Here is a 72,089-nt window from a genome sequence, read left to right as displayed (position 1 = left end):
CATTCTAATTTTTTTGTTTTTATGGTTTTGATTTTAATAATTATGCTTTATTGTTCATTTGCTAGATTAAGTCTTCTTTCTTTTTATATTTTTTTTAGGCTAGATTAGTTCCTACTTTACTTTTAATTTTGGGTTGGGGTTATCAACCTGAGCGTTTGCAGGCTGGTGTTTATTTAATTTTTTATACTTTGGTTGCTAGATTACCTTTATTATTAGTTTTATTTAAGGTTTCTGATTTTTCTAATACTTTATATTTTCCTTTATTGGTTGATTTTGGTTCTTATTATTTTATGTTTTATGTATTTATAATTTTGGCTTTTTTAGTTAAGATACCTATGTTTTTGGTTCATTTATGACTTCCTAAGGCTCATGTAGAGGCCCCTATTTCAGGTAGAATAATTCTTGCTGGTGTTTTATTAAAGTTAGGTGGTTATGGTATTTTTCGTGTTATAAAGGTTATTTCTTATTTGGGTTTAAAGTTTAATTATTTTTGATTGTCTTTAGGTTTATCTGGGGGTGTTATTGTAAGATTTATTTGTTTTCGTCAGGTTGATTTAAAGTCTTTAATTGCATATTCTTCTGTTGCTCATATAAGAATGGTTATTGGTGGATTGATGACTATGAATTGATGAGGTTGTGTAGGTTCTCTTTCTCTAATGGTTGGTCATGGTTTATGTTCTTCTGGTTTATTTTGTTTATCTAATATTATTTATGAACGTTTAGGTAGACGAAGATTATTAATTAACAAGGGTATAATTAATTTGATGCCAAGAATGGCTTTATGATGATTTCTTTTAAGATCATCAAATATGGCTGCTCCTCCTTCTTTAAATTTGGTAGGTGAAATTAGATTATTAAATAGAATTATATCTTGATCTTCTTTTAGATTCATTGCTTTGATTTTTTTATCTTTTTTTAGAGCTGTTTATACTTTGTATATATATTCTTATTCTCAGCATGGGAATTATTATTCTGGAGTTTATACTTGTTCTCTTGGTTATTTTCGTGAATATCATCTTTTACTTTTACATTGATTGCCTTTAAATATTCTCTGTTTAAAGGGTGAATATTTCTTTGTTTAGTTTGCTTAGGTATTTTAATTAAAAATATTGTTTTGTGGAATCAATGATATGAAGTTTTTCATCTTAGGCCGTGAATTTATTTTCTATTTGTTCTTTGAGTTTTTTTTCTTTGTTTATTTCGAGAACTATAATTTTTATTTTAGGTATTTATTATTTAATAATTGATTATAGAGTTTTTGTTGAGTGAGAGCTTTTCAATTTAAATGGTTCTATAGTTGTTATAACTTTAATTTTGGATTGAATATCTCTTATTTTTATATCTTTTGTTATATATATTTCTTCTTTGGTTATTTATTATAGAGAGGATTATATATCTGGTGAAAAGAATATAAATCGTTTTATTATTATTGTTTTAATATTTATTCTTTCTATAGGTTTTTTAATTATTAGTCCTAATTTAATTAGAATTTTATTAGGTTGAGATGGTTTAGGTTTAGTTTCTTATTGATTAGTTATTTATTATCAAAATGTAAAATCTTATAGTGCTGGTATATTAACTGCACTTTCTAATCGTATTGGTGATGTTGCTATTTTAATTTCTATTGCATGAATGTTAAATTTTGGTGGTTGAAATTATATTTATTATTATGATTTTATTTCTAATTCTTTTGAAATAAAGCTCATTACTATATTAATTGTTTTAGCAGCTATAACTAAGAGAGCTCAGATTCCTTTCTCTTCATGACTTCCTGCTGCTATAGCAGCTCCTACTCCTGTTTCTGCTTTAGTTCATTCTTCTGCTCTTGTTACTGCTGGTGTTTATTTATTAATTCGTTTTAGACCAATATTGGATACTTATAATTGTGGTTGATTTTTACTTTTAATTGGTTGTATAACTATATTTATGGCTGGATTGGGCGCTAATTTTGAGTTTGATTTAAAGAAGATTATTGCTCTTTCTACTTTAAGACAACTTGGTTTAATAATAAGAATTTTGGCTATAGGTTATCCAAAGCTTGCATTTTTTCATTTATTGGCTCATGCTTTATTTAAGGCATTATTATTTATATGTGCAGGTTCAATAATTCATAATTTGAAGGATTCTCAGGATATTCGTTTTATAGGATCAATTGTTAATTTCATACCTTTAACTTCAGTTTGTTTTAATGTTTCTAGTTTATCTTTGTGTGGAATACCTTTTTTAGCGGGATTTTATTCAAAGGATTTAATTCTTGAGATGGTTTGTTTAAGATAAATTAATTGTTTAATTTTTTTTCTTTATTTTTTTTCTACTGGTTTAACTGCTTCTTATTCTTTTCGTTTGTTTTATTATTCAATATCTGGTGATAATAATTTTTATTCTAGATTTTCTTTTGATGATAAGGGTTATTATATTTCATTTGGAATAATTGGTCTATTGTTTGTTGCTGTTTTTGGTGGTAGTCTTTTATCTTGATTAATTTTTCCTATTCCTCATGTGATTGCTTTACCTTATTATTTAAAGTTTTTAACTATTACAGTTGTTATTTTAGGTGCTTATTTAGGTTATCTTATTTCTAATTTTGATTTTTCTCATAATTTATTTTCTTTAAGTATACTTTCTTTTGTTAGATTTGCTGGTTCTATATGATTTATACCTTTTCTTTCAACTAAGTTTATTAGATATATTCCTTTAAATATAGGTTATTATTCATCTAAGTCATTTGATTATGGTTGAGGTGAATTACTTGGTGGTCAAGGTTTATATAGATTATTTATTTATTTAATTGGTTATATTCAAGGTTGATATGATTCTAATTTCAAGATTTATCTTTTAACTTTTATTTTTTGAATATTTATTTTGGTAATATTGTTTTTCGTTTACTTAAATAGCTTATAATTAGAGCGTGACACTGAAGATGTTAAGGAAGTATTTTTACTTTTAAGTATTTATAAATATAGATATATTATTTTTACAGTGAAAATGTAATGTTTTATTTAAACTATATAAATTTTAGAAATATTAACGGAGTTTAACCGCTAATATAAAAAGTTAGCAGCTTTCATATTGGCTTTACATTTCCTTAATTGGAACTATTATAGTTCAATTATATTATTAACAGTAATACGCCTCTTTTTGGCTTCAATTAATAAGAATAAGGGTAGTACATACCAATCTTCCAGGTCGAAACTGACTGCAATATTTCGCTTCTTATTCTATTTAAGGTTGATTGATAATATCAATACTTTTTGAATGCAACCCAAATGTTATATTTAACTACAACCCTTTATTCTGCTCATTGTAATGCTCCTTGGTTTCATTCATGGTATAGTCCTCCTAATAGAACTAGAATAAAAAATATTGTTGATACTGTTCAGATTATAATGTCTGAAGTTTTAAAAATAATTACAATTGGTAGAATTAGTGCAATTTCTACATCAAAAATTAAAAAGATTACTGCGATTAGGAAGAATCGTATTGAGAATGGTATTCGTGCTGATCTTTTTGGATCAAACCCACATTCAAATGGTGATCTTTTTTCTCGATCATTAATTAATTTTTTTGATAGTGTTGTTGCCAGGATTATAACAATTATTGGAATAATATATCTAATGAAAACTCTTGTTGATAGAATTAGAATTGTTTTTCTTGATTTATATCAAGCTTTCTGATTGGAAGTCAAATGTACTATTTATACTAGAAAAACAATTATCTACCTCATCAATAAATAGAGATATATAACAATAATCATACTACATCTACGAAGTGTCAGTATCATGCTGCTGCTTCAAATCCAAAGTGATGTCTTGGTGAAAATTGATTTATTGAGTGTCGAAGTAGACATGTTGATAAAAAGATTGTTCCAATAATTACGTGTAAACCATGGAATCCTGTTGCAACAAAGAATGTTGATCCATAAACTGCATCTGCAATGGTAAAAGGTGCTTCTCAATATTCATATGCTTGAAGTATTGTAAAGTATAGTCCTAATAACACTGTGAAGAATAATCCTTGTAGTGCTTGAGTATGATTAGATTCCATTAAACTATGATGTGCTCATGTTACTGTTACTCCTGATGCTAAAAGAATAGCTGTATTAAGTAATGGAATTTGTATAGGGTTAAAGGGTTGAATTCCTATTGGAGGTCATAGTATTCCTAGTTCAATTGTTGGTGCTAATCTTCTTCTAAAGAATGCTCAAAAAAAAGAAACGAAAAATAATACCTCTGATGCAATAAATAAAATTATTCCTCATCGTAATCCAATTGATACAAATCCTGTATGTAATCCTTGATATGTTCCTTCTCGTACTACATCTCGTCATCATTGAATTATAGTTAGTAGGGTAATTCCAAATCCAATTATGAATAAGTTAATATTAAATAGGTGGAATCATTTTGCTAGTCCTGATACTAGGACTATTGCTCCAATTGCTCCTGTTAATGGTCAAGGTCTATAGTCTACTAAGTGGAATGGGTGGTTTGAGTGAGTTGTTAACATAGGTTTAATATACTTCTCTAGAATATAGAGTTCTTGGAATTGAGAAAACATAGGCTTGAATTATTGCTACTGCTGATTCTAGAATTAATAGAAGTATTTGTCCAATAATTAGTAATGAGATTAAGTTTATTGCTATAGATGGTCCTGTGTTTCCTAATAAGGTTAATAATAAGTGTCCTGCAATTATATTTGCTGCCAACCGTACTGCTAATGTACCTGGTCAAATAACATTACTAATTGTTTCAATTAGTACTATAAATGATATTAATGCAGGCGGTGTACCTTGTGATACAAGGTGTGTAAATATATGATTAGTATGGTTAATTCATCCAAATAATATAAATGTTAGCCATATAGGTAGGGCAATTGCAAATGTTAATGCTAAATGTCTTGTTCTAGTAAAAATATAAGGGAATAATCCTATGAAATTGTTAAATAATATTATAATAAAAATTGAGATGAAAATGAATGTTGTTCCATTAAATGATTTTGGTCCAAGAAGTGCTTTAAATTCATTATGTAAGGTTAAATTTAGTTTATTTCAGATAATGTTAATTCGTGATGGTGTAAGTCAAAATAGTGATGGGATTAATAATAGTCCTAGAAATGTTCTAGTTCAATTTAATGATAAATTAAAGATGTTAGTTGATGGGTCAAATGTTGAGAATAGATTTGTTATCATTTTCAATTGAAGTTTTTTATTTCAATTGTTCCTTTTTCTGCTCTTTTAATAAGGTTAGGTTTAAATGAGAAGAAGTTTATTTGATTAAACAAGATTAATGTAGCTGAAAATATAATGAATAGTGAGAATCATATAAGAGGGGATATTTGAGGGATTTGGATATAATTTCCCCATCAGAAGTAGTCGTTAATTTACTATTATTTGGTTTAAGAGACCATTACTTACTTTCAGTCATCTGATGAATTTCAAGGTGTACTAATTTTTTTTAGTTACTTTAGATTGACACTCTAATGTTATTTATTTTAACTAACTCCTTAAATTATGTTAGATAATCACTTAATAAATAAATTTACTGAAGTTCTTTCAATTACAATTGGTATAAATCTGTGGTTTGCTCCACAGATTTCTGAGCATTGTCCAAAGAATAATCCAGGTCGATTTATTGTGAATGTTCCTTGATTTAACCGACCTGGCGTTGCATCAATTTTAACCCCTAATGCAGGAACTGCTCATGAGTGTAGAACATCTGATGCCCTTGTTAATACTCGTACTTCTGTATTTATTGGTAGGATTGTTCGGTTATCTACATCTAGTAGTCGGAATCCATCATTTTCTAGGTCTTGTTCTGGTGTTATATAAGTGTCAAATTCTACGTCTATGAAGTCTGAATATTCATATCTTCAATATCATTGTCGTCCAATGGTTTTAATTGTAATTATTGCATCTACTGAATCATCAAGTAAATATAATAGTCGTAATGATGGAAGGGCAATAAAAATTAATGTAATTGCTGGTAAAGCTGTTCAGATTGTTTCAATTAAATGTCCATGAAGTATATTACGGTTAGTATAGGCAATAAATAATATATAACTTAGGGCATAACCTACAATTACTGTAATTAATAATAATACGACCATAGTATGATCATGAAAGAATGATAGTTGCTCCATTAATGGTGAAGCTCCATCTTGAAGAGATAAATTTGATCATGTTGCCATTAATAAATATTTTCTAATAAAAGGTCAAACCTTTATTTGTAGAGCTTAAATCTACTGCACTAATCTGCCATATTAGAATCTAGAGATTAATGGTAATTCTGAGTAACTATGTTCTGCAGGAGGGTTATTTTGTAGTCATTCTGTTGATCTTCTTATGTTAGCTCTAAATATAATTGCTCGGTTTGTAATCATTCTTTCTCATATAATTACAATGAATATAATGATTCCTACAATAGAAATTGTAGACCCAATTCTTGATACTACGTTTCATGATGTATATGCGTCTGGGTAGTCAGAGTATCGTCGAGGTATTCCTGCTAATCCTAGGAAGTGTTGAGGAAAGAATGTTAAATTTACTCCAATGAATATAATTGTAAATTGGATTTTTAATCATGTATTATTTATAGTTAATCCTGTAAATAGTGGATATCATTGAATGACACCTCCTATAATTGCAAATACTGCTCCTATAGATAATACATAATGAAAGTGGGCTACTACATAATATGTATCATGTAATACAATATCAAGTGATGAATTTGCTAATACTAATCCTGTTAATCCACCAATTGTAAATAGGAAAATAAATCCTAGAGCTCATAATAATGGTGGATTGAACTTGAATTTAGTTCCATATAATGTAGCTAATCATCTAAATACCTTAATTCCTGTAGGTACAGCAATAATTATTGTTGCTGATGTAAAATATACTCGTGTGTCAACATCCATTCCTACTGTAAATATATGATGTGCTCATACAATAAATCCTATTAGTCCAATTGATAGTATAGCATAAATTATACCTAATGTTCCAAATGATTCAATTTTTCCTCTTTCTTGACATACAATATGTGAAATAATTCCGAACCACGGTAGAATTAAAATATAAACTTCTGGGTGTCCAAAGAATCAAAATAGATGTTGATATAGAATTGGGTCACCCCCTCCTGCAGGGTCAAAGAATGATGTATTTAAATTTCGATCTGTTAATAATATAGTAATAGCTCCTGCTAAAACTGGAAGTGAAAGAAGGAGAAGTAATGCTGTAATAGCTACAGATCATACAAATAAAGGTGTTTGATCTAAAGTTATACTTTCTGATCGTATATTAATTGCTGTTGTAATGAAATTCACTGCACCAAGAATAGATGATACACCTGCTAAGTGCAGTGAAAAAATAGCTAGATCTACAGATGCACCCCCGTGTGCAATAGCTCCTGCTAGAGGAGGGTAAACTGTTCATCCTGTACCAGCACCATTATCTACTATAGAAGATGTAAGAAGAAGGGTTAGTGAAGGTGGTAGTAATCAAAAACTTATATTACTTATTCGTGGAAATGCTATATCTGGTGCACCAATTATTAGTGGAACAAGTCAATTACCAAATCCACCAATTATAATAGGTATATAATAGGTATATAATTATAATTTGTATCAATTGGATTACGATTATTTATTAGTGAAAAGAAAGATTAAATAAGAAATAATTTAATACATTTATTGCTATACATGTTCCATATTAATCTTTAATTATATATAATAGAGAAGTTGTTGTGGTCATACATAGGGTCGTTTCTTTTTTTTTGTTAATGTTTTTTTCTTTTTTTTCTTTAAATATTTGAATCTTTTATTTTTTCCTGAATTAATAGATTTAAAATTTTCTTATTTTTTATTTTTAAAAGTTTTATTCTTGCTTGTTTATTCACTTTTTCTTTGTATTATATGTAAGTTTTGTTAGGCTAAATGTTCTTTTTGCAGTAATTTGATTTAATTATCAAGTGATTTTTGATTTAGCAATTGATTTAGTATCGGCATAATTCGTGCCAGCAGCCACGGTTATACGATTGATACAAGTGAATATTATTGGTTAAAACAGTTGTTTATATTATTAGGGTTGAAATATAAATTTGTAAGGTGAAATGTTAAAATTTATTTGTGGCCCTTTTTATGAATCTGTGAAATTTAAATAATAAACTAGGATTAGATACCCTATTATTTTAAATGTTAATTATATTTACCAGGGTACTATTAGTTAAGGTCTTTAAACCCAAAGAATTTGGCGGTATCTCATTCCATTCAGAGGAACCTACCCCATGATTGATAATACACGATTTACTCTACTTAATTTATTTGTTTGTATATCTCCGTTATCTGAGAATCTTTTTAGAGTTATAATTCTCAAGATTTATAATTATAAAATATTTCAGGTCAAGGTGCAGCTTATAGTTAAGAGGAGGTGGGTTACAATAGATTTTTGTTTATAACGGATTTGATAGTGAAATACTGTTAATGAAGGTGGATTTGATAGTAATTAAATTTATTTAATTTAACTGATATTGGCTCTGAGATGTGTACACATCGCCCGTCGCTCTCATTATTGATTATTCTATTTTATTTTAAAGTAGCTTCAATTTAGATGAGATAAGTCGTAACATAGTAGATGTACTGGAAAGTGTATCTAGGAAGAGTTTCAAGATATAACTTATTAGTAAAGTGTTTCATTTACACTGAAAATTTTTCTGTGCAAATCAGGATATCTTGATTATTTATTTTATTATATTTATTTTTTGTTTATTTAATTATTTAATATAAATAATTTTATTGTATTTTTGTCTTAGTATATTTTATAGAATTGATTTTTTAAATTATAGTTTATTGGTAATGTAAGTGTTTCATGAAATATTATTTTAAATTTTTTTAAGTAGATTTTATTTATTGTACCTTTTGTATCAGGGTTTATCAAAATTTTAGTATTTATTTTACTTGTCTCGATTTGGGTTGATTTATAAATAATTTATAGTTAATGTATCATAATTATTATTAAATTATTTATAGAAATGAGATGTTAATCGTTTCCCAAGATATCTAGTTTCTTAAGAAAAAATGTAATTTTTTAAAGTTATTTGTTTTTATTTAATTTTTTAAGTAAAAATATTAACTTATTTATTCTTTAAGGGATAAGCTTTGAAGTTAATAACCTATAATTTATTTTATAGAAATATAATAGTAAGCTTTAAACCAGCTATCTTTAAGATTACGTTTTAGTTCATTATTTTTTATTTTGATTTTATATATATTTTAGGTTTTTTATTAAGATTATTAATTTAATTTTAAAATTTTTGTAATAATGATAGAATTAGTATATTTATTTGTATGAAATTTTTACCTTGTGAACTTATTATAAGGAACTAGGCAAAATTGATTTCCGCCTGTTTATCAAAAACATGTCCTCTTGTTTATATTTTGAGGTCTGGCCTGCTCACTGAGCGTATTTTTAAAGAGCCGCGGTATTTTGACCGTGCAAAGGTAGCATAATCATTAGTCTCTTAATTAGTGGCTGGAATGAATGGCTTGACGAGAAATCAACTGTCTCTTAATAAATTTTTGAATTTAACTTTTGAGTCAAAAGGCTTAAATTCTTCTTTAGGACGAGAAGACCCTATAGAGCTTGACATTTTACTTTTATATAGTTTTTTGTTTGTCTTTCTATATTTAATGATGATGTTTTGTTGGGGTGACATGAAGAATAGATAAACTCTTCATTATTATATCATTTATTTATGTTTGTTATTTTGATCCATAATTTATGATCATAAGATTAAGTTACCTTAGGGATAACAGCGTAATTGTTTTTGAGAGCTCATATCGACATAGCAGATTGCGACCTCGATGTTGGATTAAGAAAAATTTTGGGTGCAGGAGCCCAATGATTAGGTCTGTTCGACCTTTAAATTCTTACATGATCTGAGTTCAGACCGGCGTGAGCCAGGTCGGTTTCTATCCTAAGATTGTTAATCCATATTAGTACGAAAGGACCATATGGTTAAAATATTTTTTGTTATATTGATTAATATTAATTTATTTACTATTTTGACAGATTAATGTGTTGAATTTAGAATTCATTTATGTAGATTTTTTCTACAAATAGTATTGATACTTTACGATTTATTTATATTTATTTTGAATTTTCTTTTATTGGTTATTTGTGTTTTAATTAGTGTTGCCTTTTGAACTTTATTAGAGCGTAAGGTTTTAGGTTATATTCAGATTCGAAAGGGTCCAAATAAGGTAGGTTTTGTTGGAATTCCTCAGCCATTTAGAGATGCTATTAAGTTAATTTGTAAGGAGCAGCCAATTCCTATTATATCTAATTACCTACTTTATTATTTTTCCCCTGTTTTTAATTTAATGATTTCTTTAGCCGTTTGAGTAATTTTTCCTTATTTAACTTATATGTGTTCTTTTTCTTATGGATTTTTATTTTTTTTATGTTGTACTAGATTAGGTGTTTATACTGTTATAATTGCTGGTTGATCTTCTAATTCAAATTATTCATTATTAGGTTCTCTTCGTTCTGTTGCTCAAACAATTTCTTATGAAGTTAGTTTAGCTTTAATTTTATTGTCTTTAATTATTTTAATTGGTAGTTTTAATATGTTTGATTTTATAAACTATCAGCTCTATTGTTGATTTATTATTATTTCTTTTCCTTTAGCTTTAGCTTGTTTTGCTTCTTGCTTAGCTGAAACTAATCGTACTCCTTTTGATTTTGCTGAAGGGGAATCTGAGTTAGTTTCAGGATTTAATATTGAGTATGGTGCGGGTGGTTTTACTTTAATTTTTTTAGCTGAATATACTAGAATTGTCTTCATAAGAATGTTATTGGCTTTAATTTTTTTGGGCGGTGATTTTTATTCTTTTATATTTTTTATTAAGCTTGCTATTATATCTTTTGGTTTTATTTGGGTTCGTGGAACATTACCACGGTTCCGTTATGATAAATTAATGTACTTAGCTTGAAAAAGTTTTTTACCTTTATCTTTGAATTTTTTTATTTTCTTTGTTGGTTTAAAGATTTTATTTATCTCATTTGTTTAGTGAAATTTTTTGAGAAAAGTTAATAGAAGAGTTAAACTTCTAATTTTATGTTTTCAAAACATATGCTTTTCCGAAGCTAATTAAGTTTATTCCTTAATTAATTTATCTCATGCGTTTGTGACATGGACATTAATTAAGAAATATGTGAAGTAAATAATTGTTAAGATTTGACCTGTTATAATATAAGGTTCTTCAACAGGTCGTTTACCAATTCACGTTAGTAAGCATACAACAACTACTATAATTCAGAATAAAATTTGATTAATAGGGTAAAATTGAATGCCTCGGAATGGTGTTTTATTATAAAATGGTAAAATTATTAAGATTCTAATTGATAAAAATAATGCAATAACACCTCCTAACTTATTAGGGATAGATCGTAGAATTGCATATGCAAATAGGAAATATCATTCTGGTTGAATGTGAACTGGTGTTACTAATGGGTTCGCAGGTACAAAATTATCTGGATCTCCTAATAGGTAAGGATTAATTAAACATAGTATAATTAATAATGATGTTATTATTACAAATGTAATAGAATCGTTAAAGGTAAAGTATGGATGGAATGGAATTTTTTCAATATCTCCATTTAGTCCAAGAGGATTATTAGATCCTGTTTGGTGAAGAAAAAATAAATGAATTGCTGCTATAGCAGCAATAATAAATGGTAATACAAAATGGAATGTGAAGAATCGATTTAATGTTGCATTATCAACAGCGAATCCTCCTCATACTCATTGGACTAAATCTGTTCCTAAGTATGGGATTGCTGATAATAAATTAGTAATTACTGTTGTACCTCAAAAAGATATTTGGCCTCAGGGTAAGACATATCCTATAAATGCAGTTGCTATAACTAAAAATAAAATCACTGTACCAATTATTCAGGTATGTATATATATATAAGATCCATAGTAAATTCCCCGTCCTACATGTAAGTAAATACAAATAAAAAATATAGATGCTCCATTTGCGTGTAAGGTTCGGATAATTCAACCATTATTTACGTCTCGGCAGATGTGTACTACACTACTGAATGCTATTTCAATATTTGATGTGTAATGTATAGCTAAAAATAGTCCAGTTACGATTTGAATTACCAAACAAAATGAAATATTTGTTGGGGCAGGTAAGTCAATTAAAGAGTTATTAATAATTTTAATTAAAGGATGTCTTAATCGTAAGGGTTTATTCATTAGTAATTATCTTATTTTACGAATAGGTCCCTGATTAATATTGGTGATTTTAACAACTGCTAGTAGTGCTAAAAATAAATAAATTATTATTATTATTGTAATAATGAATGTTGGTCTATTATATAATTTTTCTAAAGATATTGTTATTTCTTGATAATTGATTGAATTATCAATATTTATAGTTTCGGTGTTTTTGAAAAAGTCTATAAATATAGATATATCTAGAATAATTAATATTAATATGATAAATACTCACATTATTAATGTAATAATTATAGTGATTGATTTAGGCTGAAATATTTCGTTTGATGCAATTCTTGTAATGTAAATAAATAATACTAGTATACCACCAAGAAATGTTAAAAATAAAATATATGATAATCAATATCTTTCTATTATTGTTCCTGTTCTTAATCCAACTAGGAAGGTTTGAAGGATAACAAAAAGCATTATTGATATTGGGTGTCTTAATTTAATAAAATTAATATTTATTACATTTGATAATGATATAATTATTATTTTGATCATTTCAGGGGTTAGTTTATTTAAAATACCGGTTTTGGGGACCGATGATGGAAGCTTTTCCACCTCTGAAGTTTTAAAAGTGGGGGCTGGACTTATTTCCGGTTTACAAGACCGGCGTTTTTTTTAAACTATTAAAACTAATGTTTATATTCTCTATTTTTACTTCTTTATTGATTTATTTTGCTGGTGTTTATGCTTTTTCTTCTAAACGTAAACATTTATTAATGGTTCTTTTGAGATTAGAATATATTGTTCTTTCTTTATTTATGTTAGTTATTGTTTTTCTTATTGAGTTTGATTATGATTATTTTTTTCCTGTTATTTTTTTAGTTTTTTCTGTTTGTGAGGGTGCTTTAGGTCTTTCTATTTTAGTTTCAATAATTCGTTCTCATGGTAATGATTTTTTTAATTCTTTTGGTTTATCTTTATGTTAAAGTATTTATTTATAACTATTTTTTTGATCCCTCTTTGTTTATTAAATAATTGTTGATGGTTGGTTCATTCTTTAATGTTTCTGTTGGGTTTTGTTTTTATAATTTGTGTTTATTCATATGCTGATTTGAATATAATTAGATATTATTTTGGTATTGATTATTTTTCTTTTAGTTTAATTTTACTTAGTTTTTGGATTTGTTCTTTAATAATCACTGCTAGAGGTTCAGTTTATTTAAGTTCATATCATTCTAATTTTTTTGTTTTTATGGTTTTGATTTTAATAATTATGCTTTATTGTTCATTTGCTAGATTAAGTCTTCTTTCTTTTTATATTTTTTTTAGGCTAGATTAGTTCCTACTTTACTTTTAATTTTGGGTTGGGGTTATCAACCTGAGCGTTTGCAGGCTGGTGTTTATTTAATTTTTTATACTTTGGTTGCTAGATTACCTTTATTATTAGTTTTATTTAAGGTTTCTGATTTTTCTAATACTTTATATTTTCCTTTATTGGTTGATTTTGGTTCTTATTATTTTATGTTTTATGTATTTATAATTTTGGCTTTTTTAGTTAAGATACCTATGTTTTTGGTTCATTTATGACTTCCTAAGGCTCATGTAGAGGCCCCTATTTCAGGTAGAATAATTCTTGCTGGTGTTTTATTAAAGTTAGGTGGTTATGGTATTTTTCGTGTTATAAAGGTTATTTCTTATTTGGGTTTAAAGTTTAATTATTTTTGATTGTCTTTAGGTTTATCTGGGGGTGTTATTGTAAGATTTATTTGTTTTCGTCAGGTTGATTTAAAGTCTTTAATTGCATATTCTTCTGTTGCTCATATAAGAATGGTTATTGGTGGATTGATGACTATGAATTGATGAGGTTGTGTAGGTTCTCTTTCTCTAATGGTTGGTCATGGTTTATGTTCTTCTGGTTTATTTTGTTTATCTAATATTATTTATGAACGTTTAGGTAGACGAAGATTATTAATTAACAAGGGTATAATTAATTTGATGCCAAGAATGGCTTTATGATGATTTCTTTTAAGATCATCAAATATGGCTGCTCCTCCTTCTTTAAATTTGGTAGGTGAAATTAGATTATTAAATAGAATTATATCTTGATCTTCTTTTAGATTCTTTGCTTTGATTTTTTTATCTTTTTTTAGAGCTGTTTATACTTTGTATATATATTCTTATTCTCAGCATGGGAATTATTATTCTGGTGTTTATACTTGTTCTCTTGGTTATTTTCGTGAATATCATCTTTTACTTTTACATTGATTGCCTTTAAATATTCTCTGTTTAAAGGGTGAATATTTCTTTGTTTAGTTTGCTTAGGTATTTTAATTAAAAATATTGTTTTGTGGAATCAATGATATGAAGTTTTTCATCTTAGGCCGTGAATTTATTTTCTATTTGTTCTTTGAGTTTTTTTTCTTTGTTTATTTCGAGAACTATAATTTTTATTTTAGGTATTTATTATTTAATAATTGATTATAGAGTTTTTGTTGAGTGAGAGCTTTTCAATTTAAATGGTTCTATAGTTGTTATAACTTTAATTTTGGATTGAATATCTCTTATTTTTATATCTTTTGTTATATATATTTCTTCTTTGGTTATTTATTATAGAGAGGATTATATATCTGGTGAAAAGAATATAAATCGTTTTATTATTATTGTTTTAATATTTATTCTTTCTATAGGTTTTTTAATTATTAGTCCTAATTTAATTAGAATTTTATTAGGTTGAGATGGTTTAGGTTTAGTTTCTTATTGTTTAGTTATTTATTATCAAAATGTAAAATCTTATAGTGCTGGTATATTAACTGCACTTTCTAATCGTATTGGTGATGTTGCTATTTTAATTTCTATTGCATGAATGTTAAATTTTGGTGGTTGAAATTATATTTATTATTATGATTTTATTTCTAATTCTTTTGAAATAAAGCTCATTACTATATTAATTGTTTTAGCAGCTATAACTAAGAGAGCTCAGATTCCTTTCTCTTCATAACTTCCTGCTGCTATAGCAGCTCCTACTCCTGTTTCTGCTTTAGTTCATTCTTCTACTCTTGTTACTGCTGGTGTTTATTTATTAATTCGTTTTAGACCAATATTGGATACTTATAATTGTGGTTGATTTTTACTTTTAATTGGTTGTATAACTATATTTATGGCTGGATTGGGCGCTAATTTTGAGTTTGATTTAAAGAAGATTATTGCTCTTTCTACTTTAAGACAACTTGGTTTAATAATAAGAATTTTGGCTATAGGTTATCAAAAGCTTGCATTTTTTCATTTATTGGCTCATGCTTTATTTAAGGCATTATTATTTATATGTGCAGGTTCAATAATTCATAATTTGAAGGATTCTCAGGATATTCGTTTTATAGGATCAATTGTTAATTTCATACCTTTAACTTCAGTTTGTTTTAATGTTTCTGGTTTATCTTTGTGTGGAATACCTTTTTTAGCGGGATTTTATTCAAAGGATTTAATTCTTGAGATGGTTTGTTTAAGATGAATTAATTGTTTAATTTTTTTCTTTATTTTTTTTCTACTGGTTTAACTGCTTCTTATTCTTTTCGTTTGTTTTATTATTCAATATCTGGTGATAATAATTTTTATTCTAGATTTTCTTTTGATGATAAGGGTTATTATATTTCATTTGGAATAATTGGTCTATTGTTTGTTGCTGTTTTTGGTGGTAGTCTTTTATCTTGATTAATTTTTCCTATTCCTCATGTGATTGCTTTACCTTATTATTTAAAGTTTTTAACTATTACAGTTGTTATTTTAGGTGCTTATTTAGGTTATCTTATTTCTAATTTTGATTTTTCTCATAATTTATTTTCTTTAAGTATACTTTCTTTTGTTAGATTTGCTGGTTCTATATGATTTATACCTTTTCTTTCAACTAAGTTTATTAGATATATTCCTTTAAAAATAGGTTATTATTCATCTAAGTCATTTGATTATGGTTGAGGTGAATTACTTGGTGGTCAAGGTTTATATAGATTATTTATTTATTTAATTGGTTATATTCAAGGTTGATATGATTCTAATTTCAAGATTTATCTTTTAACTTTTATTTTTTGAATATTTATTTTGGTAATATTGTTTTTCGTTTACTTAAATAGCTTATAATTAGAGCGTGACACTGAAGATGTTAAGGAAGTATTTTTACTTTTAAGTATTTATAAATATAGATATATTATTTTTACAGTGAAAATGTAATGTTTTATTTAAACTATATAAATTTTAGAAATGTTAACGGAGTTTAACCGCTAATATAAAAAGTTAGCAGCTTTCATATTGGCTTTACATTTCCTTAATTGGAACTATTATAGTTCAATTATATTATTAACAGTAATACGCCTCTTTTTGGCTTCAATTAATAAGAATAAGGGTAGTACATACCAATCTTCCAGGTCGAAACTGACTGCAATATTTCGCTTCTTATTCTATTTAAGGTTGATTGATAATATCAATACTTTTTGAATGCAACCCAAATGTTATATTTAACTACAACCCTTTATTCTGCTCATTGTAATGCTCCTTGGTTTCATTCATGGTATAGTCCTCCTAATAGAAGTAGAATAAAAAATATTGTTGATACTGTTCAGATTATAATGTCTGAAGTTTTGAAAATAATTACAATTGGTAGAATTAGTGCAATTTCTACATCAAAAATTAAAAAGATTACTGCGATTAGGAAGAATCGTATTGAGAATGGTATTCGTGCTGATCTTTTTGGATCAAACCCACATTCAAATGGTGATCTTTTTTCTCGATCATTAATTAATTTTTTTGATAGTGTTGTTGCCAGGATTATAACAATTATTGGAATAATAAATCTAATGAAAACTCTTGTTGATAGAATTAGAATTGTTTTTCTTGATTTATATCAAGCTTTCTGATTGGAAGTCAAATGTACTATTTATACTAGAAAAACAATTATCTACCTCATCAATAAATAGAGATATATAAGAATAATCATACTACGTCTATGAAGTGTCAGTATCATGCTGCTGCTTCAAATCCAAAGTGATGTCTTGGTGAAAATTGATTTATTGAGTGTCGAAGTAGACATGTTGATAAAAAGATTGTTCCAATAATTACGTGTAAACCATGGAATCCTGTTGCAACAAAGAATGTTGATCCATAAACTGCATCTGCAATGGTAAAAGGTGCTTCTCAATATTCATATGCTTGAAGTATTGTAAAGTATAGTCCTAATAACACTGTGAAGAATAATCCTTGTAGTGCTTGAGTATGATTAGATTCCATTAAACTATGATGTGCTCATGTTACTGTTACTCCTGATGCTAAAAGAATAGCTGTATTAAGTAATGGAATTTGTATAGGGTTAAAGGGTTGAATTCCTATTGGAGTTCATAGTATTCCTAGTTCAATTGTTGGTGCTAATCTTCTTCTAAAGAATGCTCAAAAAAAAGAAACGAAAAATAATACCTCTGATGCAATAAATAAAATTATTCCTCATCGTAATCCAATTGATACAAATCCTGTATGTAATCCTTGATATGTTCCTTCTCGTACTACATCTCGTCATCATTGAATTATAGTTAGTAGGGTAATTCCAAATCCAATTATGAATAAGTTAATATTAAATAGGTGGAATCATTTTGCTAGTCCTGATACTAGGACTATTGCTCCAATTGCTCCTGTTAATGGTCAAGGTCTATAGTCTACTAAGTGGAATGGGTGGTTTGAGTGAGTTGTTAACATAGGTTTAATATACTTCTCTAGAATATAGAGTTCTTAGAATTGGGAAAACATAGGCTTGAATTATTGCTACTGCTGATTCTAGAATTAATAGAAGTATTTGTCCAATAATTAGTAATGAGATTAAGTTTATTACTATAGATGGTCCTGTGTTTCCTAATAAGGTTAATAATAAGTGTCCTGCAATTATATTTGCTGCCAACCGTACTGCTAATGTACCTGGTCGAATAACATTACTAATTGTTTCAATTAGTACTATAAATGATATTAATGCAGGCGGTGTACCTTGTGGTACAAGGTGTGTAAATATATGATTAGTATGGTTAATTCATCCAAATAATATAAATCTTAGCCATATAGGTAGGGCAATTGCAAATGTTAATGCTAAATGTCTTGTTCTAGTAAAAATATAAGGGAATAATCCTATGAAATTGTTAAATAATATTATAATAAAAATTGAGATGAAAATGAATGTTGTTCCATTAAATGATTTTGGTCCAAGAAGTGTTTTAAATTCATTATGTAAGGTTAAATTTAGTTTATTTCAGATAATGTTAATTCGTGATGGTGTAAGTCAAAATAGTGATGGGATTAATAATAGTCCTAGAAATGTTGTAGTTCAATTTAATGATAAATTAAAGATGTTAGTTGATGGGTCAAATGTTGAGAATAGATTTGTTATCATTTTCAATTTAAGTTTTTTATTTCAATTGTTCCTTTTTCTGCTCTTTTAATAAGGTTAGGTTTAAATGAGAAGAAGTTTATTTGATTAAACAAGATTAATGTAGCTGAAAATATAATGAATAGTGAGAATCATATAAGAGGGGATATTTGAGGGATTTGGATATAATTTCCCCATCAGAAGTAGTCGTTAATTTACTATTATTTGGTTTAAGAGACCATTACTTACTTTCAGTCATCTGATGAATTTCAAGGTGTACTAATTTTTTTTAGTTACTTTAGATTGACACTCTAATGTTATTTATTTTAACTAACTCCTTAAATTATGTTAGATGATCACTTAATAAATAAATTTACTGAAGTTCTTTCAATTACAATTGGTATAAATCTGTGGTTTGCTCCACAGATTTCTGAGCATTGTCCAAAGAATAATCCAGGTCGATTTATTGTGAATGTTCCTTGATTTAACCGACCTGGCGTTGCATCAATTTTAACCCCTAATGCAGGAACTGCTCATGAGTGTAGAACATCTGATGCTCTTGTTAATACTCGTACTTCTGTATTAATTGGTAGGATTGTTCGGTTATCTACATCTAGTAGTCGGAATCCATCATTTTCTAGGGCATGTTCTGGTGTTATATAAGTGTCAAATTCTACGTCTATGAAGTCTGAATATTCATATCTTCAATATCATTGTCGTCCAATGGTTTTAATTGTAATTATTGCATCTACTGAATCATCAAGTAAATATAATAGTCGTAATGATGGAAGGGCAATAAAAATTAATGTAATAGCTGGTAAAGCTGTTCAGATTGTTTCAATTAAATGTCCATGAAGTATATTACGGTTAGTATAGGCAATAAATAATATATAACTTAGGGCATAACCTACAATTACTGTAATTAATAATAATACGACCATAGTATGATCATGAAAGAATGATAATTGCTCCATTAATGGTGAAGCTCCATCTTGAAGAGATAAATTTGATCATGTTGCCATTAATAAATATTTTCTAATAAAAGGTCAAACCTTTATTTGTAGAGCTTAAATCTACTGCACTAATCTGCCATATTAGAATCTAGAGATTAATGGTAATTCTGAGTAACTATGTTCTGCAGGAGGGTTATTTTGTAGTCATTCTGTTGATCTTCTTATGTTAGCTCTAAATATAATTGCTCGGTTTGTAATCATTCTTTCTCATATAATTACAATGAATATAATGATTCCTACAATAGAAATCGTAGACCCAATTCTTGATACTACGTTTCATGATGTATATGCGTCTGGGTAGTCAGAGTATCGTCGAGGTATTCCTGCTAATCCTAGGAAGTGTTGAGGAAAGAATGTTAAATTTACTCCAATGAATATAATTGTAAATTGGATTTTTAATCATGTATTATTTATAGTTAATCCTGTAAATAGTGGATATCATTGAATGACACCTCCTATAATTGCAAATACTGCTCCTATAGATAATACATAATGAAAGTGGGCTACTACATAATATGTATCATGTAATACAATATCAAGTGATGAATTTGCTAATACTAATCCTGTTAATCCACCAATTGTAAATAGGAAAATAAATCCTAGAGCTCATAATAATGGTGGATTGAACTTGAATTTAGTTCCATATAATGTAGCTAATCATCTAAATACCTTAATTCCTGTAGGTACAGCAATAATTATTGTTGCTGATGTAAAATATGCTCGTGTGTCAACATCCATTCCTACTGTAAATATATGATGTGCTCATACAATAAATCCTATTAGTCCAATTGATAGTATAGCATAAATTATACCTAATGTTCCAAATGATTCAATTTTTCCTCTTTCTTGACATACAATATGTGAAATAATTCCGAACCCCGGTAGAATTAAAATATAAACTTCTGGGTGTCCAAAGAATCAAAATAGATGTTGATATAGAATTGGGTCACCCCCTCCTGCAGGGTCAAAGAATGATGTATTTAAATTTCGATCTGTTAATAATATAGTAATAGCTCCTGCTAAAACTGGAAGTGAAAGAAGGAGAAGTAATGCTGTAATAGCTACAGATCATACAAATAAAGGTGTTTGATCTAAAGTTATACTTTCTGATCGTATATTAATTGCTGTTGTAATGAAATTCACTGCACCAAGAATAGATGATACACCTGCTAAGTGCAGTGAAAAAATAGCTAGATCTACAGATGCACCCCCGTGTGCAATAGCTCCTGCTAGAGGAGGGTAAACTGTTCATCCTGTACCAGCACCATTATCTACTATAGAAGATGTAAGAAGAAGGGTTAGTGAAGGTGGTAGTAATCAAAAACTTATATTATTTATTCGTGGAAATGCTATATCTGGTGCACCAATTATTAGTGGAACAAGTCAATTACCAAATCCACCAATTATAATAGGTATTACTATAAAGAAAATTATTACGAATGCGTGAGCTGTAATAATAACATTATAAATCTGGTCATCCCCAATTAGAGATCCGGGTTGGCCAAGTTCAGCACGAATAAGTATTCTTATTGATGTTCCTACTATTCCTGCTCATGCTCCAAATATGAAGTATAAAGTACCAATGTCCTTATGGTTTGTTGAGAATAATCATTTTTGCGGTAAGATGGCTGAATTTTAGGTGGTAGACTGTAAATCTACTTATGAGATGTTTTCTCTCTTATCATATTATGGTCTTATATTCAATTATGATTCTAGACTGCAATTCTAGAGGTGTAAAATTTTACTAAGGCCTAAAAGATTATTCTTTTAATTATAACTTTGAAGGTTATTAGTTTGATTAACTTAAGTCCTTAGTATAATGAAATTAAGGTTGATGTAGAAATCAATCCTATTGTTGAAATTATTACTGTTATAGGAAGAATGATTCTTGATTTTTGGGACTTTATCTTTATAGATCACGAATTTTCTGTGTATGATATAATTAGAGCTGAGAATCTAATACGTATATAGTAGTAGAGTGTAATTGTAGTTAATACAACTATAATAGTTATAATAGTTGTTATATTGTTTTCTATTAATGATTGTATTACAATTCATTTTGGTAAGAATCCAAGGAATGGTGGTAGTCCACCTAAAGATAATATTGATAAGAATATTATGAATTTAATTTCGGTTTTTATATTTCTGGCTGAATAAATTTGATTTATGAAAAATAAATTTATTTGCTTAAATAATAAAACTATAATTAATCTTAATAGTGAGTAAATAATGAAGTATAGTTCTCAGATGTTTTCTCTGACTGTTAATGATCTAATTATTCAACCTAGATGTCTGATTGATGAATATGCTAAAAGTTGTCGTAAGGATGTTTGATTTAAACCTCCTATTGCCCCAATAATAATTCTTAAGATAATAATTGTTCAAATAAAAGTTCTTAATTGAATACAATAAGATAAGACCATTATTGGGGCGATTTTTTGTCATGTTATTAATGTTAAACAATTATTTCATCTTGATGCTCCTATAACTTCTGGAAATCAGAAATGGAAAGGTGCAGCTCCAATCTTTAATAATAGTCTAGATCTAATTATTATTGATGGGATAAATTCTGTTTCCCATCCCATTGGATATTTTATTTGAATCAGCAAAATTGAAAATAATAATATTGTCGATGCTATTGCTTGGACAATAAAATATTTAATTGATGATTCATTTATTATTATATTTTTATTTCTTGTTAGGAGCGGAATAAATGAAAGTAAGTTGATCTCAAGTCCTATTCAAACCCCAAATCAGGAATTTGATGAAATGGACAGGATCGTTCCTATCATTAATGTTGATAGGAAGAGAAGTTTTGTAGAGTTGTTGGTCATTAAAAAGGAGAGGATTGATACTTCTATAAATGGGGTATGAACCCATTAGCTTGTTTAGCTTACCTTTTTACATTAAGGTGTATGATGCACGTTAGTTTTTGATACTAAAGGAGATAGTTTAATTCTATCTTATGTAATTTTAATGAAGGTAATTTTATTTACTTTATTTACCCTATCAAGGTAACCCTTTAATCAGGCACTTCATTTATTTAATATATAAATCGAAAGTTTTTTTTGAAATTCTTTTATGTATTATTTTGTTTAATTAGGATTAATTTATCCTGCTCATTTTATTTTTTTTATATATATATATATAATAAATAATTTATATTAATATATTACATTTAATTGAAATTAAAGTATTATAAGTTCATCTTACCATTATCAATTGATTATTTTAATGCAATTATTTACCTAGGATTATAGCTACTTATGTTTTTAGCTTAAAATAGGTTATTATAATATAATATATATAATAATATGTAATTTAATATTTAATATTATTACAATTGGATATAATAAATAAAATTATTAATTCAAATATAAAATATTATAATTAATACAAATAATTATATTAATTATAATAATATAATTATGTAAATTATCTATAATTAGATTATTTAACTAATATATATGAAAGTTAACTTAATATAAAAAAAAGAATTCATATTAATAACATATTATATTAAATTACATAATTGTATAAAATATATTTATTATATTATTTAATCTTTCTTTATTTATTAGTGAAAAGAAAGATTAAATAAGAAAGAATATAATACATTTATTGCTATACATGTTCCATATTAATCTTTAATTATATATAATAGAGAAGTTGTTGTGGTCATACATAGGGGCGTTTCTTTTTTTTTGTTAATGTTTTTTTCTTTTTTTTCTTTAAATATTTGAATCTTTTATTTTTTCCTGAATTAATAGATTTAAAATTTTCTTATTTTTTATTTTTAAAAGTTTTATTCTAGCTTGTTTATTCACTTTTTCTTTGTATTATATGTAAGTTTTGTTAGACTAAATGTTCTTTTTGCAGTAATTTGATTTAATTATCAAGTGATTTTGGATTTAGCAATTGATTTAGTATCGGCATAATTTGTGCCAGCAGCCGCGGTTATACGATTGATACAAGTGAATATTATTGGTTAAAACAGTTGTTTATATTATTAGGGTTGAAATATAAATTTGTAAGGTGAAATGTTAAAATTTATTTGTGGCCCTTTTTATGAATCTGTGAAATTTAAATAATAAACTAGGATTAGATACCCTATTATTTTAAATGTTAATTATATTTACCAGGGTACTATTAGTTAAGGTCTTTAAACCCAAAGAATTTGGCGGTATCTCATTCCATTCAGAGGAACGTACCCCATGATTGATAATACACGATTTACTCTACTTAATTTATTTGTTTGTATATCTCCGTTATCAGAGAATCTTTTTAGAGTTATAATTCTCAAGATTTATAATTATAAAATATTTCAGGTCAAGGTGCAGCTTATAGTTAAGAGGAGGTGGGTTACAATAGATTTTTGTTTATAACGGATTTGATAGTGAAATACTGTTAATGAAGGTGGATTTGATAGTAATTTAATTTATTTAATTTAACTGATATTGGCTCTGAGATGTGTACACATCGCCCGTCGCTCTCATTATTGATTATTCTATTTTATTTTAAAGTAGCTTCAATTTAGACGAGATAAGTCGTAACATAGTAGATGTACTGGAAAGTGTATCTAGGAAGAGTTTCAAGATATAACTTATTAGTAAAGTGTTTCATTTACACTGAAAATTTTTCTGTGCAAATCAGGATATCTTGATTATTTATTTTATTATATTTATTTTTTGTTTATTTAATTATTTAATATAAATAATTTTATTGTATTTTTGTCTTAGTATATTTTATAGAATTGATTTTTTAAATTATAGTTTATTGGTAATGTAAGTGTTTTATGAAATATTATTTAAAATTTTTTTAAGTAGATTTTATTTATTGTACCTTTTGTATCAGGGTTTATCAAAATTTTAGTATTTATTTTACTTGTCTCGATTTGGGTTGATTTATAAATAATTTATAGTTAATGTATCATAATTATTATTAAATTATTTATAGAAATGAGATGTTAATCGTTTCCCAAGATATCTAGTTTCTTAAGAAAAAATTTAATTTTTTAAAGTTATTTGTTTTTATTTAATTTTTTAAGTAAAAATATTAACTTATTTATTCTTTAAGGGATTAGCTTTGAAGTTAATAACCTATAATTTATTTTATAGAAATATAATAGTAAGCTTTAAACCAGCTATCTTTAAGATTACGTTTTAGTTCATTATTTTTTATTTTGTTTTATAAATATTTTAGGTTTTTTATTAAGATTATTAATTTATTTTAAAATTTTTGTAATAATGATAGAATTAGTATATTTATTTGTATGAAATTTTCACCTTGTGAACTTATTATAAGGAACTAGGCAAAATTGATTTCCGCCTGTTTATCAAAAACATGTCCTCTTGTTTATATTTTGAGGTCTGGCCTGCTCACTGAGCGTATTTTTAAAGAGCCGCGGTATTTTGACCGTGCAAAGGTAGCATAATCATTAGTCTCTTAATTAGAGACTAGATAAACTCTTCATTATTATATCATTTATTTATGTTTGTTATTTTGATCCATAATTTATGATCATAAGATTAAGTTACCTTAGGGATAACAGCGTAATTGTTTTTGAGAGCTCATATCGACAAAGCAGATTGCGACCTCGATGTTGGATTAAGAAAAACTTTGGGTGCAGCAGCCCAATGATTAGGTCTGTTCGACCTTTAAATTCTTACATGATCTGAGTTCAGACCGGCGTGAGCCAGGTCGGTTTCTATCCTAAGATTGTTAATCCATATTAGTACGAAAGGACCATATGGTTAAAATATTTTTTGTTATATCGATTAATATTAATTTATTTACTATTTTGACAGATTAATGTGTTGAATTTAGAATTCATTTATGTAGATTTTTTCTACAAATAGTATTGATACTTTATGATTTATTTATATTTATTTTGAATTTTCTTTTATTGGTTATTTGTGTTTTAATTAGTGTTGCCTTTTTAACTTTATTAGAGCGTAAGGTTTTAGGTTATATTCAGATTCGAAAGGGTCCAAATAAGGTAGGTTTTGTTGGAATTCCTCAGCCATTTAGAGATGCTATTAAGTTAATTTGTAAGGAGCAGCCAATTCCTATTATATCTAATTACCTACTTTATTATTTTTCCCCTGTTTTTAATTTAATGATTTCTTTAGCCGTTTGAGTAATTTTTCCTTATTTAACTTATATGTGTTCTTTTTCTTATGGATTTTTATTTTTTTTATGTTGTACTAGATTAGGTGTTTATACTGTTATAATTGCTGGTTGATCTTCTAATTCAAATTATTCATTATTAGGTTCTCTTCGTTCTGTTGCTCAAACGATTTCTTATGAAGTTAGTTTACATTTAATTTTATTGTCTTTAATTATTTTAATTGGTAGTTTCAATATGTTTGATTTTATAAACTATCAGCTTTATTGTTGATTTATTATTATTTCTTTTCCTTTAGCTTTAGCTTGTTTTGCTTCTTGCTTAGCTGAAACTAATCGTACTCCTTTTGATTTTGCTGAAGGGGAATCTGAGTTAGTTTCAGGATTTAATATTGAGTATGGTGCGGGTGGTTTTACTTTAATTTTTTTAGCTGAATATACTAGAATTGTCTTCATAAGAATGTTATTGGCTTTAATTTTTTTGGGCGGTGATTTTTATTCTTTTATATTTTTTATTAAGCTTGCTATTATATCTTTTGGTTTTATTTGGGTTCGTGGAACATTACCACGGTTCCGTTATGATAAATTAATGTACTTAGCTTGAAAAAGTTTTTTACCTTTATCTTTGAATTTTTTTATTTTCTTTGTTGGTTTAAAGATTTTATTTATCTCATTTGTTTAGTGAAATTTTTTGAGAAAAGTTAATAGAAGAGTTAAACTTCTAATTTTATGTTTTCAAAACATATGCTTTTCCTAAGCTAATTAACTTTATTCCTTAATTAATTTATCTCATGTGTTTCTGACATGGACATCAATTAAGAAATATGTGAAGTAAATAATTGTTAAGATTTGACCTGTTATAATATAAGGTTCTTCAACAGGTCGTTCACGTTAGTAAGCATACAACAACTACTATAATTCAGAATAAAATTTGATTAATAGGGTAAAATTGAATGCCTGGGAATGGTGTTTTATTATAAAATGGTAAAATTATTAAGATTCTAATTGATAAAAATAATGCAATAACACCTCCTAACTTATTAGGGATGGATCGTAGAATTGCATATGCAAATAGGAAATATCATTCTGGTTGAATGTGAACTGGTGTTACTAATGGGTTGGCAGGTACAAAGTTATCTGGATCTCCTAATAGGTAAGGATTAATTAAACATAGTATAATTAATAATGATGTTATTATTACAAATGTAATAGAATCCTTAAAGGTAAAGTATGGATGGAATGGAATTTTTTCAATATCTCCATTTAGTCCAAGAGGATTATTAGATCCTGTTTGGTGAAGAAAAAATAAATGAATTGCTGCTATAGCAGCAATAATAAATGGTAATACAAAATGGAATGTGAAGAATCGATTTAATGTTGCATTATCAACAGCAAATCCTCCTCATACTCATTGGACTAAATCTGTTCCTAAGTATGGGATTGCTGATAATAAATTAGTAATTACTGTTGCACCTCAAAAAGGTATTTGGCCTCAGGGTAAGACATATCCTATAAATGCAGTTGCTATAACTAAAAATAAAATCACTGTACCAATTATTCACGTATGTATATATATATAAGATCCATAGTAAATTCCCCGTCCTACATGTAAGTAAATACAAATAAAAAATATAGATGCTCCATTTGCGTGTAAGGTTCGGATAATTCAACCATTATTTACGTCTCGGCAGATGTGTACTACACTACTGAATGCTATTTCAATATTTGATGTATAATGTATAGCTAAAAATAGTCCAGTTACGATTTGAATTACCAAACATAACCCTAATAGGGATCCAAAATTTCATCAAAATGAAATATTTGTTGGGGCAGGTAAGTCAATTAAAGAGTTATTCATAATTTTAATTAAAGGATGTCTTAATCGTAAGGGTTTATTCATTAGTAATTATCTTATTTTACGAATAGGTCCCTGATTAATATTGGTGATTTTAACAACTGCTAGTAGTGCTAAAAATAAATAAATTATTATTATTATTGTAATAATGAATGTTGGTCTATTATATAATTTTTCTAAAGATATTGTTATTTCTTGATAATTGATTGAATTATCAATATTTATAGTTTCGGTGTTTTTGAAAAAGTCTATAAATATAGATATATCTAGAATAATTAATATTAATATGATAAATACTCACATTATTAATGTAATAATTATAGTGATTGATTTAGGCTGAAATATTTCGTTTGATGCAATTCTTGTAATGTAAATAAATAATACTAGTATACCACCAAGAAATGTTAAAAATAAAATATATGATAATCAATATCTTTCTATTATTGTTCCTGTTATTAATCCAACTAGGAAGGTTTGAAGTATAATAAAAAGCTTTATTGATATTGGGTGTCTCAATTTAATAAAATTAATATTTATTACATTTGATAATGATATAATTATTATTTTGATCATTTCAGGGGTTAGTTTATTTAAAATACCGGTTTTGGGGACCGATGATGGAAGCTTTTCCACCTCTGAAGTTTTAAAAGTGGGGGCTGGACTTATTTCCGGTTTACAAGACCGGCGTTTTTTTTAAACTATTAAAACTAATGTTTATATTCTCTATTTTTACTTCTTTATTGATTTATTTTGCTGGTGTTTATGTTTTTTCTTCTAAACGTAAACATTTATTAATGGTTCTTTTGAGATTAGAATATATTGTTCTTTCTTTATTTATGTTAGTTATTGTTTTTCTTATTGAGTTTGATTATGATTATTTTTTTCCTGTTATTTTTTTAGTTTTTTCTGTTTGTGAGGGTGCTTTAGGTCTTTCTATTTTAGTTTCAATAATTCGTTCTCATGGTAATGATTTTTTTAATTCTTTTGGTTTATCTTTATGTTAAAGTATTTATTTATAACTATTTTTTTGATCCCTCTTTGTTTATTAAATAATTGTTGATGGTTGGTTCATTCTTTAATGTTTCTGTCGGGTTTTGTTTTTATAATTTGTGTTTATTCATATGCTGATTTGAATATAATTAGATATTATTTTGGTATTGATTATTTTTCTTTTAATTTAATTTTACTTAGTTTTTGGATTTGTTCTTTAATAATCACTGCTAGAGGTTCAGTTTATTTAAGTTCATATCATTCTAATTTTTTTGTTTTTATGGTTTTGATTTTAATAATTATGCTTTATTGTTCATTTGCTAGATTAAGTCTTCTTTCTTTTTATATTTTTTTGAGGCTAGATTAGTTCCTACTTTACTTTTAATTTTGGGTTGGGGTTATCAACCTGAGCGTTTGCAGGCTGGTGTTTATTTAATTTTTTATACTTTGGTTGCTAGATTACCTTTATTATTAGTTTTATTTAAGGTTTCTGATTTTTCTAATACTTTATATTTTCCTTTATTGGTTGATTTTGGTTCTTATTATCTTATGTTTTATGTATTTATAATTTTGGCTTTTTTAGTTAAGATACCTATGTTTTTGGTTCATTTATGACTTCCTAAGGCTCATGTAGAGGCCCCTATTTCAGGTAGAATAATTCTTGCTGGTGTTTTATTAAAGTTAGGTGGTTATGGTATTTTTCGTGTTATAAAGGTTATTTCTTATTTGGGTTTAAAGTTTAATTATTTTTGATTGTCTTTAGGTTTTTCTGGGGGTGTTATTGTAAGATTTATTTGTTTTCGTCAGGTTGATTTAAAGTCTTTAATTGCATATTCTTCTGTTGCACATATAAGAATGGTTATTGGTGGATTGATGACTATGAATTGATGAGGTTGTGTAGGTTCTCTTTCTCTAATGGTTGGTCATGGTTTATGTTCTTCTGGTTTATTTTGTTTATCTAATATTATTTATGAACGTTTAGGTAGACGAAGATTATTAATTAACAAGGGTATAATTAATTTGATGCCAAGAATGGCTTTATGATGATTTCTTTTAAGATCATCAAATATGGCTGCTCCTCCTTCTTGAAATTTGGTAGGTGAAATTAGATTATTAAATAGAATTATATCTTGATCTTCTTTTAGATTCTTACCAAAATGAATTGTAATACAATCATTAATAGAAAACAATATAACAACTATTATAACTATTATAGTTGTATTAACTACAATTACACTCTACTACTATATACGTATTAGATTCTCAGCTCTAATTATATCATACACAGAAAATTCGTGATCTATAAAGATAAAGTCCCAAAAATCAAGAATCATTCTTCCTATAACAGTAATAATTTCAACAATAGGATTGATTTCAACATCAACCTTAATTTCATTATACTAAGGACTTAAGTTAATCAAACTAATAACCTTCAAAGTTATAATTAAAAGAATAATCTTTTAGGCCTTAGTAAAATTTTACACATCTAGAATTGCAGTCTAGAATCATAATTGAATATAAGACCTAAATATGATAAGAGAGAAAACATCTCATAAGTAGATTTACAGTCTACCACCTAAAATTCAGCCATCTTACCGCAAAAATGATTATTCTCAACAAACCATAAGGACATTGGTACTTTATACTTCATATTTGGAGCATGAGCAGGAATAGTAGGAACATCAATAAGAATACTTATTCGTGCTGAACTTGGCCAACCCGGATCTCTAATTGGGGATGACCAGATTTATAATGTTATTATTACAGCTCACGCATTCGTAATAATTTTCTTTATAGTAATACCTATTATAATTGGTGGATTTGGTAATTGACTTGTTCCACTAATAATTGGTGCACCAGATATAGCATTTCCACGAATAAATAATATAAGTTTTTGATTACTACCACCTTCACTAACCCTTCTTCTTACATCTTCTATAGTAGATAATGGTGCTGGTACAGGATGAACAGTTTACCCTCCTCTAGCAGGAGCTATTGCACACGGGGGTGCATCTGTAGATCTAGCTATTTTTTCACTGCACTTAGCAGGTGTATCATCTATTCTTGGTGCAGTGAATTTCATTACAACAGCAATTAATATACGATCAGAAAGTATAACTTTAGATCAAACACCTTTATTTGTATGATCTGTAGCTATTACAGCATTACTTCTCCTTCTTTCACTTCCAATTTTAGCAGGAGCTATTACTATATTATTAACAGATCGAAATTTAAATACATCATTCTTTGACCCTGCAGGAGGGGGTGACCCAATTCTATATCAACATCTATTTTGATTCTTTGGACACCCAGAAGTTTATATTTTAATTCTACCGGGGTTCGGAATTATTTCACATATTGTATGTCAAGAAAGAGGAAAAATTGAATCATTTGGAACATTAGGTATAATTTATGCTATACTATCAATTGGACTAATAGGATTTATTGTATGAGCACATCATATATTTACAGTAGGAATGGATGTTGACACACGAGCATATTTTACATCAGCAACAATAATTATTGCTGTACCTACAGGAATTAAGGTATTTAGATGATTAGCTACATTATATGGAACTAAATTCAAGTTCAATCCACCATTATTATGAGCTCTAGGATTTATTTTCCTTTTTACAATTGGTGGATTAACAGGATTAGTATTAGCAAATTCATCACTTGATATTGTATTACATGATACATATTATGTAGTAGCCCACTTTCATTATGTATTATCTATAGGAGCAGTATTTGCAATTATAGGAGGTGTCATTCAATGATATCCACTATTTACATGATTAACTATAAATAATACATGATTAAAAATCCAATTTACAATTATATTCATTGGAGTAAATTTAACATTCTTTCCTCAACACTTCCTACGATTAGCAGGAATACCTCGACGATACTCTGACTACCCAGACGCATATACATCATGAAACGTAGTATCAAGAATTGGGTCTACAATTTCTATTGTAGGAATCATTATATTCATTGTAATTATATGAGAAAGAATGATTACAAACCGAGCAATTATATTTAGAGCTAACATAAGAAGATCAACAGAATGACTACAAAATAACCCTCCTGCAGAACATAGTTACTCAGAATTACCATTAATCTCTAGATTCTAATATGGCAGATTAGTGCAGTAGATTTAAGCTCTACAAATAAAGGTTTGACCTTTTATTAGAAAATATTTATTAATGGCAACATGATCAAATTTATCTCTTCAAGATGGAGCTTCACCATTAATGGAGCAATTATCATTCTTTCATGATCATACTATGGTCGTATTATTATTAATTACAGTAATTATAGGTTATGCCCTAAGTTATATATTATTTATTGCCTATACTAACCGTAATATACTTCTTGGACATTTAATTGAAACAATCTGAACAGCTTTACCAGCAATTACATTAATTTTTATTGCCCTTCCATCATTACGACTATTATATTTACTTGATGATTCAGTAGATGCAATAATTACAATTAAAACCATTGGACGACAATGATATTGAAGATATGAATATTCAGACTTCATAGACGTAGAATTTGACACTTATATAACACCAGAACAAGACCTAGAAAATGATGGATTCCGACTACTAGATGTAGATAACCGAACAATCCTACCAATAAATACAGAAGTACGAGTATTAACAAGAGCATCAGATGTTCTACACTCATGAGCAGTTCCTGCATTAGGGGTTAAAATTGATGCAACGCCAGGTCGGTTAAATCAAGGAACATTCACAATAAATCGACCTGGATTATTCTTTGGACAATGCTCAGAAATCTGTGGAGCAAACCACAGATTTATACCAATTGTAATTGAAAGAACTTCAGTAAATTTATTTATTAAGTGATTATCTAAGATAATTTAAGGAGTTAGTTAAAATAAATAACATTAGAGTGTCAATCTAAAGTAACTAAAAAAAATTAGTACACCTTGAAATTCATCAGATGACTGAAAGTAAGTAATGGTCTCTTAAACCAAATAATAGTAAATTAACGACTACTTCTGATGGGGAAATTATATCCAAATCCCTCAAATATCCCCTCTTATATGATTCTCACTATTCATTATATTTTCAGCTACATTAATCTTGTTTAATCAAATAAACTTCTTCTCATTTAAACCTAACCTTATTAAAAGAGCAGAAAAAGGAACAATTGAAATAAAAAACTTAAATTGAAAATGATAACAAATCTATTCTCAACATTTGACCTATCAACTAACATCTTTAATTTATCATTAAATTGAACTAGAACATTTCTAGGACTATTATTAATCCCATCACTATTTTGACTTACACCATCACGAATTAACATTATCTGAAATAAACTAAATTTAACCTTACATAATGAATTTAAAACACTTCTTGGACCAAAATCATTTAATGGAACAACATTCATTTTCATCTCAACTTTTATTATAATATTATTTAACAATTTCATAGGATTATTCCCTTATATTTTTACTAGAACAAGACATTTAGCATTAACATTTGCAATTGCCCTACCTATATGGCTAAGATTTATATTATTTGGATGAATTAACCATACTAATCATATATTTACACACCTTGTACCACAAGGTACACCGCCTGCATTAATATCATTTATAGTACTAATTGAAACAATTAGTAATGTTATTCGACCAGGTACATTAGCAGTACGGTTGGCAGCAAATATAATTGCAGGACACTTATTATTAACCTTATTAGGAAACACAGGACCATCTATAGCAATAAACTTAATCTCATTACTAATTATTGGACAAATACTTCTATTAATTCTAGAATCAGCAGTAGCAATAATTCAAGCCTATGTTTTCTCAATTCTAAGAACTCTATATTCTAGAGAAGTATATTAAACCTATGTTAACAACTCACTCAAACCACCCATTCCACTTAGTAGACTATAGACCTTGACCATTAACAGGAGCAATTGGAGCAATAGTCCTAGTATCAGGACTAGCAAAATGATTCCACCTATTTAATATTAACTTATTCATAATTGGATTTGGAATTACCCTACTAACTATAATTCAATGATGACGAGATGTAGTACGAGAAGGAACATATCAAGGATTACATACAGGATTTGTATCAATTGGATTACGATGGGGAATAATTTTATTTATTGCATCAGAGGTATTATTTTTCGTTTCTTATTTTTGAGCATTCTTTAGAAGAAGATTAGCACCAACAATTGAACTAGGAATACTATGACCTCCAATAGGAATTCAACCCTTTAACCCTATACAAATTCCATTACTTAATACAGCTATTCTTTTAGCATCAGGAGTAACAGTAACATGAGCACATCATAGTTTAATGGAATCTAATCATACTCAAGCACTACAAGGATTATTCTTCACAGTGTTATTAGGACTATACTTTACAATACTTCAAGCATATGAATATTGAGAAGCACCTTTTACCATTGCAGATGCAGTTTATGGATCAACATTCTTTGTTGCAACAGGATTCCATGGTTTACACGTAATTATTGGAACAATCTTTTTATCAACATGTCTACTTCGACACTCAATAAATCAATTTTCACCAAGACATCACTTTGGATTTGAAGCAGCAGCATGATACTGACACTTCGTAGACGTAGTATGATTATTCTTATATATCTCTATTTATTGATGAGGTAGATAATTGTTTTTCTAGTATAAATAGTACATTTGACTTCCAATCAGAAAGCTTGATATAAATCAAGAAAAACAATTCTAATTCTATCAACAAGAGTTTTCATTAGATTTATTATTCCAATAATTGTTATAATCCTGGCAACAACACTATCAAAAAAATTCATTAATGATCGAGAAAAAAGATCACCATTTGAATGTGGGTTTGATCCAAAAAGATCAGCACGAATACCATTCTCAATACGATTCTTCCTAATCGCAGTATCTTTTTAATTTTTGATGTAGAAATTGCACTAATTCTACCAATTGTAATTATTTTTAAAACTTCAGACATTATAATCTGAACAGTATCAACAATATTTTTTATTCTACTTCTATTAGGAGGACTATACCATGAATGAAACCAAGGAGCATTACAATGAGCAGAATAAAGGGTTGTAGTTAAATATAACATTTGGGTTGCATTCAAAAAGTATTGATATTATCAATCAACCTTAAATAGAATAAGAAGCGAAATATTGCAGTCAGTTTCGACCTGGAAGATTGGTATGTACTACCCTTATTCTTATTAATTGAAGCCAAAAAGAGGCGTATTACTGTTAATAATATAATTGAACTATAATAGTTCCAATTAAGGAAATGTAAAGCCAATATGAAAGCTGCTAACTTTTTATATTAGCGGTTAAACTCCGTTAACATTTCTAAAATTTATATAGTTTAAATAAAACATTACATTTTCACTGTAAAAATAATATATCTATATTTATAAATACTTAAAAGTAAAAATACTTCCTTAACATCTTCAGTGTCACGCTCCAATTATAAGCTATTTAAGTAAACGAAAAACAATATTACCAAAATAAATATTCAAAAAATAAAAGTTAAAAGATAAATCTTGAAATTAGAATCATATCAACCTTGAATATAACCAATTAAATAAATAAATAATCTATATAAACCTTGACCACCAAGTAATTCACCTCAACCATAATCAAATGAGTTAGATGAATAATAACCTATTTTTAAAGGAATATATCTAATAAACTTAGTTGAAAGAAAAGGTATAAATCATATAGAACCAGCAAATCTAACAAAAGAAAGTATACTTAAAGAAAATAGATTATGAGAAAAATCAAAATTAGAAATAAGATAACCTAAATAAGCACCTAAAATAACAACTGTAATAGTTAAAAACTTTAAATAATAAGGTAAAGCAATCACATGAGGAATAGGAAAAATTAATCAAGATAAAAGACTACCACCAAAAACAGCAACAAACAATAGACCAATTATTCCAAATTAAATATAATAACCCTTATCATCAAGAGAAAATCTAGAATAAAAATTATTATCACCAGATATTGAATAATAAAACAAACGAAAAGAATAAGAAGCAGTTAAACCAGTAGAAAAAAAATAAAGAAAAAAAATTAAACAATTAATTCATCTTAAACAAACCATCTCAAGAATTAAATCCTTTGAATAAAATCCCGCTAAAAAAGGTATTCCACACAAAGATAAACTAGAAACATTAAAACAAACTGAAGTTAAAGGTATGAAATTAGCAATTGATCCTATAAAACGAATATCCTGAGAATCCTTCAAATTATGAATTATTGAACCTGCACATATAAATAATAATGCCTTAAATAAAGCATGAGCCAATAAATGAAAAAATGCAAGCTTTGGATAACCTATAGCCAAAATTCTTATTATTAAACCAAGTTGTCTTAAAGTAGAAAGAGCAATAATCTTCTTTAAATCAAACTCAAAATTAGCGCCCAATCCAGCCATAAATATAGTTATACAACCAATTAAAAGTAAAAATCAACCACAATTATAAGTATCCAATATTGGTCTAAAACGAATTAATAAATAAACACCAGCAGTAACAAGAGTAGAAGAATGAACTAAAGCAGAAACAGGAGTAGGAGCTGCTATAGCAGCAGGAAGTCATGAAGAGAAAGGAATCTGAGCTCTCTTAGTTATAGCTGCTAAAACAATTAATATAGTAATGAGCTTTATTTCAAAAGAATTAGAAATAAAATCATAATAATAAACATAATTTCAACCACCAAAATTTAACATTCATGCAATAGAAATTAAAATAGCAACATCACCAATACGATTAGAAAGTGCAGTTAATATACCAGCACTATAAGATTTTACATTTTGATAATAAATAACTAAACAATAAGAAACTAAACCTAAACCATCTCAATCTAATAAAATTCTAATTAAATTAGGACTAATAATTAAAAAACCTATAGAAAGAATAAATATTAAAACAATAATAATAAAACGATTTATATTCTTTTCACCAGATATATAATCCTCTCTATAATAAATAACCAAAGAAGAAATATATATAACAAAAGATATAAAAATAAGAGATATTCAATCCAAAATTAAAGTTATAACAACTATAGAACCATTTAAATTGAAAAGCTCTCACTCAACAAAAACTCTATAATCAATTATTAAATAATAAATACCTAAAATAAAAATTATAGTTCTCGAAATAAACAAAGAAAAAAAACTCAAAGAACAAATAGAAAATAAATTCACGGCCTAAGATGAAAAACTTCATATCATTGATTCCACAAAACAATATTTTTAATTAAAATACTTAAGCAAACTAAACAAAGAAATATTCACCCTTTAAACAGAGAATATTTAAAGGCAATCAATGTAAAAGTAAAAGATGATATTCACGAAAATAACCAAGAGAACAAGTATAAACACCAGAATAATAATTCCCATGCTGAGAATAAGAATATATATACAAAGTATAAACAGCTCTAAAAAAAGATAAAAAAATCAAAGCAAAGAATCTAAAAGAAGATCAAGATATAATTCTATTTAATAATCTAATTTCACCTACCAAATTTAAAGAAGGAGGAGCAGCCATATTTGATGATCTTAAAAGAAAACATCATAGAGCCATTCTTGGCATCAAATTAATTATACCCTTGTTAATTAATAATCTTCGTCTACCTAAACGTTCATAAATAATATTAGATAAACAAAATAAACCAGAAGAACATAAACCATGACCAACCATTAGAGAAAGAGAACCTACACAACCTCATCAATTCATAGTCATCAATCCACCAATAACCATTCTTATATGAGCAACAGAAGAATATGCAATTAAATACTTCAAATCAACCTGACGAAAACAAATAAATCTTACAATAACACCCCCAGATAAACCTAAAGACAATGAAAAATAATTAAACTTTAAACCCAAATAAGAAATAACCTTTATAACACGAAAAATACCATAACCACCTAACTTTAATAAAACACCAGCAAGAATTATTCTACCTGAAATAGGGGCCTCTACATGAGCCTTAGGAAGTCATAAATGAACCAAAAACATAGGTATCTTAACTAAAAAAGCCAAAATTATAAATACATAAAACATAAAATAATAAGAACCAAAATCAACCAATAAAGGAAAATATAAAGTATTAGAAAAATCATAAACCTTAAATAAAACTAATAATAAAGGTAATCTAGCAACCAAAGTATAAAAAATTAAATAAACACCAGCCTGCAAACGCTCAGGTTGATAACCCCAACCCAAAATTAAAAGTAAAGTAGGAACTAATCTAGCCTAAAAAAATATAAAAAGAAAGAAGACTTAATCTAGCAAATGAACAATAAAGCATAATTATTAAAATCAAAACCATAAAAACAAAAAAATTAGAATGATATGAACTTAAATAAACTGAACCTCTAGCAGTGATTATTAAAGAACAAATCCAAAAACTAAGTAAAATTAAACTAAAAGAAAAATAATCAATACCAAAATAATATCTAATTATATTCAAATCAGCATATGAATAAACACAAATTATAAAAACAAAACCCGACAGAAACATTAAAGAATGAACCAACCATCAACAATTATTTAATAAACAAAGAGGGATCAAAAAAATAGTTATAAATAAATACTTTAACATAAAGATAAACCAAAAGAATTAAAAAAATCATTACCATGAGAACGAATTATTGAAACTAAAATAGAAAGACCTAAAGCACCCTCACAAACAGAAAAAACTAAAAAAATAACAGGAAAAAAATAATCATAATCAAACTCAATAAGAAAAACAATAACTAACATAAATAAAGAAAGAACAATATATTCTAATCTCAAAAGAACCATTAATAAATGTTTACGTTTAGAAGAAAAAACATAAACACCAGCAAAATAAATCAATAAAGAAGTAAAAATAGAGAATATAAACATTAGTTTTAATAGTTTAAAAAAAACGCCGGTCTTGTAAACCGGAAATAAGTCCAGCCCCCACTTTTAAAACTTCAGAGGTGGAAAAGCTTCCATCATCGGTCCCCAAAACCGGTATTTTAAATAAACTAACCCCTGAAATGATCAAAAAAATAATTATATCATTATCAAATGTAATAAATATTAATTTTATTAAATTAAGACACCCAATATCAATAATGCTTTTTATTATCCTTCAAACCTTCCTAGTTGGATTAATAACAGGAACAATAATAGAAAGATATTGATTATCATATATTTTATTTTTAACATTTCTTGGTGGTATACTAGTATTATTTATTTACATTACAAGAATTGCATCAAACGAAATATTTCAGCCTAAATCAATCACTATAATTATTACATTAATAATGTGAATATTTATCATATTAATATTAATTATTCTAGATATATCTATATTTATAGACTTTTTCAAAAACACCGAAACTATAAATATTGATAATTCAATCAATTATCAAGAAATAACAATATCTTTAGAAAAATTATATAATAGACCAACATTCATTATTACAATAATAATAATAATTTATTTATTTTTAGCACTACTAGCAGTTGTTAAAATCACCAATATTAATCAGGGACCTATTCGTAAAATAAGATAATTACTAATGAATAAACCCTTACGATTAAGACATCCTTTAATTAAAATTATTAATAACTCTTTAATTGACTTACCTGCCATAACAAATATTTCAAAAAAAGAAAGATTAAATAATATAATAAATATATTTTATACAATTATGTAATTTAATATAAAATGTTATTAATATGAATTCTTTTTTTTATATTAAGTTAACTTTCATATATATTAGTTAAATAATCTAATTATAGATAATTTACATAATTATATTATTATAATTAATATAATTATTTATATTAATTATAATATTTTATATTTAAATTAATAATTTTATTTATTATATCCAATTATAATAATATTAAATATTAAATTACATATTATTATATATATTATATTATAATAACCTATTTTAAGCTAAATATAAGTAGCTATAATCCTAGGTAAATAATTGCATTAAAATAATCAATTGATAATGGTAAGATGAACTTATAATACTTTAATTTCAATTAAATGTAATATATTAATATAAATTATTTATTATATATATATATAAAAAAATAAAATGAGCAGGATAAATTAATCCTAATTAAACAAAATAATACATAAAAGAATTTCAAAAAAAACTTTCGATTTATATATTAAATAAAAGAAGTGCCTGATTAAAGGGTTACCTTGATAGGGTAAATAAAGTAAATAAAATTACCTTCATTAAAATTACATAAGATAGAATTAAACTACCTCCTTTAGTATCAAAAACTAACGTGCATCATACACCTTAATGTAAAAAGGTAAGCTAAACAAGCTAATGGGTTCATACCCCATTTATAGAGGTATCAATCCTCTCCTTTTTAATGACCAACATCTCTACAAAACTTCTCTTCCTATCAACATTAATGATAGGAACGATCCTGTCCATTTCATCAAATTCCTGATTTGGGGTTTGAATAGGACTTGAGATCAACTTACTTTCATTTATTCCGCTCCTAACAAGAAATAAAAATATAATAATAAATGAATCATCAATTAAATATTTTATTGTCCAAGCAATAGCATCGACAATATTATTATTTTCAATTTTGCTGATTCAAATAAAATATCCCATGGGATGGGAAACAGAATTTATCCCATCAATAATAATTAGATCTAGACTATTATTAAAGATTGGAGCTGCACCTTTACATTTCGGATTTCCAGAAGTTATAGGAGCATCGAGATGAAATAATTGTTTAACATTAATAACATGACAAAAAATCGCCCCAATAATGGTCTTATCTTATTGTATTCAAGTAAGAACTTTTATTTGAACAATTATTATCTTAAGAATTATTAGTGGGGCAATAGGAGGTTTAAATCAAACATCCTTACGACAACTTTTAGCATATTCATCAATCAGACATCTAAGTTGAATAATTAGATCATTAACAGTCAGAGAAAACATCTGAGAACTATACTTCATTATTTACTCACTATTAAGATTATTTATAGTTTTATTATTTTAGCAAATAAATTTATTTTTCATAAATCAAATTTATTCAGCCAGAAATATAAAAACCGAAATTAAATTCATAATATTCTTATCTTTATTATCTTTAGGTGGACTACCACCATTCCTTGGATTCTAACCAAAATGAATTGTAATACAATCATTAATAGAAAACAATATAACAACTATTATAACTATTATAGTTGTATTAACTACAATTACACTCTACTACTATATACGTATTAGATTCTCAGCTCTAATTATATCATACACAGAAAATTCGTGATCTATAAAGATAAAGTCCCAAAAATCAAGAATCATTCTTCCTATAACAGTAATAATTTCAACAATAGGATTGATTTCACCATCAACCTTAATTTCATTATACTAAGGACTTAAGTTAATCAAACTAATAACCTTCAAAGTTATAATTAAAAGAATAATCTATTAGGCCTTAGTAAAATTTTACACCTCTAGAATTGCAGTCTAGAATCATAATTGAATATAAGACCTAAATATGATAAGAGAGAAAACATCTCATAAGTAGATTTACAGTCTACCACCTAAAATTCAGCCATCTTACCGCAAAAATGATTATTCTCAACAAACCATAAGGACATTGGTACTTTATACTTCATATTTGGAGCATGAGCAGGAATAGTAGGAACATCAATAAGAATACTTATTCGTGCTGAACTTGGCCAACCCGGATCTCTAATTGGGGATGACCAGATTTATAATGTTATTATTACAGCTCACGCATTCGTAATAATTTTCTTTATAGTAATACCTATTATAATTGGTGGATTTGGTAATTGACTTGTTCCACTAATAATTGGTGCACCAGATATAGCATTTCCACGAATAAATAATATAAGTTTTTGATTACTACCACCTTCACTAACCCTTCTTCTTACATCTTCTATAGTAGATAATGGTGCTGGTACAGGATGAACAGTTTACCCTCCTCTAGCAGGAGCTATTGCACACGGGGGTGCATCTGTAGATCTAGCTATTTTTTCACTGCACTTAGCAGGTGTATCATCTATTCTTGGTGCAGTGAATTTCATTACAACAGCAATTAATATACGATCAGAAAGTATAACTTTAGATCAAATACCTTTATTTGTATGATCTGTAGCTATTACAGCATTACTTCTCCTTCTTTCACTTCCAGTTTTAGCAGGAGCTATTACTATATTATTAACAGATCGAAATTTAAATACATCATTCTTTGACCCTGCAGGAGGGGGGTGACCCAATTCTATATCAACATCTATTTTGATTCTTTGGACACCCAGAAGTTTATATTTTAATTCTACCGGGGTTCGGAATTATTTCACATATTGTATGTCAAGAAAGAGGAAAAATTGAATCATTTGGAACATTAGGTATAATTTATGCTATACTATCAATTGGACTAATAGGATTTATTGTATGAGCACATCATATATTTACAGTAGGAATGGATGTTGACACACGAGCATATTTTACATCAGCAACAATATTTATTGCTGTACCTACAGGAATTAAGGTATATAGATGATTAGCTACATTATATGGAACTAAATTCAAGTTCAATCCACCATTATTATGAGCTCTAGGATTTATTTTCCTTTTTACAATTGGTGGATTAACAGGATTAGTATTAGCAAATTCATCACTTGATATTGTATTACATGATACATATTATGTAGTAGCCCACTTTCATTATGTATTATCTATAGGAGCAGTATTTGCAATTATAGGAGGTGTCATTCAATGATATCCACTATTTACAGGATTAACTATAAATAATACATGATTAAAAATCCAATTTACAATTATATTCATTGGAGTAAATTTAACATTCTTTCCTCAACACTTTCTAGGATTAGCAGGAATACCTCGACGATACTCTGACTACCCAGACGCATATACATCATGAAACGTAGTATCAAGAATTGGGTCTACAATTTCTATTGTAGGAATCATTATATTCATTGTAATTATATGAGAAAGAATGATTACAAACCGAGCAACTATATTTAGAGCTAACATAAGAAGATCAACAGAATGACTACAAAATAACCCTCCTGCAGAACATAGTTACTCAGAATTACCATTAATCTCTAGATTCTAATATGGCAGATTAGTGCAGTAGATTTAAGCTCTACAAATAAAGGTTTGACCTTTTATTAGAAAATATTTATTAATGGCAACATGATCAAATTTATCTCTTCAAGATGGAGCTTCACCATTAATGGAGCAATTATCATTCTTTCATGATCATACTATGGTCGTATTATTATTAATTACAGTAATTGTAGGTTATGCCCTAAGTTATATATTATTTATTGCCTATACTAACCGTAATATACTTCATGGACATTTAATTGAAACAATCTGAACAGCTTTACCAGCAATTACATTAATTTTTATTGCCCTTCCATCATTACGACTATTATATTTACTTGATGATTCAGTAGATGCAATAATTACAATTAAAACCATTGGACGACAATGATATTGAAGATATGAATATTCAGACTTCATAGACGTAGAATTTGACACTTATATAACACCAGAACAAGACCTAGAAAATGATGGATTCCGACTACTAGATGTAGATTACCGAACAATCCTACCAATAAATACAGAAGTACGAGTATTAACAAGAGCATCAGATGTTCTACACTCATGAGCAGTTCCTGCATTAGGGGTTAAAATTGATGCAACGCCAGGTCGGTTAAATCAAGGAACATTCACAATAAATCGACCTGGATTATTCTTTGGACAATGCTCAGAAATCTGTGGAGCAAACCACAGATTTATACCAATTGTAATTGAAAGAACTTCAGTAAATTTATTTATTAAGTGATTATCTAAGATAATTTAAGGAGTTAGTTAAAATAAATAACATTAGAGTGTCAATCTAAAGTAACTAAAAAAAATTAGTACACCTTGAAATTCATCAGATGACTGAAAGTAAGTAATGGTCTCTTAAACCAAATAATAGTAAATTAACGACTACTTCTGATGGGGAAATTATATCCAAATCCCTCAAATATCCCCTCTTATATGATTCTCACTATTCATTATATTTTCAGCTACATTAATCTTGTTTAATCAAATAAACTTCTTCTCATTAACACGCGATCTAGTGTAAGAGCAGAAAAAGGAACAATTGAAATAAAAAACTTAAATTGAAAATGATAACAAATCTATTCTCAACATTTGACCCATCAACTAACATCTTTAATTTATCATTAAATTGAACTAGAACATTTCTAGGACTATTATTAATCCCATCACTATTTTGACTTACACCATCACGAATTAACATTATCTGAAATAAACTAAATTTAACCTTACATAATGAATTTAAAACACTTCTTGGACCAAAATCATTTAATGGAACAACATTCATTTTCATCTCAATTTTTATTATAATATTATTTAACAATTTTATAGGATTATTCCCTTATATTTTTACTAGAACAAGACATTTAGCATTAACATTTGCAATTGCCCTACCTATATGGCTAAGATTTATATTATTTGGATGAATTAATCATACTAATCATATATTTACACACCTTGTACCACAAGGTACACCGCCTGCATTAATATCATTTATAGTACTAATTGAAACAATTAGTAATGTTATTCGACCAGGTACATTAGCAGTACGGTTGGCAGCAAATATAATTGCAGGACACTTATTATTAACCTTATTAGGAAACACAGGACCATCTATAGCAATAAACTTAATCTCATTACTAATTATTGGACAAATACTTCTATTAATTCTAGAATCAGCAGTAGCAATAATTCAAGCCTATGTTTTCTCAATTCTAAGAACTCTATATTCTAGAGAAGTATATTAAACCTATGTTAACAACTCACTCAAACCACCCATTCCACTTAGTAGACTATAGACCTTGACCATTAACAGGAGCAATTGGAGCAATAGTCCTAGTATCAGGACTAGCAAAATGATTCCACCTATTTAATATTAACTTATTCATAATTGGATTTGGAATTACCCTACTAACTATAATTCAATGATGACGAGATGTAGTACGAGAAGGAACATATCAAGGATTACATACAGGATTTGTATCAATTGGATTACGATGAGGAATAATTTTATTTATTGCATCAGAGGTATTATTTTTCGTTTCTTTTTTTTGAGCATTCTTTAGAAGAAGATTAGCACCAACAATTGAACTAGGAATACTATGACCTCCAATAGGAATTCAACCCTTTAACCCTATACAAATTCCATTACTTAATACAGCTATTCTTTTAGCATCAGGAGTAACAGTAACATGAGCACATCATAGTTTAATGGAATCTAATCATACTCAAGCACTACAAGGATTATTCTTCACAGTGTTATTAGGACTATACTTTACAATACTTCAAGCATATGAATATTGAGAAGCACCTTTTACCATTGCAGATGCAGTTTATGGATCAACATTCTTTGTTGCAACAGGATTCCATGGTTTACACGTAATTATTGGAACAATCTTTTTATCAACATGTCTACTTCGACACTCAATAAATCAATTTTCACCAAGACATCACTTTGGATTTGAAGCAGCAGCATGATACTGACACTTCGTAGACGTAGTATGATTATTCTTATATATCTCTATTTATTGATGAGGTAGATAATTGTTTTTCTAGTATAAATAGTACATTTGACTTCCAATCAGAAAGCTTGATATAAATCAAGAAAAACAATTCTAATTCTATCAACAAGAGTTTTCATTAGATTTATTATTCCAATAATTGTTATAATCCTGGCAACAACACTATCAAAAAAATTAATTAATGATCGAGAAAAAAGATCACCATTTGAATGTGGGTTTGATCCAAAAAGATCAGCACGAATACCATTCTCAATACGATTCTTCCTAATCGCAGTAATCTTTTTAATTTTTGATGTAGAAATTGCACTAATTCTACCAATTGTAATTATTTTTAAAACTTCAGACATTATAATCTGAACAGTATCAACAATATTTTTTATTCTAGTTCTATTAGGAGGACTATACCATGAATGAAACCAAGGAGCATTACAATGAGCAGAATAAAGGGTTGTAGTTAAATATAACATTTGGGTTGCATTCAAAAAGTATTGATATTATCAATCAACCTTAAATAGAATAAGAAGCGAAATATTGCAGTCAGTTTCGACCTGGAAGATTGGTATGTACTACCCTTATTCTTATTAATTGAAGCCAAAAAGAGGCGTATTACTGTTAATAATATAATTGAACTATAATAGTTCCAATTAAGGAAATGTAAAGCCAATATGAAAGCTGCTAACTTTTTATATTAGCGGTTAAACTCCGTTAACATTTCTAAAATTTATATAGTTTAAATAAAACATTACATTTTCACTGTAAAAATAATATATCTATATTTATAAATACTTAAAAGTAAAAATACTTCCTTAACATCTTCAGTGTCACGCTCTAATTACAAGCTATTTAAGTAAACGAAAAACAATATAACCAAAATAAATATTCAAAAAATAAAAGTTAAAAGATAAATCTTGAAATTAGAATCATATCAACCTTGAATATAACCAATTAAATAAATAAATAATCTATATAAACCTTGACCACCAAGTAATTCACCTCAACCATAATCAAATGACTTAGATGAATAATAACCTATTTTTAAAGGAATATATCTAATAAACTTAGTTGAAAGAAAAGGTATAAATCATATAGAACCAGCAAATCTAACAAAAGAAAGTATACTTAAAGAAAATAAATTATGAGAAAAATCAAAATTAGAAATAAGATAACCTAAATAAGCACCTAAAATAACAACTGTAATAGTTAAAAACTTTAAATAATAAGGTAAAGCAATCACATGAGGAATAGGAAAAATTAATCAAGATAAAAGACTACCACCAAAAACAGCAACAAACAATAGACCAATTATTCCAAATTAAATATAATAACCCTTATCATCAAAAGAAAATCTAGAATAAAAATTATTATCACCAGATATTGAATAATAAAACAAACGAAAAGAATAAGAAGCAGTTAAACCAGTAGAAAAAAAATAAAGAAAAAAAATTAAACAATTAATTCATCTTAAACAAACCATCTCAAGAATTAAATCCTTTGAATAAAATCCCGCTAAAAAAGGTATTCCACACAAAGATAAACTAGAAACATTAAAACAAACTGAAGTTAAAGGTATGAAATTAACAATTGATCCTATAAAACGAATATCCTGAGAATCCTTCAAATTATGAATTATTGAACCTGCACATATAAATAATAATGCCTTAAATAAAGCATGAGCCAATAAATGAAAAAATGCAAGCTTTGGATAACCTATAGCCAAAATTCTTATTATTAAACCAAGTTGTCTTAAAGTAGAAAGAGCAATAATCTTCTTTAAATCAAACTCAAAATTAGCGCCCAATCCAGCCATAAATATAGTTATACAACCAATTAAAAGTAAAAATCAACCACAATTATAAGTATCCAATATTGGTCTAAAACGAATTAATAAATAAACACCAGCAGTAACAAGAGTAGAAGAATGAACTAAAGCAGAAACAGGAGTAGGAGCTGCTATAGCAGCAGGAAGTCATGAAGAGAAAGGAATCTGAGCTCTCTTAGTTATAGCTGCTAAAACAATTAATATAGTAATGAGCTTTATTTCAAAAGAATTAGAAATAAAATCCTAATAATAAATATAATTTCAACCACCAAAATTTAACATTCATGCAATAGAAATTAAAATAGCAACATCACCAATACGATTAGAAAGTGCAGTTTATATACCAGCACTATAAGATTTTACATTTTGATAATAAATAACTAAACAATAAGAAACTAAACCTAAACCATCTCAACCTAATAAAATTCTAATTAAATTAGGACTAATAATTAAAAAACCTATAGAAAGAATAAATATTAAAACAATAATAATAAAACGATTTATATTCTTTTCACCAGATATATAATCCTCTCTATAATAAATAACCAAAGAAGAAATATATATAACAAAAGATATAAAAATAAGAGATATTCAATCCAAAATTAAAGTTATAACAACTATAGAACCATTTAAATTGAAAAGCTCTCACTCAACAAAAACTCTATAATCAATTATTAAATAATAAATACCTAAAATAAAAATTATAGTTCTCAAAATAAACAAAGAAAAAAAACTCAAAGAACAAATAGAAAATAAATTCACGGCCTAAGATGAAAAACTTCATATCATTGATTCCACAAAACAATATTTTTAATTAAAATACTTAAGCAAACTAAAGAAAGAAATATTCACCCTTTAAACAGAGAATATTTAAAAGGCAATCAATGTACAAGTAAAAGATGATATTCACGAAAATAACCAAGAGAACAAGTATAAAACACCAGAATAATAATTCCCATGCTGAGAATAAGAATATATATACAAAGTATAAACAGCTCTAAAAAAAGATAAAAAAATCAAAGCAAAGAATCTAAAAGAAGATCAAAATATAATTCTATTTAATAATCTAATTTCACCTACCAAATTTAAAAAAGGAGGAGCAGCCATATTTGATGATCTTAAAAGAAATCATCATAAAGCCATTCTTGGCATCAAATTAATTATACCCTTGTTAATTAATAATCTTCGTCTACCTAAACGTTCATAAATAATATTAGATAAACAAAATAAACCAGAAGAACATAAACCATGACCAACCATTAGAGAAAGAGAACCTACACAACCTCATCAATTCATAGTCATCAATCCACCAATAACCATTCTTATATGAGCAACAGAAGAATATGCAATTAAAGACTTTAAATCAACCTGACGAAAACAAATAAATCTTACAATAACACCCCCAGATAAACCTAAAGACAATCAAAATTAACTAAACTTTAAACCCAAATAAGAAATAACCTTTATAACACGAAAAATACCATAACCACCTAACTTTAATAAAACACCAGCAAGAATTATTCTACCTGAAATAGGGGCCCCTACATGAGCCTTAGGAAGTCATAAATGAACCAAAAACATAGGTATCTTTACTAAAAAAGCCAAAATTATAAATACATAAAACATAAAATAATAAGAACCAAAATCAACCAATAAAGGAAAATATAAAGTATTTGAAAAATCATAAACCTTAAATAAAACTAATAATAAAGGTAATCTAGCAACCAAAAGTATAAAAAATTAAATAAACACCAGCCTGCAAACGCTCAGGTTGATAACCCCAACCCAAAATTAAAAGTAAAGTAGGAACTAATCTAGCCTCAAAAAAAATATAAAAAGAAAGAAGACTTAATCTAGCAAATGAACAATAAAGCATAATTATTAAAATCAAAACCATAAAAACAAAAAAATTAGAATGATATGAACTTAAAGAAACTGAACCTCTAGCAGTGATTATTAAAGAACAAATCCAAAAACTAAGTAAAATTAAACTAAAGAAAAATAATCAATACCAAAATAATATCTAATTATATTCAAATCAGCATATGAATAAACACAAATTATAAAAACAAAACCCGACAGAAACATTAAAGAATGAACCAACCATCAACAATTATTTAATAAACAAAGAGGGATCAAAAAAATAGTTATAAATAAATACTTTAACATAAAGATAAACCAAAAGAATTAAAAAAATCATTACCATGAGAACGAATTATTGAAACTAAAATAGAAAGACCTAAAGCACCCTCACAAACAGAAAAAACTAAAAAAATAACAGGAAAAAAATAATCATAATCAAACTCAATAAGAAAAACAATAACTAACATAAATAAAGAAAGAACAATATATTCTAATCTCAAAAGAACCATTAATAAATGTTTACGTTTAGAAGAAAAAACATAAACACCAGCAAAATAAATCAATAAAGAAGTAAAAATAGAGAATATAAACATTAGTTTTAATAGTTTAAAAAAAAACGCCGGTCTTGTAAACCGGAAATAAGTCCAGCCCCCACTTTTAAAACTTCAGAGGTGGAAAAGCTTCCTACATCGGTCCCCAAAACCGGTATTTTAAATAAACTAACCCCTGAAATGATCAAAATAATAATTATATCATTATCAAATGTAATAAATATTAATTTTATTAAATTAAGACACCCAATATCAATAATGCTTTTTATTATCCTTCAAACCTTCCTAGTTGGATTAATAACAGGAACAATAATAGAAAGATATTGATTATCATATATTTTATTTTTAACATTTCTTGGTGGTATACTAGTATTATTTATTTACATTACAAGAATTGCATCAAACGAAATATTTCAGCCTAAATCAATCACTATAATTATTACATTAATAATGTGAGTATTTATCATATTAATATTAATTATTCTAGATATATCCATATTTATAGACTTTTTCAAAAACACCGAAACTATAAATATTGATAATTCAATCAATTATCAAGAAATAACAATATCTTTAGAAAAATTATATAATAGACCAACATTCATTATTACAATAATAATAATAATTTATTTATTTTTATCACTACTAGCAGTTGTTAAAATCACCAATATTAATCAGGGACCTATTCGTAAAATAAGATAATTACTAATGAATAAACCCTTACGATTAAGACATCCTTTAATTAAAATTATTAATAACTCTTTAAATTGACTTACCTGCCCCAACAAATATTTCATTTTGATGAAATTTTGGATCCCTATTAGGGTTATGTTTGGTAATTCAAATCGTAACTGGACTATCTTTAGCTATACATTATACATCAAATATTGAAATAGCATTCAGTAGTGTAGTACACATCTGCCGAGACGTAAATAATGGTTGAATTATCCGAACCTTACACGCAAATGGAGCATCTATATTTTTTATTTGTATTTACTTACATGTAGGACGGGGAGTTTACTATGGATCTTATATATATATATATATACATACCTGAATAATTGGTACAGTGATTTTATTTTTAGTTATAGCAACTGCATTTATAGGATATGTCTTACCCTGAGGCCAAATATCTTTTTGAGGTGCAACAGTAATTACTAATTTATTATCAGCAATCCCATACTTAGGAACAGATTTAGTCGAATGAGTATGAGGAGGATTCGCTGTTGATAATGCAACATTAAATCGATTCTTCACATTCCATTTTGTATTACCATTTATTATTGCTGCTATAGCAGCAATTCATTTATTTTTTCTTCACCAAACAGGATCTAATAATCCTCTTGGACTAAATGGAGATATTGAAAAAATTCCATTCCATCCATACTTTACCTTTAAGGATTCTATTACATTTGTAATAATAACATCATTATTAATTATACTATGTTTAATTAATCCTTACCTATTAGGAGATCCAGATAACTTTGTACCTGCCAACCCATTAGTAACACCAGTTCACATTCAACCAGAATGATATTTCCTATTTGCATATGCAATTCTACGATCTATCCCTAATAAGTTAGGAGGTGTTATTGCATTATTTTTATCAATTGGAATCTTAATAATTTTACCATTTTATAATAAAACACCATTCCGAGGCATTCAATTTTTACCCTATTAATCAAATTTTATTCTGAATTATAGTAGTTGTTGTATGCTTACTAACGTGAATTGGTAAACGACCTGTTGAAGAACCTTATATTATAACAGGTCAAATCTTAACAATTATTTACTTCACATATTTCTTAATTAATGTCTATGTCGCAAACGCATGATATAAATTAATTAAGGAATAAAGTTAATTAGCTTAGGAAAAGCATATGTTTTGAAAACATAAAATTAGAAGTTTAACTCTTCTATTAACTTTTCTCAAAAAATTTCACTAAACAAATGAGATAAATAAAATCTTTAAACCAACAAAGAAAATAAAAAATTCAAAGAAAAAGGTAAAAAACTTTTTCAAGCTAAGTACATTAATTTATCATAACGGAACCGTGGTAATGCTCCACGAACCCAAATAAAACCAAAAGATATAATAGCAAGCTTAATAAAAAATATAAAAGAATAAAAATCACCGCCCAAAAAAATTAAAGCCAATAACATTCTTATGAAGACAATTCTAGTATATTCAGCTAAAAAAATTAAAGTAAAACCACCCGCACCATACTCAATATTAAATCCTGAAACTAACTCAGATTCCCCTTCAGCAAAATCAAAAGGAGTACGATTAGTTTCAGCTAAGCAGAAGCAAAACAAGCTAAAGCTAAAGGAAAAGAAATAATAATAAATCAACAATAAAGCTGATAGTTTATAAAATCAAACATATTAAAACTACCAATTAAAATAATGAAAGACAATAAAATTAAAGCTAAACTAACTTCATAAGAAATTGTTTGAGCAACAGAACGAAGAGAACCTAATAATGAATAATTTGAATTAGAAGATCAACCAGCAATTATAACAGTATAAACACCTAATCTAGTACAACATAAAAAAATAAAAATCCATAAGAAAAAGAAACACATATAAGTTAAATAAGGAAAAATTACTCAAACGGCTAAAGAAATCATTAAATTAAAAACAGGGGAAAAATAATAAAGTAGGTAATTAGATATAATAGGAATTGGCTGCTCCTTACAAATTAACTTAAAACACGCGATCTAGTGTTGAGGAATTCCAACAAAACCTACCTTATTTGGACCCTTTCGAATCTGAATATAACCTAAAACCTTACGCTCTAATAAAGTTAAAAAGGCAACACTAATTAAAACACAAATAACCAATAAAAGAAAATTCAAAATAAATATAAATAAATCATAAAGTATCAATACTATTTGTAGAAAAAATCTACATAAATGAATTCTAAATTCAACACATTAATCTGTCAAAATAGTAAATAAATTAATATTAATCAATATAACAAAAAATATTTTAACCATATGGTCCTTTCGTACTAATATGGATTAACAATCTTAGGATAGAAACCGACCTGGCTCACGCCGGTCTGAACTCAGATCATGTAAGAATTTAAAGGTCGAACAGACCTAATCATTGGGCTGCTGCACCCAAAGTTTTTCTTAATCCAACATCGAGGTCGCAATCTGCTTTGTCGATATGAGCTCTCAAAAACAATTACGCTGTTATCCCTAAGGTAACTTAATCTTATGATCATAAATTATGGATCAAAATAACAAACATAAATAAATGATATAATAATGAAGAGTTTATCTATTCTTCATGTCACCCCAACAAAACATCATCATTAAATATAGAAAGACAAACAAAAAACTATATAAAAGTAAAATGTCAAGCTCTATAGGGTCTTCTCGTCCTAAAGAAGAATTTAAGCCTTTTGACTCAAAAGTTAAATTCAAAAATTTATTAAGAGACAGTTGATTTCTCGTCAAGCCATTCATTCCAGCCACTAATTAAGAGACTAATGATTATGCTACCTTTGCACGGTCAAAATACCGCGGCTCTTTAAAAATACGCTCAGTGAGCAGGCCAGACCTCAAAATATAAACAAGAGGACATGTTTTTGATAAACAGGCGGAAATCAATTTTTCCTAGTTCCTTATAATAAGTTCACAAGGTAAAAATTTCATACAAATAAATATACTAATTCTATCATTATTACAAAAATTTTAAAATTAAATTAATAATCTTAATAAAAAACCTAAAATATTTATAAAATCAAAATTAAAAATAATGAACTAAAACGTAATCTTAAAGATAGTTGGTTTAAAGCTTACTATTATATTTCTATAAAATAAATTATAGGTTATTAACTTCAAAGCTTATCCCTTAAAGAATAAATAAGTTAATATTTTTACTTAAAAAATTAAATAAAAACAAATAACTTTAAAAAATTAAATTTTTTCTTAAGAAACTAGATATCTTGGGAAACGATTAACATCTCATTTCTATAAATAATTTAATAATAATTATGATACATTAACTATAAATTATTTATAAATCAACCCAAATCGAGACAAGTAAAATAAATACTAAAATTTTGATAAACCCTGATACAAAAGGTACAATAAATAAAATCTACTTAAAAAAATTTAAAATAATATTTCATAAAACACTTACATTACCAGTAAACTATAATTTAAAAAATCAATTCTATAAAATATACTAAGACAAAAATACAATAAAATTATTTATATTAAATAATTAAATAAACAAAAAATAAATATAATAAAATAAATAATCAAGATATCCTGATTTGCACAGAAAAATTTTCAGTGTAAATGAAACACTTTACTAATAAGTTATATCTTGAAACTCTTCCTAGATACACTTTCCAGTACATCTACTATGTTACGACTTATCTCATCTAAATTGAAGCTACTTTAAAATAAAATAGAATAATCAATAATGAGAGCGACGGGCGATGTGTACACATCTCAGAGCCAATATCAGTTAAATTAAATAAATTAAATTACTATCAAATCCACCTTCATTAACAGTATTTCACTATCAAATCCGTTATAAACAAAAATCTATTGTAACCCACCTCCTCTTAACTATAAGCTGCACCTTGACCTGAAATATTTTATAATTATAAATCTTGAGAATTATAACTCTAAAAAGATTCTCTGATAACGGAGATATACAAACAAATAAATTAAGTAGAGTAAATCGTGTATTATCAATCATGGGGTAGGTTCCTCTGAATGGAATGAGATACCGCCAAATTCTTTGGGTTTAAAGACCTTAACTAATAGTACCCTGGTAAATATAATTAACATTTAAAATAATAGGGTATCTAATCCTAGTTTATTATTTAAATTTCACAGATTCATAAAAAGGGCCACAAATAAATTTTAACATTTCACCTTACAAATTTATATTTCAACCCTAATAATATAAACAACTGTTTTAACCAATAATATTCACTTGTATCAATCGTATAACCGCGGCTGCTGGCACGAATTATGCCGATACTAAATCAATTGCTAAATCCAAAATCACTTGATAATTAAATCAAATTACTGCAAAAAGAACATTTAGTCTAACAAAACTTACATATAATACAAAGAAAAAGTGAATAAACAAGCAAGAATAAAACTTTTAAAAATAAAAAATAAGAAAATTTTAAATCTATTAATTCAGGAAAAAATAAAAGATTAAATATTTAAAGAAAAAAAAGAAAAAAACCACAAACATTAACAAAAAAAAAGAAACGCCCTATGTATGACCACAACAACTTCTCTATTATATATAATTAAAGATTAATATGGAACATGTATAGCAATAAATGTATTATATTCTTTCTTATTTAATCTTTCTTTTCACTAATAAATAAAGAAAGATTAAATAATATAATAAATATATTTTATACAATTATGTAATTTAATATAATATGTTATTAATATGAATTCTTTTTTTTATATTAAGTTAACTTTCATATATATTAGTTAAATAATCTAATTATAGATAATTTACATAATTATATTATTATAATTAATATAATTAATTATATTAATTATAATATTTTATATTTAAATTAATAATTTTATTTATTATATCCAATTATAATAATATTAAATATTACATTACATATTATTATATATATTATATTATAATAACCTATTTTAAGCTAAAAACATAAGTAGCTATATTCCTAGGTTAATAATTGCATTAAAATAATCAATTGATAATGGTAAGATGAACTTATAATACTTTAATTTCAATTAAATGTAATATATTAATATAAATTATTTATTATATATATATATATAAAAAATAAAATGAGCAGGATAAATTAATCCTAATTAAACAAAATAATACATAAAAGAATTTCAAAAAAAAACTTTCGATTTATATATTAAATAAATGAAGTGCCTGATTAAAGGGTTACCTTGATAGGGTAAATAAAGAAAATAAAATTACCTTAATTAAAATTACATAAGATAGAATTAAACTACCTCCTTTAGTATCAAAAACTAATGTGCATCATACACCTTAATGTAAAAAGGTAAGCTAAACAAGCTAATGGGTTCATACCCCATTTATAGAGGTATCAATCCTCTCCTTTTTAATGACCAACAACTCTACAAAACTTCTCTTCCTATCAACATTAATGATAGGAACGATCCTGTCCATTTCATCAAATTCCTGATTTGGGGTTTGAATAGGACTTGAGATCAACTTACTTTCATTTATTCCGCTCCTAACAAGAAATAAAAATATAATAATAAATGAATCATCAATTAAATATTTTATTGTCCAAGCAATAGCATCGACAATATTATTATTTTCATTGCTGATTCAAATAAAATATCCCATGGGATGGGAAACAGAATTTATCCCATCAATAATAATTAGATCTAGACTATTATTAAAGATTGGAGCTGCACCTTTCCATTTCTGATTTCCAGAAGTTATAGGAGCATCAAGATGAAATAATTGTTTAACATTAATAACATGACAAAAAATCGCCCCAATAATGGTCTTATCTTATTGTATTCAATTAAGAACTTTTATTTGAACAATTATTATCTTAAGAATTATTATTGGGGCAATAGGAGGTTTAAATCAAACATCCTTACGACAACTTTTAGCATATTCATCAATCAGACATCTAGGTAGAATAATTAGATCATTAACAGTCAGAGAAAACATCTGAGAACTATACTTCATTATTTACTCACTATTAAGATTAATTATAGTTTTATTATTTAAGCAAATAAATTTATTTTTCATAAATCAAATTTATTCAGCCAGAAATATAAAAACCGAAATTAAATTCATAATATTCTTATCTTTATTATCTTTAGGTGGACTACCACCATTCCTTGGATTCTTACCAAAATGAATTGTAATACAATCATTAATAGAAAACAATATAACAACTATTATAACTATTATAGTTGTATTAACTACAATTACACTCTACTACTATATACGTATTAGATTCTCAGCTCTAATTATATCATACACAGAAAATTCGTGATCTATAAAGATAAAGTCCCAAAAATCAAGAATCATTCTTCCTATAACAGTAATAATTTCAACAATAGGATTGATTTCAACATCAACCTTAATTTCATTATACTAAGGACTTAAGTTAATCAAACTAATAACCTTCAAAGTTATAATTAAAAGAATAATCTTTTAGGCCTTAGTAAAATTTTACACCTCTAGAATTGCAGTCTAGAATCATAATTGAATATAAGACCTAAATATGATAAGAGAGAAAACATCTCATAAGTAGATTTACAGTCTACCACCTAAAATTCAGCCATCTTACCGCAAAAATGATTATTCTCAACAAACCATAAGGACATTGGTACTTTATACTTCATATTTGGAGCATGAGCAGGAATAGTAGGAACATCAATAAGAATACTTATTCGTGCTGAACTTGGCCAACCCGGATCTCTAATTGGGGATGACCAGATTTATAATGTTATTATTACAGCTCACGCATTCGTAATAATTTTCTTTATAGTAATACCTATTATAATTGGTGGATTTGGTAATTGACTTGTTCCACTAATAATTGGTGCACCAGATATAGCATTTCCACGAATAAATAATAGAAGTTTTTGATTACTACCACCTTCACTAACCCTTCTTCTTACATCTTCTATAGTAGATAATGGTGCTGGTACAGGATGAACAGTTTACCCTCCTCTAGCAGGAGCTATTGCACACGGGGGTGCATCTGTAGATCTAGCTATTTTTTCACTGCACTTAGCAGGTGTATCATCTATTCTTGGTGCAGTGAATTTCATTACAACAGCAATTAATATACGATCAGAAAGTATAACTTTAGATCAAACACCTTTATTTGTATGATCTGTAGCTATTACAGCATTACTTCTCCTTCTTTCACTTCCAGTTTTAGCAGGAGCTATTACTATATTATTAACAGATCGAAATTTAAATACATCATTCTTTGACCCTGCAGGAGGGGGTGACCCAATTCTATATCAACATCTATTTTGATTCTTTGGACACCCAGAAGTTTATATTTTAATTCTACCGGGGTTCGGAATTATTTCACATATTGTATGTCAAGAAAGAGGAAAAATTGAATCATTTGGAACATTAGGTATAATTTATGCTATACTATCAATTGGACTAATAGGATTTATTGTATGAGCACATCATATATTTACAGTAGGAATGGATGTTGACACACGAGCATATTTTACATCAGCAACAATAATTATTGCTGTACCTACAGGAATTAAGGTATATAGATGATTAGCTACATTATATGGAACTAAATTCAAGTTCAATCCACCATTATTATGAGCTCTAGGATTTATTTTCCTATTTACAATTGGTGGATTAACAGGATTAGTATTAGCAAATTCATCACTTGATATTGTATTACATGATACATATTATGTAGTAGCCCACTTTCATTATGTATTATCTATAGGAGCAGTATTTGCAATTATAGGAGGTGTCATTCAATGATATCCACTATTTACAGGATTAACTATAAATAATACATGATTAAAAATCCAATTTACAATTATATTCATTGGAGTAAATTTAACATTCTTTCCTCAACACTTCCTAGGATTAGCAGGAATACCTCGACGATACTCTGACTACCCAGACGCATATACATCATGAAACGTAGTATCAAGAATTGGGTCTACAATTTCTATTGTAGGAATCATTATATTCATTGTAATTATATGAGAAAGAATGATTACAAACCGAGCAACTATATTTAGAGCTAACATAAGAAGATCAACAGAATGACTACAAAATAACCCTCCTGCAGAACATAGTTACTCAGAATTACCATTAATCTCTAGATTCTAATATGGCAGATTAGTGCAGTAGATTTAAGCTCTACAAATAAAGGTTTGACCTTTTATTAGAAAATATTTATTAATGGCAACATGATCAAATTTATCTCTTCAAGATGGAGCTTCACCATTAATGGAGCAATTATCATTCTTTCATGATCATACTATGGTCGTATTATTATTAATTACAGTAATTGTAGGTTATGCCCTAAGTTATATATTATTTATTGCCTATACTAACCGTAATATACTTCATGGACATTTAATTGAAACAATCTGAACAGCTTTACCAGCTATTACATTAATTTTTATTGCCCTTCCATCATTACGACTATTATATTTACTTGATGATTCAGTAGATGCAATAATTACAATTAAAACCATTGGACGACAATGATATTGAAGATATGAATATTCAGACTTCATAGACGTAGAATTTGACACTTATATAACACCAGAACAAGACCTAGAAAATGATGGATTCCGACTACTAGATGTAGATTACCGAACAATCCTACCAATAAATACAGAAGTACGAGTATTAACAAGAGCATCAGATGTTCTACACTCATGAGCAGTTCCTGCATTAGGGGTTAAAATTGATGCAACGCCAGGTCGGTTAAATCAAGGAACATTCACAATAAATCGACCTGGATTATTCTTTGGACAATGCTCAGAAATCTGTGGAGCAAACCACAGATTTATACCAATTGTAATTGAAAGAACTTCAGTAAATTTATTTATTAAGTGATTATCTAACATAAGTTAAGGAGTTAGTTAAAATAAATAACATTAGAGTGTCAATCTAAAGTAACTAAAAAAAATTAGTACACCTTGAAATTCATCAGATGACTGAAAGTAAGTAATGGTCTCTTAAACCAAATAATAGTAAATTAACGACTACTTCTGATGGGGAAATTATATCCAAATCCCTCAAATATCCCCTTTAATTATTAGTCCTAATTTAATTAGAATTTTATTAGGTTGAGATGGTTTAGCTTTAGTTTCTTATTGTTTAGTTATTTATTATCAAAATGTAAAATCTTATAGTGCTGGTATATTAACTGCACTTTCTAATCGTATTGGTGATGTTGCTATTTTAATTTCTATTTCATGAATGTTAAATTTTGGTGGTTGAAATTATATTTATTATTATGATTTTATTTCAAATTCTTTTGAAATAAAGCTCATTACTATATTAATTGTTTTAGACATTACTCCCATGGCGGAAATTGCGGATGGTGACTGTTGTATTCAATCCCGATGCAATTTCTGTGTTTCATTAACACTCTGATATTCCGCAGATTACAGAATCATACCAGATGTGCATCGGAAACTACTACTGGTCTTCCAGGGAACGATCAAAGCGTGACTGTTTGAGACATTACTCCCATGGAGGGAAGTGAGCGTGGTGACTGTTGTATTCAATCCCGATGCAATTTCTGTGTTTAATCAACTCTCTGATAGTCCACATATTACAGAATGCCACCAGATGTGCATCGGAAACTACTACTGGTCTTCCAGGGAACGATCAAAGCGTAGACTCTTTGAGATATTACTCATGTGGAGGAAATTGCGCATGGTGCCTATTGTATTCAATCCCGATGTAATTTCTGTGTTTCATCAACACTCTGATAGTCCACAGAATGCAGAATGCCACCAGATGTGCATCGGAAACTACTACTGGTCTTCTAGGGAACGATCAAAGCGTAGACTGTTTGAGACATTACTCCCGTTGAGAAAAGTGCGCATGGTGGCTGTTGTATTCAATCCCGATGCAATTTCTATGTTTCATCAACACTCTGATAGTCCAAAGATTATAGAATGCCACCAGATGTGCATCGGAAACTACTACTGGTCTTCCAGGGAACGATCAAAGCGTAGACTGTTTGAGACATTACTCACGTTGAGGAAAGTGCGCATGGTGACTGTTGTATTCAATCCCTATGCAATTTCTGCGTTTCATCAACACTTTGAAGGTCAACAGATTACAGAATGCCTCCAGATGTGCATCGGAAACTACTACTGGTCTTCCAGGGAACGATCAAAGCGTAGACTGTTTGAGACATTACTCCCGTGGTGGAAACTGCGGATGGTGACTGTTGTATTCAATCCCAATGCAATTTCTGTGTTTCATCAACACTCTGATAGTCCACAGATTACAGATTTCCTCCAAATATGCATCGGAAACTACTACTGGTCTTCCTATGAACGGTCAAAGCATAGACTGTTTGAGACATTACTCCCATGTAGGAAAGTGCGCATGGTGACTGTTGTATTCAATCTAGATGCAATTTCTGTGTTTCAACAACACTCTGATGATCCACAGATTACAGAATGCCTCCAGATGTGCATCGGAAGCTACTACTGGTCATGCAGGGAACGATCAAAGCGTAGACTATTCAGACGTTACTCCCATTGAGGAAATTGCTGATGGTGACTGTTGTATTCAATCCCGATGCAATTTGTGTGTTTCATCAACACTCTGATAGCCCACAGATTAGAGAATGCCACAAGATGTGCATAGGAAACTACTACTGGTCTTCCAGGAAACGATTAAAGCGAGGACTGTTTCAGACATTACTCCCATGGCGGAAATTGTGGATGGTGACTGTTGTATTCAATCCCGATGCAATTTCTGTGTTTCATCAACACTCAGATAGTCCACAGATAACAGAATGCCACCTGATGTGCATCGGAAACTACTACTGGTCTTCCAGGGAACGATCAAAGCATAGACTGTTTGAGACATTACTCCCGTGGAGCAAAGTGCGCATGGTGACTGTTGTATTCATTCCCGATGCAATTTCTGTGTTTCATCAACACTCTGATAGTCCACAGATTACAGAATGCCTCCAGATGTGAATCGAAACTACCACTGGTCTTCCATGGAACGATCAAAGCGTAGACTGTTTCAGACGTTACTCCCATGGAGGAAATTGCGGATGGTGACTGTTGTATTCAATCCCGATGCAATTTCTGTGTTTCATCAACACTCTGATAGTCCACAGAATACAGATTGTCTCCAGATGTGCATCGGAAACTACTACTGGTCTTCTTGGGTACGATCAAAGCGTAGACTGTACCAGACATTACTCCAATTGAGGAAAGTGCGGATTGTGACGGTTGTATTCACTCCCGATGCAATTTCTGTGTTTCATCAACACTTTGAAGGTCCACAGATTACGGAATGCCTCCAGATGTGCATCGGAAACTACTACTGGTCTTCCAGGGAACGATCAAAGCGTAGACTGTTTTAGACATTATTCCCATGGAGAAAAGTGCGGATTGTGACTGTTGTATTTAATCCCGATGCAATTTCTGTGTTTCATCAACTCTCTGATAGTCCACAGATTACAGAATGCCTCCAGATATGCATCGGAAACTGCTACTGGTCTTCCAGGGAACGATAAAAGAGTACACTGTTTGAGACATATCTCCCATGGAGGAAAGTGCCCATGGTGACTGTTGTATTTAATCCCGATGCAATTTCTGTGTTCCATCAACACTTTGAAGAACCACAGATTACAGAATGCCTCCAGATGCGAATCGAAACTACTACTGGTCTTCCAGGGAACGATCAAAGCGTAGACTGTTTGAGACATTATTCCCATGGAGGAAGGTGCACATGGTGACAGTTGTATTGAATCCCGATGCAATTTCTGTGTTTCATCAACACTCTGATAGTCCACAGATTACAGAATGCCTCCAGATGTGCATCGGAAACTACTACTGGTGTTAAAGCGAAATATCAAAGCGTAGACTGTTGGAGACATTACTCCCATGGAAGAAAGTGTGCATGGTGACTGTTGTATTCAATCCCGATGCAATTTCTGTGTTTCATCAACACTCTGATAGTCCACAGATAACAGATTGCCTCCAGAAGTGCATCGAAAACTACTCTTGGCCTTCCTGGGAACGATCAAAGCGTTGACTGTTTGAGACATTACTCCCATGGAGGAATGTGCGGATGGTGACTGTTGTATTCAATCCCGATGCAATTTCTGTGTTTCATCAACACTCTGATAGTCCACAGATTACAGATTGTCTCCAGATGTGCATCGGAATGTACTACTGGTCTTCCTGGGACCGATCAACGCGTAGACCGTTTGAGACATTCCTCCCATGGAGGAAAGTGCGTATGGTGACTGTTGTATTTAATCCCGATGCAATTTCTGTGTTTCATCAACACTCTGATAGTCCACAGAATACAGATTGTCTCCAGATGTGCATCGGAAACTACTACTGGTCTTCTTGGGTACGATCAAAGCGTAGACTGTACCAGACATTACTCCCATTGAGGAAAGTGCGGATTGTGACAGTTGTATTCACTCCCGATGCAATTTCTGTGTTTCATCAACACTTTGAAGGTCCACAGATTACAGAATGCCTCCAGATGTGCATCGGAAACTACTACTGGTCTTCCAGGGAACGATCAAAGCGTAGACTGTTTTAGACATTATTCCCATGGAGAAAAGTGGGGATTGTGACTGTTGTATTTAATCCCGATGCAATTTCTGTGTTTCATCAACTCTCTGATAGTCCACAGATTACAGAATGCCACCAGATGTGCAATGGAAACTACTACTGGTCTTCCAGGGAACGATAATTGTGTAGACTGTTTGAGACATTACTCACACGGAGGAAAGTGCCCATGGTGACTATTGTATTCAATCCCGATGCAATTTCTGTGTTTCATCAACACTTTGAAGAACCACAGATTACAGAATGCCTCCAGATGTGAATCGAAACTACTACTGGTCTTCCAGGGAACGATCAAAGCGTAGACTGTTTGAGACATTACTCCCATGGAGGAAAGTGCGCATGGTGACTGTTGTATTAAATCCCGATGCAATTTCAGTGTTTCAACAACATTCTGATAGACCACAGTTAACAGAATGCCTAAAAATGTACATTGGAAACTACTGCTGGTCTTCCAGCGAACGATCAAAGCGTAGACTGTTTGAGACATTACTCCCATGGAGGAAGGCGCACATGGTGACTGTTGTATTGAATCCCTATGCAATTTCTGTGTTTCATCAACACTCTGATAGTCCACAGATTACAGAATGCCTCCAGATGTGCATCGGAAACTACTACAGGTCTTCCAGGGATCGATAAAAGAGTAGACTGTTTGAGACATTACTCACATTGACGAAAGTGACCATGGTAATTGTTGTATTCAATCCCGATGCAATTTCTGTGTTTCATCAACACTCAGATAGTCCACAGATTACAGATTGTCTCCAGATGTGCATCGGTATGTACTACTGGTATTCCTGGGACCGATCAACGCGTAGACCGTTTGAGACATTCCTCCCATGGAGGAAAGTGCGGATGGTGACTGTTTTCAATCCCGATGCAATTTCTGTGTTTCATCAACACTCTGACAGTCCTCTTATTACAGTATGAAACCAGATGTGCATCGGAAACTACTACCGGTCTTCCAGGGAACGATCAAAGCGTAAATTGTTTGAGACATTACTCCCTTGGAGGAAAGTGCTCATGGTGACTGTTGTATTCAATCCCGATGCAATTTCTGTGTTTCATCAACACTCTGATAGCCCACAGATTACAGAATGCCACCAGATGTGCATCGGAAACTACTACTGGTCTTCCAGGAAACGATTAAAGCGAGGACTGTTTCAGACATTACTCCCATGGCGGAAAGTGTGGATGGTGACTGTTGTATTCAATCCCGATGCAATTTCTGTGTTTCATCAACACTCAGATAGTCCACAGATAACAGAATGCCACCAGATGTGCATCGGAAACTACTACTGGTCTTCCAGGGAACGATCAAAGCGTAGACTGTTTGAGACATTAATCCTGTGGAGGAAAGTGAGCATGGTGCCTGTTGTATTCAATACCGATGCAATTTCTGTGTTTCATCAACACTCTGATAGTCTACAGAATACAGAATGCCACCAGATGTGCATCGGAAACTACTACTGGTCTTCCAGATAACGATCAAAGCGTAGAGTGTTTCAGACGTTACTCCCATGGAGGAAATTGCGGATGGTGACTGTTGTATTCAATCCCGATGCAATTTCTGTGTTTCATCAACACTCTGATAGTCCACTGAATACAGATTGTCTCCAGATGTGCATCGGAAAGTACTACTGGTATTCTTGGGTACGATCAAAGCGTAGACTGTACCAGACATTACTTCCAATGAGGAAAGTGCGGATTGTGACAGTTGTACTCACTCCCGATGCAATTTCTGTGTTTCGTCAACACTTTGAAGGTCCACAGATTACAGAATGCCTCCAGATGTGCATCGGAAACTACTACTGGTCTTCCAGGGAACGATCAAAGCGTAGACTGTTTGAGACATTACTCCCATGGAGGTAAGTGCGCATGGTGACTGTTGTATTCAATCCCGATGTAATTTCAGTTTTTCAACAACATTCCGATAGTCCACAGATAACAGAATGCCTAAAGATGTGCATTGGAAACTACTGCTGGTCTTCCAGCGAACGATCAAAGCGTAGACTGTTTGAGACATTACTCCCATGGAGGAAGGCACACATGGTGTCTGTTGTATTGAATCCCTATGATTTCTGTGTTTCATCAACACTCTGATAGTCCACAGTTTACAGAATGCCTCCAAATGTGCATCGGAAACTACTACTGGTCTTCCAGGGAACGATCAAAGCGTAGACTGTTAGAGACATTACTCCCATGGAGGAAAGTGTGCATGGTGACTGTTGTATTCAACCTCGATGCAAATTCTGTGTTTCATCAACACTCTGATAGTCCACAGATAACAGATTGCCTCCAGAAGTGCATCGAAAACAACTACTGGTCTTCCTGGGAACGATCAAATCTTAGACTGTTAGAGACATTATTCACATGGAGGAAAGTGTGCATGGTGACTGTTGTATTCAATCCCGATGCAATTTCTGTGTTTCATCAACACTTTGAGGGGCCACAGATTACAGAATTCCTCCAGATGAGCATCGGAAACTACTACTGGTCTTCCAGGGAACGATCAAAGTGTAGACTGTTTCAGACGTTACTCCCATGGAGGAATGTGCGGATGGTGACTGTTGTATTCAATCCAGATGGAATTTCTGTGTTTCATCAACCCTCTGATAGTCCACAGCTTACAGAATGCCTCCAGATGTGCATCGGAAACTACTACTTTTCTTCCAGACTGTTTGAGACATTATTTCCATGGAGGAAAGTGCGCATGGTGACTGTTGTATTCAATCCCGAGGCAATTTCTGTGTTTCATCAACACTTTGAAGGTCCACAGATTACAGATTGCCTCCAGAAGTGCATCGGAAACTACTACTGGTCTTCCAGGGAACGATCAAAACTTAGACTGTTTGAAACATTATTCCTATGGAGGAGAGTGTGCATGGTGACTGTTGTATTCAATCCCGATGAAATATCTGTGTTTCATCAACACTCTGATAGTCCACAGATATCAGAATGCCACCAGATGTGCATCGGAAACTACTACTGGTCTTCCAGGGAACGATCAAAGCGTAGACTGTTTGAGACATTAATCCTGTGGAGGAAAGTGAGCATGGTGTCTGTTGTATTCAATCCCGATGCAATTTCTGTGTTTCATCAACACTCTGATAGTCCACAGAATACGGAATGCCACCAGATGTGCATCGGAAACTACTACTGGTCTTCCAGGACGCGATCAAATCGTAGACCGTTTGAGACATTACTCCCGTGGTGGAAAGTGTGCATGGTGACTGTTGTATTCAATCCCGAAGCAATTTCTGTATTTCATCAACACTTTGAGGGTCAACAGATTACAGAATGCCTCCAGATGTGCATCAGAAACTACTACTGGTCTTCCACAGAACGATCAAAGCGTTGACTTTTTGAGACATTACTCCCGTGGTGGAAAGTGCGGATGGTGACTGTTGTATTCAATCCCAATGCAATTTCTGTGTTTCATCAACACTGTGATAGTCCACAGATTACAGATTGCCTCCAGATATGCATCGGAAACTACTACTGGTCTTCCTGGGAACGATCGAAGCATAGACTGTTCGATACATTACTCCCATGTACTAAAGCGCGCATGGTGACTGTTGTATTCAATCCCGATGCAATTTCTATGTTTCATCAACACTCTGATAGTCCACAATTTACAGATTGCCTCCAGATGTGCATCGGAAACTACTACTGGTGTTCCTGGGAAGGATTAGAGCGTAGACTGTATGAGACATTACTCAAATGGAGGAAAGTGCGCATGGTGACTGTTGTAATCAAACCCGATGCAATTTCTGTGTTTCATCAACACTTTGAAGGTCCACAGATTACAGAATGCCTCCAGATGTGCATCGAAAACTACTACTTGTCTTCCAGTGAGCGATCAAAGTGTAGACTGCTTGAGACTTTACTCCCATGGAGCAAAGTGCGGATGGTGACTGTTTTATTCAATCTCGATGCAATTTCTGTGTTTTATCATCACTCTGATAGTCCACAGATTACAGAATGCCACCAGATGTACATCGGGAACTACTACTGGACTTCCAGGGAACGATCAAAGCGTAGAGTATTTGAGACATTACTCCCGTGGAGGAAAGTGCACATGGTGACAGTTGTATTCAATCCCGATGTAATTTCTGTGTTTCATCAACACTCTGATAGCTCACAGGTTTCAGAATGCCACCAGATGTGCATCGGAAACAACTACTGGTCTTCCAGGGAACGATTAAAGCGAGGACTGTTTCAGACATTACTCCCATGGCGGAAATTGCGGATGGTGACTGTTGTATTCAATCCCGATGCAATTTCTGTGTTTCATCAACACTCTGATCGTCCGCAGATTACAGAATCATACCAGATGTGCATCGGAAACTATTACTGGTCTTCCAGGGAATGAACAAAGCGTAGACTGTTTGAGACATTACTCCCATGGAGGGAAGTGCGCATGGTGACTGTTGTATTCAATCCCAATGCAATTTCTGTGTTTCATCGACACTCTGATAGTCCAGAGAATACAGAATGCCACCAGATGTGCATCGAAAACTACTACTGGTCTTCCAGGGAACGATCAAAGCGTAGAGTCTTTGAGACATTACTCCTGTGGAGCAAAGAGCGCATGGCGAATGTTGTATTCAATCCCGATGCAATTTCTGTGTTTCATCAACACTCTGATAGTCCACAGAATACAGAATGCCACCAGATGTGCATCGGAAACTACTACTGGTCTTCCAGGGAACGATCAAAGCGTAGACTGTTTTAGACATTATGCCCATGGAGAGAAGTGCGGATTGTGACTGTTGTATTCAATCTCGATGCAATTTCTGTGTTTCATCAACACTTGATAGTCCACAGATTACAGAATGCCACCATATGTGCATCAGAAACTACTACTGGTCTTTCAGGGAACGATCAAAGCGATGACAGTTTGAGACATTTCTCCCATGGAGAAATGTACGCATGGTGCCTGTTGTATTCAATCCCGATGCAATTTCTGTCTTTTATCAACACCCGGATAGACCACAGATTACCGAATACCTCCAGATGTGCATCGGAAACTACTACTGGTCTTCCAGGGAACGATCAAAGCGTAGACTGTTTGAGACATTACTACTATGTAGGAAAGTGCGCATGGTGACTGTTGTATTCAATCCCGATGCAATTTCTGTGTTTCAATAACACTCTCATAGTCCATAGATTACAGAATGCCTCCAGATGTGCATCGGAAACTACTACTGGTCTTCCAGGGGACGATCAAAATGTAGACTGTTTGAGACATTACTCCCATGGAGAAAAGTGCGCATGGTGACTGTTGTATTCAATCCCGATGCAATTTCAGTGTTTCAACAACATTCTGATAGTCCATAGATTACAGAATGCCACCGGATGTGCATCGGAAACTACTACTGGTCTTCCAGTGAACTATCAAAGCGTAGACTGTTTGAGACATTACTCCCATGGAGGAAGGTGCACATGGTGACTGTTGAATTGAATCCCGATGCAATTTCTGTGTTTCATCAACACTCTGATGGTCCACAGATTACAGAATGCCTCCAGATGTGCATCGGAAACTACTACTGGCTTTAAAGGGAACGATCAAATCGTAGACTGTTAGACACATTACTCCCATGGAGGAAAGTGTGCATGGTGACTGTTGTATTCAATCCCGATGCAATTTCTGTGTTTCATCAACACTCTGATAGTCCACAGATAACAGATTGCCTCCAGAAGTGCATCGAAAACTACTACTGGTCTTCCTGGGAACGATCAAAGCTTAGACTGTTTGAGACATTATTCCCATGGAGGAAAGTGTGCATGCTGAACGTTGTATTCAATCCCGATGCAATTTCTGTGTTTCATCAACACTTTGAAGGTCCACAGATTACAGAATGCCTCCAGATGTTCATCGGAAACTACTACTGGTCTTCCAGGGAACGATCAAAGGGTAGACTGTTACAGACGTTACTACCATGGAGGAATGTGCGGATGGTGACTATTGTATTCAATCCCGATGCGATTTCTGTGTTTCATCAACACTCTGACAGACCACATATTACAGAATGAAACCAGATGTGCATTGGAAACTACTACTGGTCTCCCAGGGAACGATCAAAGCGTAAACTGTTTGAGACATTACTCCCTTGGAGGAAAGTGCGCATGGTGACTGTTGTATTCAATCCCGATGCAATTTCTATGTTTCATCAACACTCTGATAGCCCACAGATTACAGAATGCCAACAGATGTGCGTCGGAAACTACTACTGGTCTTCCAGGAAACGATTAAAGCGAGGACTGTTTCAGACATTACTCCCATGGCGGAAAGTGTGGATGGTGACTGTTGTATTCAATCCCGATGCAATTTCTGTGTTTCATCAACACTCTGATAGTCCACAGATATCAGAATGCCACCAGATGTGCATCGGAATCTACTACTGGTCTTCCAGGGAACGATCAATACGTAGACTGTTTGAGACATTAATCCTGTGGAAGAAAGAGAGCATGGTGTCTGTTGTATTCAATCCCGATGCAATTTCTGTGTTTCATCAACACTCTGATAGTCCACAGAATACAGAATGCCACCAGATGTGCATCGGAAACTACTACTGGTCTTCAGGGAACGATCAAATCGTAGACCGTTTGAGACATTACTCCCATGGAGGGAAGTGAGCATGGTGACTGTTGTATTCAATCCCGATGCAATTTCTGTGTTTCATCGACACTCTGATAGTCCAGAGATTACAGAATGCCACCAGATGTGCATCGGAAACTACTACTGGTCTTCAGGGAACGATCAAATCGTAGACCGTTTGAGACATTACTCCCATGGAGGGAAGTGAGCATGGTGACTGTTGTATTCAATCCCGATGCAATTTCTGTGTTTCATCGACACTCTGATAGTCCAGAGATTACAGAATGCCACCAGATGTGCATCGAAAACTACTACTGGTCTTCCAGGGAACGATCAAAGCGTAGACTGTTTTAGACATTATGCCCATGGAGAGAAGTGCGGATTGTGACTGTTGTATTCAATCTCGATGCAATTTCTGTGTTTCATCAACACTTGATAGTCCACAGATTACAGAATGCCACCATATGTGCATCAGAAACTACTACTGGTCTTTCAGGGAACGATCAAAGCGATGACAGTTTGAGACATTTCTCCCATGGAGAAATGTACGCATGGTGCCTGTTGTATTCAATCCCGATGCAATTTCTGTCTTTTATCAACACCCGGATAGACCACAGATTACCGAATACCTCCAGATGTGCATCGGAAACTACTACTGGTCTTCCAGGGAACGATCAAAGCGTAGACTGCTTGAGACATTACTACTATGTAGGAAAGTGCGCATGGTGACTGTTGTATTCAATCCCGATGCAATTTCAGTGTTTCAACAACATTCTGATAGTCCACAGATTACAGAATGCCACCGGATGTGCATCGGAAACTACTACTGGTCTTCCAGTGAACTATCAAAGCGTAGACTGTTTGAGACATTACTCCCATGGAGGAAGGTGCACATGGTGACTGTTGAATTGAATCCCGATGCAATTTCTGTGTTTCATCAACACTCTGATGGTCCACAGATTACAGAATGCCTCCAGATGTGCATCGGAAACTACTACTGGCTTTAAAGGGAACGATCAAATCGTAGACTGTTAGACACATTACTCCCATGGAGGAAAGTGTGCATGGTGACTGTTGTATTCAATCCCGATGCAATTTCTGTGTTTCATCAACACTCTGATAGTCCACAGATAACATATTGCCTCCAGAAGTGCATCGAAAACTACTACTGGTCTTCCTGGGAACGATCAAAGCTTAGACTGTTTGAGACATTATTCCCATGGAGGAAAGTGTGCATGGTGAACGTTGTATTCAATCCCGATGCAATTTCTGTGTTTCATCAACACTTTGAAGGTCCACAGATTACAGAATGCCTCCAGATGTTCATCGGAAACTACTACTGGTCTTCCAGGGAACGATCAAAGGGTAGACTGTTACAGACGTTACTACCATGGAGGAATGTGCGGATGGTGACTATTGTATTCAATCCCGATGCAATTTCTGTGTTTCATCAACACTCTGACAGACCACATATTACAGAATGAAACCAGATGTGCATCGGAAACTACTACTGGTCTCCCAGGGAACGATCAAAGCGTAGACTGTTTGAGACATTACTACTATGTAGGAAAGTGCGCATGGTGACTGTTGTATTCAATCCCGATGCAATTTCTGTGTTTCAATAACACTCTCATAGTCCACAGATTACAGAATGCCTCCAGATGTGCATCGGAAACTACTACTGGTCTTCCAGGGGACGATCAAAATGTAGACTCTTTGAGACATTACTCCTGCGGAGCAAAGAGCGCATGGTGAATGTTGTATTCAATCCCGATGCAATTTCTGTGTTTCATCAACACTCTGATAGTCCACAGAATACAGAATGCCACCAGATGTGCATCGGAAACTACTACTGGTCTTCCAGGGAACGATCAAAGCGTAGACTGTTTGAGACATTACTACTATGTAGGAAAGTGCGCATGGTGACTGTTGTATTCAATCCCGATGCAATTTCTGTGTTTCAATAACACTCTCATAGTCCACAGATTACAGAATGCCTCCAGATGTGCATCGGAAACTACTACTGGTCTTCCAGGGGACGATCAAAATGTAGACTGTTTGAGACATTACTCCCATGGAGAAAAGTGCGCATGGTGACTGTTGTATTCAATCCCGATGCAATTTCAGTGTTTCAACAACATTCTGATAGTCCACAGATTACAGAATGCCACCAGATGTGCATCGGAAACTACTACTGGTCTTCCAGTGAACTATCAAAGCGTAGACTGTTTGAGACATTACTCCCATGGAGGAAAGTCCACATGGTGACTGTTGAATTGAATCCCGATGCAATTTCTGTGTTTCATCAACACTCTGATGGTCCACAGATTACAGAATGCCTCCAGATGTGCATCGGAAACTACTACTGGCTTTAAAGGGAACGATCAAATCGTAGACTGTTAGACACATTACTCCCATGGAGGAAAGTGTGCATGGTGACTGTTGTATTCAATCCCGATGCAATTTCTGTGTTTCATCAACACTCTGATAGTCCACAGATAACAGATTGCCTCCAGAAGTGCATCGAAAACTACTACTGGTCTTCCTGGGAACGATCAAAGCGTAAACTGTTTGAGACATTACTCCCTTGGAGGAAAGTGCGCATGGTGACTGTTGTATTCAATCCCGAT

At 29.9% G+C, this 72,089-nt stretch overlaps 1 protein-coding gene, 2 long non-coding RNA genes and 1 pseudogene across 3 annotated transcripts in view; all 4 read left to right on the top strand.

Annotated features, from left to right (window-relative positions):
• Positions 1–10,048, top strand: part of LOC126306481 (uncharacterized) — a 14,794-nt gene extending 4,746 nt beyond the window's left edge. The window contains exon 2 of the long non-coding RNA XR_007553551.1: positions 9,266–10,048. This is a non-coding gene — a long non-coding RNA (uncharacterized LOC126306481). The remainder of the gene's footprint in view (positions 1–9,265) is intronic.
• On the top strand, positions 1,428–2,604 carry LOC126306454 (NADH-ubiquinone oxidoreductase chain 5-like; annotated as a pseudogene).
• A 4,840-nt stretch (positions 10,049–14,888) lies between the features above and the next one.
• LOC126306467 (NADH-ubiquinone oxidoreductase chain 5-like) lies at positions 14,889–16,006 on the top strand. The gene has a single exon (XM_049992061.1). It carries the CDS (start codon positions 15,388–15,390, stop codon positions 15,736–15,738), a length of 351 nt encoding a protein of 116 aa, XP_049848018.1. The 5' UTR covers positions 14,889–15,387; the 3' UTR covers positions 15,739–16,006.
• A 14,200-nt stretch (positions 16,007–30,206) lies between these two features.
• Positions 30,207–42,321, top strand: LOC126306483 (uncharacterized). Its single transcript, XR_007553553.1, has 2 exons — positions 30,207–31,151; positions 42,186–42,321. It is a non-coding gene; the product is annotated as an uncharacterized LOC126306483 (long non-coding RNA).
• The last annotated feature ends 29,768 nt before the right edge of the window (positions 42,322–72,089 follow it).

This window comes from Schistocerca gregaria, unplaced genomic scaffold (assembly GCF_023897955.1).
Source record: "Schistocerca gregaria isolate iqSchGreg1 unplaced genomic scaffold, iqSchGreg1.2 ptg000333l, whole genome shotgun sequence".
Lineage (NCBI taxonomy): Eukaryota > Metazoa > Arthropoda > Insecta > Orthoptera > Acrididae > Schistocerca > Schistocerca gregaria.
The sequence above is the reverse complement of the archived record's forward strand: the minus strand, read 5'-3'. Positions and strand labels throughout refer to the sequence as shown.

Coding starts and splice junctions, on each gene's coding strand:
- LOC126306467 (XM_049992061.1), top strand. CDS start 15,388: ATGGCTGGATTGGGCGCTAATTTTGAGTTTGATTTAAAGAAGATTATT.